A 72,089-nucleotide genomic window follows, 5' to 3' on the forward strand; every position below is an offset into this window, starting at 1 on the left:
CAGGTTCCCCGCTGCCCAGTGCGCCCGGGGGCTTTCCTGGCCAGGCCTCGTCTCGCCTGGTGTGGACGCCTCCCTTCTCTCCCCAGCTCCCTGTCCTGGAACGACCTGGACACCCCGCTTTGTTGTAGCAGGGCGGTGGGTTTGGGGGACAGTCCAAGAGCCTCCTGAGTTCTCCTTCTTCTCTGTTTTACTGGGATCGCCTGTCGAGGCCGAAATTTGCAAGCGTAGGAGGAAACGCAGGGCAGCATTTCTTTGTAGGAGTTCAGAGGAAGGCCCCTTACGTTTCATGCCATGCTGAGCAGGATGGTTTGGAGAAGGATTTGGTCTATGATCATAAAGCATTTTCAGAGGGAAGCAGAGGTGTTTCCTGTCACCATTGGGTCCTGCTAGTGTTTATGCTGTTGCAAGGGCGTCGTGATTAGCATTAAGTTTCTGGGTAGATAAGGCGATGTTCCTCTGCTCCCTGGAGAAGGAAAGGTCGTTTAGGAGGTCGCTTAACAGCTTTCTCTGCAGAAGGGGCCGGAGGTGGTGTTCTCTGCCTCATGACGGTGCCCATCAGATTCTGGGTCGGCACAGTGAGCAAACTTTTGGACTTAATAACAGGTCACCGTGTGAAGCACTCCTGTCACTTTAGCGCTAGTATCTGTGTGAACGATCTGCACGGATATTTACAGGGTAACGTCTTGCTGTTGCTTTCAGTGCTACAGCAGTTGTTAAGCCAATGAGATGATGCAGGGATGTGTCAAGCTTAGAACCTGGCAGACAGCAAGTGAGAAAGGGCCCAGGAGGGGCCATCTGCCGTTCGTGGAGGCATGGCTTCAAACATGATGACTCGTCCATGGAGGAAAGTGGATCTGTGCTCTCAGGCTGTTCTGTGATGACATCTAGGTGAGCACAGCATTTTCACAAGTGCTGAGGGGATGTGCGATGGTGTGAGGGAACCTTTTCATTGGTAGTTACTTTGGGGGCATCACTAGGGAAAATAAATTATAGAGAATGTAGTAACACCAAGTCCTGCCAATACAGACTCTGATTCTGGAAGGAAACTCGGGAATCAAACATCTTTCTCTGATCTATCTTTTCCAGTGTTTGTGCTTAATCAGGGGGCCTTCATTCCTCAATAGTGTTTCCCTGTCTTTCATGGTTTATTCTTTTTCTCCCATTTTGGGAATGTCTGTTTATCCTCATTCAAAAATTTGTTTCTGCAGTCATTAAAAGAATCTTTTTCCAGCAATTAATGTACGGTAGGCAGTAAATTTTATTCTGGATATTAAGTAATGACTAAGACACTGTTTATTCTCACAAGGCACTCATTGGCTAAACATGATGGGAGATGTAAAAAAACTGTAATATCCTGAGGTGACATTGAACTCTGGTGAAGTTTATCCAAAGAAGTTGACTCTTCAATGAGAGTTTAGTGAAAGCGTCACAGACAAGCTTGTGACTGTGCTCAGCCTTGAACAAGGTGTTGGAATTCTCCCAGGTGGTCGGGAGGTGGGAGCACTCCAGGATGAGCAGGGAGGGGAGGACATTTAGGGGTAATTAGACTGTAAGGTGTGTTTATAAAATGACAATATGACATTGTAATTGTAATGCAGATTATTACTATCTGACCAATACTCAGTAGCAGAGGGTGGGAAATGAAACCACATGAGCTTGGTCTGAGAGAACACAGTCAGATGAAGAAAGAGCCTTATATTTTGGCCACAGGATTGTAGTTTGATTCTGAAATTAGTGGACAGTAAATGCAGGTTTCATGCAAGGGGACAGCCATGATCAGGTCTGCTCTGTGTAAAAGTCACCCAGGTCAGTGTGAGGAACAGACTGTTGCTGCTTTCAAAGTGTGAGAGAGACTGAGGGACGGAAACAGCACAGAAACCCTGGGAGTGGAAGGAGAGGAGCGGGTCTCTGAGGGGGGAAAAATAATGTATCCAAAAATTCTGACTACTTTTTCTATTAGCTAGTGAATGTTTACTAGAAACAATGCCAGAAATGTTGTATTCATCATTTAAATCTCCCAGAAACTATGAATTTGGTATCATTATCCTATTTTATGAGGAATGTGACTGACTGTAGTGATAGTGCTTGTGCAGGGCACATAATGGAGTCTGGAGACATGTTCACAACTCATCGTTTCCAGGTATTTTGCATTTCGCGAGTACTCATATTTAATTAACTTTATTTTTTGAAGAGTTGTACACTTACAAAAAACTTGCTTTGATAGTACAGAGAGTTTCCCTCAGCTCCATTCCCAGTTTCTGCTCTTATGAACACATCCTGTCTGTTAACCTACACTACATTTAGTCCTTTCTGCCTAGCCTCCCCTGGCTGTGACAGGTTCTCAGGCTTTTCTTGTTTTTGAAGAACTTGTTAGTTTTAGGGAGGTGTTTCATAAAATATTCTTTAACAGAATTTCTCTGTTTTATTCTCATGATTAGATTGGGATTATGGATTTGGGGCAAGAAGATCAGAGAGGTAAATTGCCATTTTCATCTCATCATTTCAAGGGTCCATGCTCTCCCTGTGACTTTCCCCCATTGATGTTGATGTTGGTCACCTGGCTGAGGCTGCGTTTGTCAGATGTCTCCCCTGCGAAGTCACTCTATCCCCTCTGTCCACCTCGCCCCCTTTGTAGGGACTTTTGTCTGTGCAGCCCACGCTTAAGGAGCGGAGAGTTAGCCTTGACCTCCTTTAGCGCAGAATGTCTGCATGAATCATTGGTGTTCTTCTGCACAGGAGATTTGTGTCTTTTCATTGCTTTATTATTCAGTTATTTTCATTGGTGCAGTCATTGATATTCGGTACATTCTTCAGGTTATAATCCAACAACTTTATTTATTTTGTTGCTCACATTGTTCCAGCTTTGGCGATTGAGAGCTCCTTCAGTTCGCTGATGTGTCCCTTTGGCGTACCCCCACCATTCTTGTCTTTTTTTGAGTGGCATTTCATTACTTTCTTATGTTGAATGACACTTTAGTTTCATTTTCCTAGATTTCCTTGCCGAATCCTAGAACCAGTTATTTCTACAAGGAGCGCTGTTTCCTTTTGTTGGAACGTGGTATTAAAATTAAGATCTGGGTACCAGGTGTGTTTGCTGCTGTCAGGGCATTAGATCCTTTCAGCAGACATAGCAAGGAAATATATCTGTGTGTAGTAACCTGTGTGTATTCAAACCCCTATAAATATATCTATACTCAGCCTTCTGTGTCTATGTTCAGCTAAAGTAAGTTCACACTGATGTCTTCAACCCTGTTTCCACGTGGATCATTCTAGCCTCTTCTCCTTGCTTATCTGTAAACTGCTACTCCAAATAACAACCTTATCCACACTGTTCACTATCCATTTGCTTATCTGCTCATTTTCAGTGCACATGTATAGAAGTATCAGTGTTGTTAACAATGCCCCCTGGGTCACAACTTTATCAGCTACAATACAGTGCTTCTGCACAGTTTCTTTCATCTTCAGTTTTATAGACTCAACTCACTTCCCAAAGTATAGATTTCTGCACTTTTTCACCCATTCCCTTCATTCAGAGTGTTTCATACATTTGTAATACAGTTAGATTTTTTCATTCACTTCTGGGATTCTCTTGGACACACACCAAATGCAGATTCCTGGAGACATTATAGTCATATACAGCAGAGGATTACAAATGGCCACATGTTGTTCGTAGGCCATGGAAGCAGGAGCAAGCACTTGGCTGTCACGCAGTTAGGAAACAGCCTAAGTGAGCAGTGCACGCATTGAAGGAAATCTCCTTTTGTTTGTACAAGAAATTCTCAAGCATTTTGAGTGTAATAACAGAAATCAATAGAAGCTAGCTTGCTAAGAAAGTAGTACATTGGTGTCTTCAGTCTTGCTTCTGCTCTAATGACAAGGATCAAACCCAGCTTGCCTCCTACTGGGAAGAGGCAGATGGATAAGAATACCAGAGGGAGGGGCGTCTTCAACTCCTGATGAGCTGTGAGGTGCACAAGAATAAATGCTGACACCTGGGTGCAATTTATCTGGGCCATGTGTCTGGATAAAGAAAGAATTAAATCCAGCTAATTAAATTTAAGTCTTAATATCCTGAAAGGCAATTTTACTGCTAATATGACTTTACTAATATTACAATTATTAGCATATTTAGAATCCAAGGATAGAAGGAAGAGCAAAAGGAGACATTTAGTGGGAAAAACTTACTTCTCTTGCCCAAATTGCATTTTGGAAGTTAAGAGCTGTACGAAAGGATGCAGCCCACACTGGCTGTCTGTTCAAAGCATTATATTATTTAAACTTTAACATTAATTTTTCAAAACTTCCAAACTATTGCTTCTGTTGAAAAAAATCTTAACAGTCACATAAAGGGAAAGGAATCTTCTGCAGTGACGTCACTCTGACAGACCTGTCACCATGCCTGAGTGACACAAGCTCCATGTTGCTGCAATGCCAACAGATGTCGAATGCTCTCCTTGCTCTATACTCACTGCCGACCACAGAGAGGGCACCATAGGTGGCTGCGCAGTGTTAATAACACACACTGAGAGGGGGGGACTTTATGAAAGGTACAATTACATCCTTCATAGGTGTTTACTCACTTCATATATTATACGCCCATCTTACAGATGAGGGAGAGAAGTCTGAGACGTTAAGCACCTGAATTAAGCCCAGACAGCTAGTCCAACAGCTGGAACTCCAACTTGGGTTTTTCTGATGCAAGAGCCCACCCCCTGTTATGTTCTCACTATGCCCAATTTAGTCTGTTGTTGCATGTCTAAATGTCTCCAACTGTTTCTTGACACAGTTTCAGAGACGTCTTTATATATAAAGCATCATCTTACCTGACTGAATGCAAGGGAATACCTCCAAATTTTAAAAACATTTTACTTAATTAAAATACAAGTGATACTGATTTCTAATAGATTTATACCAATTTGCATAGCTCCTAGCACTTTACTGTTTATTTAAAAACACATAGATTTGGATTACTTTTTTGTTAATTTTTATTTCTCTACTGTATTATTTTATTTTATTTTATTTTTTTTTTTTTCAAAGATTTTATTTTTTCCTTTTTCTCCCCAAAGCCCCCCGGTACATAGTTGTGTATTCTTCGTTGTGGATTTTTCTAGTTGTGGCATGTGGGACGCTGCCTCAGCGTGGTCTGATGAGCAGTGCCATGTCCGCGCCCAGGATTCGAACTAACGAAACACTGGGCCGCCTGCTGCAGAGTGCGCGAACTTAACCACTCGGCCACGGGGCCAGCCCCTCTACTGTATTATTTTAAATGGAATATCTTCATATGTTTTTACCCATCCTTTTGCACTGTTATTCATAATTGGAATATATCAATAGAAGGTTTAGTTTAGGACAGGATAACATATATAGAAATAAAGATTCTTGTTACTAAATCCCATGATGTCATATTTCTGTCTCTTTCCATACAAAAAAATTCAAAACAATTTCAAAAAACCATAAATTGCTTTGTACACCCCAGAAAGTAGACTTGGTATAAATATTGCACAGATAAAGTAACTCATATTTCCTGTCTTTTCAAGGATTAATGACACTTATAGACTACACCTCTTGCTCAGGTCATTTTGAAAACTTTTCATATTATTGATTTTTTTATTTGTTTGCTTCAATTTAAGACGTTTATTGGGAAATAACTGTGGTAAGTTTATTCTAAAAGTTTTATATCCCATCTTGGAACCCTGATACACAGATTTTTAATGTCTAAGTATAGCAATGCTGGCCTGGAGGGAAATACAGACCTGGGAAAACTTCACTCTCCTCTATTCTAATTTACTTTTGGAGAAATGAAAGTCCATGATGAGAAAAAATCAATTAAAAAAAGGAAGAGACAATTATGTGGTCATTTATAGGGCTACTCAGACTAACATCCTTTTCTTGACTAGTGGCTTTAGGACATTTTTGGCCATGATCCACTGCTAGAAATATCTGTAATAGACATCATAAACACATACACAAATCTAAAATGATGGTCTCACATCTGGACATGTGAAGGCACAGATTAGGAAGGATTACCAGATTTCACTAAAATTTTCTGTTCAAAAAAATCCTTTTAGTAGAAACTGCAGGCTGTGGTGTAGTAAAGTGTGTTCACCATCTAGCAGTGTTTCCTTAGGGCAGGTATCTCCCTCCTCTCCTCCAACCCGAGGCCACCTCTCACTGCCCCAGCTCAGAAATGCAAATATACTCTGCTTACCTGCAACCACTTCCTAACTGCAGTATCTCTTGCTCTTCAGACATTTATTTCATTTCTTTTCTGATATAAAGTGTCAAGTCTTTCCTCACACTTTGCACCTGCACCAAACATTTTTATTCTACATTCCTGTTATGAGGAAATATGTATGTATAAGCATGCATATATACATATGTACAAGTACACATGTACATATGAACATGCGTACCTGTGTATATGCAAATGTACATATTTGTGTATATACATGTGCATATATATATATATACATATATATATATATACACACACAGAGATATATGTTTAACTATGAAGTATCAGCTAACATAGAATCAAAATCATAGGGAACTTAACCGTCTTTGGAGAAAGGCATGTCATTTCCTTCCCTCTCTCCAGAACTTTCAGCACAGCACTAAGCATTCAGTTTGTTGTTCTTATGTGCCATCAAGTCAGCTCTTACTCCTGGCGACCCTATGAATGAGTGCTGTCCACAATGCCTTGTCCTCAACAACCATACTCAGTTCCTGTATACTCGTGCATATGGCTTCCTCTATGGAGTCAATCCGTCTTATGTTTAGTCTTCCTCTTTTCCTGCTGCCTTCTACTTTCCCCAGCATTATTGTCTTTTGCAAAGATTCCTGCCTTCTCGGGATGTGCCCAAAGTCAGCAAACCTCAGTTTTATCATTTTCACCTCCAGGGATAGTTGAAGCTTAATTTACTCTAGCGCCCACTTGTTCATCTTTCTGGCAGTACAGGTTATCTGTAGAGCTGTCCTCCAACACCATATTTCAAATGAATCCGTTTTGTCTTGTCTGCCTTCTTCACTGTCCAGCTTTCACACTAGTACATAGCAATTGGGATTACAAGGGTGTGGATAATCTTAGCCTTAGTCTCTAAGGACACTTCCCGACATTTGATGTTCTTTCCAAATTCTCTTATTGATGCCGTTCCAAGTCTCAGCCTTCTCTTGGTTTCTTGGCTACAGTCTCCATGTAAATTGATGGCTTAACCAAGGTAAACAAAATCTTTAACAATTTCAGTGTCTTCATTGTCTATGTTACAGTTATGTAGTTCTTCTGTAGTCAGGATTCAGTAAGTCCTCAGAAAATACTTGCTGAATTGGACTGAGTTTTCTGTTCTAGTTCTTCATACCAACAAGCTTTCCATCATCAGTTACAGTCTTACACAATAGTTGGCCCATGCATTCTGATTCTTTTCTCCTAATGCCGCATTAAAACCTTCATTTCATCATAATGATAATGATCATTATATGAGACTAGAGTTTGATTCATGCCCTTAGTCAAATTATTCAAACTTTCTTGGCTTGCGTGCTAAAATAAAAAACACAGGAAATCTCCTTAAAGAATAAATGCAAAATTTCTATGTGGATTTCCTCATTCTATTTTATCTATGAGGAAGATAATGCATCGGAGTTTGTAGCACATTTCATATTTCTGTAATGAACAATTGCTTTTCTAATGACAGATAGCTATTAAAAGATGACATTTTGATATTTAAGCCAAAGCAGGATATTGTAGAAAAATATTGTAAGTGTGATCACTTTTAATGATAGATAACTAATGAACAATCACTTTTATAATGGGAGATAACTATCAAAAGATGGCATTTTGATATTTAAGCCAAAGCAGGATATTGTAGAAAGGATCTTGTAAGTGTGATCACTTTTAAAATTCACTGGCAGCAGGGAGACAGTGCTTATGGGTCAGGGTAAGATCCTCCAGGACTTGAACAAGGAGGTTACTGAACAAGAAAATCACAGAAAATCCTTAACTATTGGATAAAGATAGCTGTGGTTAAAGTTTCACGTGCAATATGTCATTTAAATTAAAGACAGAACAGTGTCTTAAAATTTTAGTTCTTCAAGTATAGTCTCAGCAAAGAATAAATTAACATAAGAGAAATATGTAGCCTAATTGATATATTTTGTTATTTCAGCAAAGAGATGAGAGAATATATCAGGAGAAAGTAGGTGTTCTTCATAAAGCATGGACATGAAAATCAAAAACAATTCTTTGTATGTATGTATGCTTTCACCACATTCTATGGGAAGAGACAACCTCTTTGATGATTTTAAAAGCTTTTAAAAGCCCAGTTAGTGATCCCACAAATAAATTCCACTTTGAAATAATTTCTCGACTACTTGATTAGAAACTCACTAAGACACCAGCTAAGGCTTCACTGCTTAGCAGCTACAAGAACTTCAGTATGCCATTTCATCTTATCCTGAAGGTGGAGTATGCATATATATGCAAACATATTTGAAAGCATATTATGTATGGTCTTTTACCTTCAAACCTGTGGTATTTTATATTCAATTCACTCACATCTCATCTTCTGCCATAACTAACACACAGTAATCTAATAATAATTGCATTCATTAGGATAATTGTTTTGTTGTTCTCAATTACAGTATGTCCTTACACGCTTTTCTGATTTCTTATTTGCTTCTCACTATGCTCATCTCTACCAGGTGAATGATGGAGAGTTGGTGGGAAAACTCCTACTTAGCCCTCAAAACCTATTAGATCCCACGTCTCCCATAAAAACCTCCGTGTTAATGCAGGCCTCAAAAAAATGAGTTTAAATTGTTCACTCCTCTTCAAGTTTTTAGAAAAGTTGGGCATTCATTGCTTAAATGTTTAGTAGAATCCACTAGTGGAACCCTCTATTCCTGGGCTTTTCTTTGTTGGGAGGTTTTGTTCCATTTCTGCTGTCATGCTTCCTTGATATTTCATGTTTCTTGATTTTCAGCATGTTAAGATTTGCATTGCTGTCTGCATGTACGAAGACATGGTCCCCTCCTCTAGTGTTTGCTGACTGACTGGGGAGAGGAATACCTTCCCTAGAGCCTGTTAGTGATCCTAAGGCATTTTCAGAACATATATATATATAGTAAGACCTCCAACTTTGTTCTTTTTCAAAACATTTTTGTCTATTGTAGGTTCTTCGCCTTTCTATCAGAACCTTAGAAGTGGTTGTCAATTTCTACAAAAGCAGTTGCAGAGATTTTGATTTCACAGCATCTATAGATTATTTTAGGGAGAATTGACATGGTCCAATACTGAATCTTCCAATTCATGAACATGGTGTGATAGGCATTCTCAGAATGCCCCAAGATTCTTGTTCCTGGTACATGAACCCTGGATACATCTTCTTTTGAGTGTGCATTGAAGGATTTAGCTCTCAAGACTAGGATACAATTTATGAAAAATGAAGGTATTTTGCAAATGTAATTAAGGTCTCAATTTAGTTTAGAATCTTTGGGTTCAGTCCAGAGAAACTCGGTTCCAAAAGGGATCCCCTCACAGGGATTTTACCCCATGGGGAAAGGAGCAGAGGAAGACCTCAGCAATCCTCATCACTGCCATGGTCATCTGCAGCCTTTGAGATCAAGAACCCCACAGTCTTCACCAACACTGAGCCCAGCTCATGGAGCTGCCCATAGATTCCAGTGCTGTATCATCTGCCCAGGGCTGAAACTGTCACTTTTGTGAGACCTGTTCCCAAGGCCTGAGTCACTCCTGCACCCACTCTTCCACGCTTCCTGCTGTCTCCCACTCTCCAGCATCAGGAGTCACAGTGCTGTGCCATGTGAAGACCAGAGCTGCTGCTGCACTGCCCTCTGCCCCTCAGCTGAAAGTCATGGGTTTGACCCACCCATCACTGGCCTGTGCTGCTGCTGCTGTGTGCCGCATACCTGAGTCAGGGAATTGAACAAAGACTTAAAAATTGTAATAAAGAATGAAAAAGAAATTCTGGAGCTAAAGAATACAATGATTGAAATAAAAAGTACCTTCTAGGCCTTCAACAATACAACTTGATCGATTATAAGAAAGAATGTGTGAAGTTGAAGGCAGATCTCTTGAAATCATCCTGTTAGAAGAGGAAAAAAAAAGAAAAAGAATGAGAAACCATGAAGAAAGCCAATGAGTTATGTGTTACCATTAAGTGAGTGTTTGTTTTTTGCATTATGGAAATCTGAGAAGGAGAAGAGAAAGAGAAATAGGCAGGAAGCTCACTTGAAGGAATATTAGCTGAAAATTACAAATCTGGGAAGAGATATCGACATTCAAGTACATGAGACTCCAAAATACCTGAACAGATTCAACCCAATTCCAATGTGTGTGGATTTTCCCTACACAGCCAAGCAATTCTCCAACACCAGCTGGGTGTCCTAAAGTTTGACTCAATGCTGACACTCTCTACCTGGAGACAGCCTTAGACACCACAAGTTAGGAGCTCAGTCCCACAGACTGCTTTCCACTTCAGAGGCCAGTTGCAAGTCAGGTTGTTACCTATGCTTCTGACCAGCTGGTTGCCATTCAGAGGTTCCCCTGATCTCTTCCTGGGCTCAATTAATTTGCTAGAGTGGCTCATGGGTGTCAGACAAACATGTTACTTACTAGGTTACCAGTGTACTATAAAAAGATTTAACTCAGGAACAACCAGATGGAAGAGGTGCATAAGGCAAGGGATGAGGAAAGGGCGTGGAGATTCTCTGAGTGAATCACTCTACCAAACCTCTTTGTGTTTACCAATCTGGGAGATCTCTGAACACCATCCCTATGGGTTTTTATACAAGCTTCACTACATAGGTATGAAATCATTGGCCACTGGGGATTTAGTCCAATTTTCAGCCCCTCTCCCATCCCAGGAGGTTTCGGGTGGGACTTGAATTCCAACCCTCTCACCACATGGCTGGTTTTCCTGGCAACCAGTTCCTATCCTTAGCTGGAGTCCAAAATCACCTTTTTAATATAACAAAAGAAACTTTATGGCTCTTAACACTTAGGAAATTCCAAGACTTTTAGGAACTCTGTGACAGAAATGTGATGAAGGCCAAATATATATATTCTTGATTATAAATCACAATATCACTGATATGAACAGAAACTTGATGGAGCCTTGATTGGACCTCTGTCAGGATGCTTCCAGTTCTCAAACTCTGGCACAGTGGTGCTCAATCAGAGATGATTTTGCCCCTGTGGATATTTGGCAATGTATTAAGGGATACAGCAAACTCATATAATCCACATGACAGTATCCACTACAAGAATGTATTCAGTTCCCAACGTCAACAGTAAGAAGGTGAGGAAACCTTCCCATACCAGCACTTCTCCAACTTCATGTGCATACAAATGGACAAAGTCTGTAGTTCAAATGCAAATTCATCAGGTCTCCAGTGGGCCCAGGGACTGTGCATTTCTAACAAGCTCTCAGGTGGTGTCAATGCTGCGGGTCCTGGTCTGTGGATCACAGTGTGAGTAGCAAGGCTGTGGACCTGAGTAAGAGGTAGTTTTAGGTCTTCTCCACCCACATCTTCTTTGGATGTAATTTTGAAAGAACAGTTTTTCACTCACTCTACAGGTAGTGATAAATTGTGCTTGACTCTTTTAAATATGATGGCTCTTCAAGGACATCAAATAATATATATCTGAAATAGACTTTACAGACAGAATAAGGGCCTCCAAAATACTGTCCACATCCTAATCCCAAGAACTTTTGAATATGGTGGTTTACATGGCAAAATGGAATTCAGATAGCAGGTGGAATTAAGTTACTATACATTTACCTTAACATAAGAAGGTTGGCCTGAATAATCTGGTCGGACTAATGTAATCATGATCATCCCCTAAATGTAGAGGAAGAGGAAGAATTGGAGTCAGAGAAATATTTGAAGATGTTGTGCAGCTGGCTTTGAAGGTGGACGAATGGCCATGAGCCAAGACATGCAGGTGGCCGCTAGGAAGTCTAAGAGAAAAGGAAATTTATTCTTTCTTGTAGCTTCCATAAGAAACCCGGGACTGCAGTCATCTTGATTTTAGCCCAATAAGATGCATTTTGGGCTTCCGAACTGTAGAATGTTAAGGTGTAAATTTGTTTGTTTTAAGCCACTAGTGTCGTAATTTGATAAGCAGCAATTGTAATCTAAAGCAGACATTCATCTAAAACTGTTTTGTTCAAGGAAACTGATGTTAAGCTTCTCAACTCATTCATTTAGATTTTCTTGGGTCAAGGCATTTTTTTGTTGAAATCCCACCTTAAATAAGAAAAGAATATTAAAGTCAATTTGCAGACATATGGCTCCCTTAGTGCAGAGAATTTCTCATTGTCTAAACATAAATGTGTTTCTAGCTGAGGCCTTTGAGTCTTTAAAGGAGGAAAAGAAATTCGTCATTAAAATTAAGGTCACTCGTTCTACTCTAAATCTTTGTGCCAAAATTTTTACATTCTTTCAATTTCATGTTTCTTCAAATGTTTATTATTTTTATCCTGTTCCTCTTTCTCTCAAGTTTCCTTTCAACCAAGAAGATGGGATTATCAATGGATCTGTTTTTGTGTGTGTGTGTATGTATACACAAAGACATTCCTCAACTTACAATGGTTCAACTCCTCATTTTTCAACTTTATGATGGTGAAAAGCAATACATAATCAGTAGAAACTGTACTTTAAGTTTTGAATTTTGATCTTTTTCCCAGAGAAGTGATATGTGGTACAATACTCTCCCATGATGCTGGATTGTCGCAGCAAGCCACAACTCCCACACAGCCATGCGATGACGAAGGTAAAGAACCCAAACACTTACAACCATTCTGTACCCATATGACCATTCTGTTTTTCACTTTGAGTACAGTGTTCAATCAATTACATAAGATAGTCAACCCTTTTTTTATTGTTGTGTTTTGCTGAGGAAGGTTTGCCCTGAGCTAACATCCATGCCGATCTTCCTCTATTTTTTAGTATGTGGGTTGCCAGCACAGCATGGCTGCTAACAGAGCAGTGTAGATATGCACCTCGGAACCAAATCTGGGCTACTGAAGCAGAGAACACTGAACTTAACCAGTTCAGTGGGCTGGCCCATCAACACTGTATTTTAAAATAGATCTGTGTTGGATCATTTTGCCTAATTGTAGGCTAACGTAAGTGTTCTGAGCACATTTAAGGTGGTCTAGGCTAAACTATGGTGTTTGGCAGTTTAGATGCATTAGATGTATTTAAATGAATTTTTGAATTATGACACTTTCAACATATGATAGGTTTATTGAGATGTAACCCCAGTGTAAGTGAGGAAGATTTTTACATATATATATATATAAATACATATTAATATTACATAACATTAATATTAATATAAAACTATAGAATTCTATATAATATAAATATATAATTAATGTTATATAATATATTATAAATAAACATATATAAATTTGCCAATTTTTATGTAATTATACTCCAATAAAGTAGAGTTAAAAACTTCTAGAGGTCCATAACCCAGGGTCGGGTCTAGAGCACAGGTAGCTGAGTTATAAGACCTAGGAGATATATCTTATAACTTGGAAGAAAGAAAACTGTCATATACAGAGATAGGAACTGTGAAATTAAATTAAGGCCATTTTCACTTGATAAACTATTTTTCTCACAAACTCTAAGTTTTAATCTACATATATAAATGGAGTGAACTAGCATACATTTCTTGAAGAAGAAAGTGCAAAACAGCTGCACACAACATGATGGATGAGCTTCAGAGACAATGTGAGGAATCACAGCTGAATATAGACTCACGAGGAACACAGCAGAGATCAGAACAACTCTCCTCCACACTATCTCATTCGATAATCAAGGCACTTTACTACCAATTGCTTCTACAACAGCTTATTAGGCAGCAAGAGCTAACTGATACAAAAATAAAAGCAAACAGAAGTGAAGGCAATTATAATAATCTGCTTCTTCTCATTCTACGCATTTGTCCTGATATTTGAAGATAACATTCATGATTACTCTGTTACTGAAGATTATTTCAGATAAATGTATTAAAATTTGACTCCACTGAGGTTCCTTTCCAGGTAAGCAGGAGAAGGTGGAAGGACATGCAAGTTTGTTCAAAACCTGTGACTGAATCACATGACCGGGTGGGAATTCAAGCTCTCTAGGGAGTCATCCTCTCATCAGGAGGAGATAAATACATACATGTTATTTAATGTGTGATATTGATATTGTTGTTCACTGCCCATTTAGTGTTTATGACAAAGTTTTTACTGCATTTAGAGTCATGGAAAGGGTATGACTTGTGGCAGCACTGCAAGTTTTCAAGATGAAATGAAGATAATTTAATAAAAAGTTTGAACACACCAACCAATTCAACCCAATGAAAAACCCACTTACACACAGGCATCAGTCTCTCAGACTTCAATGTGTATATGTATAGCTAGAAATAGAAATATTTTACTTAGTAATACAAAGTATCTTACAAGTCTACTTCATCACACTTAAGCTCTACTCTGATTCGGAGGCCAAATAAAGTCAATCTGTTTATTCAAATTTGTGTTTGTGTAGACTCCACTTGGAGACGTGTCTTTGGTAATCATTTTGCTGTCACTATGGAGGCACTGTGGACACAGATCTGAATAAGAGAACAGGATTCTAATGAGGAGAATAAAATTCAATGACTACCTATCAAACACTATATATATCAAAGTCTACATTTTCTGGGTAAGAATTGGGGTAGTGATATACAAAGGAACGATGTACAAAAGTGTGTAAGACAGTGGTCTCATATTTTCCCCTATTATAAAATTATATAAATTGCCTTGGTTGTCAATTGTAGTTTTTTTAAATATGAGTAATACAACTCATCACTATTCTATAAGGAAAACAGAAAAATTTTTGGGGGTGGTATATGTCATTAGGGAAGAAATTATTTTTAATAAATTCTTGTTGTCCATGAAAAAAATGGGAATTTTGAAATATTTCAAACACAAAGTTGGGAAAAACTTTGATAAATAGGAAAAAAATAAATATTAGAAAACTGTTTCTATATCAGAGTAAGTGAAAGCTTAACAGAATGAGCTACTTAAATTGTATAAAGAAGTTGAAGTCAAAGAAATGGACAGATATGGAAAAAAGGGAAAGAACAAGTTTTACTTGCATTATACAATCAAAGAAAAGCAATTTCTGCCTCAGAAACTTTTAGCACTGCAATCAAGGATACTTCTTCTGACCCAGGAGAGTTATTCCTTTTATAGCTATCACCTCAAGGAATGATTTGAGAGCCTTCTTTATGTCTTTATTCCTCAGACTATAGATGAAGGGGTTCAGCATGGGTGTGAGCACAGTGTACATCACTGAGGCTGTGGCACTGGAGTGTGAGCTGTGGGTGGCAGCAGAGCTGAGGTACACTCCTAGGCTCGTACAGTAAAATAAGGAGACACTGAAAGGTGAGATGCACACATGGAAAATGCTTTATACTTTCCCTGAGCTGATGAGATCCCACGTATGGAGAAAACTGTCTTAGAGTAAGAGTAAAGGATACCAACCTGGGGACCACCAGCCAGCAGCACAGCTGCAACACGTATCACCATGTTATTGAGAAAGGTGTCAGAAGAGGCAAGTTGGACCACCTGATTGAGTTCACCGAAAAATTGGGGGATTTCCACGTCGGTGCAGAAGGACAATCACAACACCATTAAGCTTTGTAACAAGGAATAAAAGGCACTCACGAACCAGGACACCAGAACCAATAGTCTACAGAGCTGGGCATTCATGATTGCTGAGTAGTGCAGTGGGTGGCAGATGGCCACAAACTGGTCATAGGCCATTATAGTCAGGAGAAAGTTATCTATTCCTACAAGTAATATGTAAAAATACACCGGGAGATGCAGCCTTCGTAGGTTATGACTTGGCTCTGCATCTGGATGTTCAGCAGCATCTTTGGGATGGTGGTGGAGGTGAAGCAAATGTCTACAAAGGACAGGTTGGAGAGGAAGAAGTACATGGGTGTGTGGAGGTGGGAGTCAGAGATGGTGGCCAGGTCGATGAGCAGGTTTGCAGACACAGTGATCAGGTACATGGAGAGGAAAAGTGCAAATAGAAGGGACCGCAGTTCTGGTTCCTCTGAAAATCCCAGAAGAAGAAATTTTTAAAAATGTGTGTCATTCCCTGGTTCCATGTGTTGAAGGTGACTACTAGGAAATAGAAAAATAAATGACTTACTTTCACACAAGCAAGCATTAGTAACCTAGAATAACTGTGATATCTATATTTAGAGTCAAGAAATTTAATTTCCAAATTTTGTGTATGATCTTGTCCCCCTTAAGGCATCTCCAGTGCTACTTCTCTTTAGGAATTCCTTTTCCACCATCAAACTGTTCCTCAAAGATAATGTTCCTAATGTTTCATTGAGTATCTTTCATGCATTTGAGTAAGATATATTGAATATAAGCCATATTCCAAGCACCATCCAGAAAATAGAACCTAGAAAAACAAAGTCCCTAATCTAATGATGGAGAAAGAATATGACCAAATAAAAATAATGATACAACATATGCAATGGTGACAGACACTGATAAAAAGGTGGCACGTCAAAAGGAGACAGTGGATGGGGGTGTTATATTTTATTGGGAGTTGAGGCAGGAGCTGCAAGTGAGGTGACGTTTTAACAGAAACCTAAAAGAAGAGTGAGTGGAGACACAAGTTTCTTTGAAGAAAGGTGTGCCTGGCAGAATTACCAGCCTTGCAAAGACCCTGAGAAAGACGATTGCTTTATAGAATCAAGATACAAAATGTGTCTAGGGGAATGAGCAAGGCATAGAGTGATGAGATGGTGTGAGAAAATGTTGAGGAATGAGGTGGCCTCCCTGCTGCTGCTGAAACCTCAAGAAAAGGGGAGTCCCTTGTCCATATCATGTAAAACTTACACTTTATTAATCTGGTTGCAAAGGAACCCTGTGAATTACAAAGGCTATCCTCTCACACCTTGTCTGGATGAAGATCTGGACCCTCTATTCTAAGGGTTACCTTGAAATATGTGAGTCCAGGTAGCCCTGTTCTGAGGACTGCTCTCAGTTCACAAGGATCACACGCACACACAATACAGTACACCTCGCCACCCTCCTCTGTGTTCCCTCTCCATCACTGTTTAGGCTGTGAGTGGCCAGAACTCAAGCTATCCTGATCAGGATTCTATCCCCTAAAAAATTTAGAAATGGCATCCATGTATTCCTATTGCAACCTCCCATGACAAATAAACTTGGGGCTCCATAATGAAGTCTGCATTTTCTGCCCTGTATTTAAAGAAATATAATCAGTTCAATAAACGTAGAGGGAGAGAGAGTAATAAAATGGGAATGAGGAAGAAAAAGATTTAATAAGCTCAGGTGCTTCCTGAGAGACAGTGAGGAAGAAAAGATTTCACTGGTTTCTGGCAGCACTCCAAAGCTGATGACATTCTGTTGATGCCAAGCAAAAATAATAAAGGAGAAAAAATAAATTTGTCCAAAAGACAAAAGTAGTGATAAATTTGTGGTGTGGAACACTTTACAAATTGAACATCCCAAGTGAAAACTGACCAAAGAAACTAAATAATTCACAAAAGAAAATATACAAGAAAAGTTGGGTATTTTTAAAATCAAGCCATAGAAGCATTGTCTTCCCTTTGCCTATTCTGTATACATTTGCCCAGTTCGTTTTTCCATGGTTGGGTAGCAGACAAGGCAAGCGCCTTCTCACTTCTCTTATGTGTGATCTTCTCTTTGTTTGTACATTAGGTTTCATTATTTTTTTGACAAACCCAATGTGAACACTGTAGGCCTGACTATCGTCATCAGACAACCAGCAAAGGCCCCCAACACCATCCTCTACAAGGTCCTGCACCTGCTGCATCAAGTCCATCCTAGTACCTGATGGGCTCTTTTTCTATGATTGATCCCTGAGCACATGGTGTCACACACACATTTATTTCATTGCACTCTGCCTTCACCACTATAATGCAAGATCCAAACAAGTAGGGCTTCACTAGTTTTGTTCACCTTTTCTTTTCATAAACGTATGGTATATTAATATGTGTACTCTATAGGACCAAACTTAAGTAAAAGTAAAGTCATGAAATAAAAAGAATGGCAAAGAGAATGAGACCAGGTTAAAGACAGTGGCTTCGGAGTAACTGCATTAAAGGAAATTCAGTGGGGCATCAAAAACTAACAAAACAAGATATAATTTAACAATAAAAACATGACATTAATTAAATTGTCAAAAGAATAGACATAAAAAATATAATGCATAATGTTCCTAGAAATTATGGCAGATAGCTGATGCTTATTTGTTGAATGACTCAGGAACTAGGTGTCAGTATATGAGTACATTTCCTATATGATACAGTTGTAGTTCAATATATGAGGAAAGATTGGATTTTTGAATAAGTCTTTTAAAATGGATATTGACCTGGAAGAAAAGGAAGTTGATTCCCACTCAGTCATATCACAAACATCTCTGAGGAATCAACTACTATGGTAAGAGTAATCGATACTTTTTAGATAAACCTCTAGAAAACTATATATAAAAATCTATGGAGGGGCCAAATCATCTTAATTAAGACACAAAACTTGGAAGTAAGAAGATAGACATATTTAACTAAATATAGAGTAAAACATATTCATGTTCAAAATATCCCACCAAAGTCAGTAGAGACACAATGAGTTTTGAAGATCATTTGAAAAGCTGATTAACTCTAGAATAACATGCTAGTAATATATGGACATATGAAATTAATAGACAAATCAAATGGTAATTAAATATCTAAATCTTGGTCAACTTCAGCAATAGTTTACAAAAAAACAAGAAATCTGTTTCAAACACATTAGCTCAGGAAAACACATAAACAGCTATCACATTGATTGGGGTGGAAACTTAAACAGGTGGCAACAGGGTACTCCAATTTTCCTGGCAGAAGTGTGAAAGTGTCATGACTTTGGGGAAATAATCTGAAGACACCTATAATGCTTAAAAGTACAGATATTCTTTAACTCAGTTTTTCAGTCTCAGCACTATTTACATTTTTTGGCCAGATTATTCTCTGTGCTGGGGTCTGTTCTGTGCGTTGTAGGCTGTTTAGAGTGTCCTTGGCCTCTGTCCACCCTTCCCCAGTGTGACAGCCAGTAATGTCTCCAAGCATCGCTCAATGGCCCCTGGAGGACAAAATTGCTCCTGATTGGAACCACAGTTTGAACTTAACAAACCCAAAATATTTTTGTAGCATTGCTGTAATAGTAATGTCAGATAAAGATAATGAAAGACTTCACAAAGTATGACTAAATATTGTGCAACCACTGGAATAATATATCATCATTTCCCTGGTTCATTGGGAGTAAGTCTGTAAGGAATTATTGAGTAAGAAGAATAATGGCAGATAAGGTTAAAAAAAGGCTGCTCTAAAATGCAAAGGAAATTGATGTTGTGCTTAGTGTTCTATTCACACATTTGTATAAAAGTATATGAATATGTATGTAGATGTGCATGATACAGAAACAGAAGTTTTAAATGAAAATAAAATCTTAGGGAAAAATGTTAGTGAGAATGAAATTAGGTTCACATAGTAGTTTCAAACAACTGTATGTCACAGAATTGGAGGAAAGTCTATAACTAATTCATATGAAGACATAAAATAGTAATAGTTTAATAACAGCAACAAGGTCACTAATCCAAGATTAAATTGTCAAAGATTTAGAGATAAAATCATATACCAAAGGCTCTTCAAATGTTGGGGGGAAGTAATATCTGTTATAATTTCATCCTATATAAAGATACATGGATTCAAACATTTTATGGAGATATATGTTATCTTAGACATAGGGTAAAAAAAAAGTCTTCCTAATGATGAACGCCTTCCAAACGCCCAAATAAATGTGAGTTTCAGAAATAGATCTAATCCCCAAATGCCAAAAGGAACAATCAGGAGTAACAGAAATGTGAAAGCAAGTTGGAAATATGTAAAAGAGTAATTTATTATCTCTAAGGAGGTAGAAGAACTTTCACGGTCCTTTTCCTTTAAGGCAAAGATTCACAAGTGAAGAATATTGAAATGACAGCTCAAGTGTTTCAGTAAGAAAATAAACAAATGAAAACAAATGGAACACAAAAAATCTGACTGACAGAATTGACCAAACAAAATTTATGAACTCACACATTCTCCACAAATACATCTACACACACATAGGCTAACTAAATGACACCGCCAGTTGGGGACAAAAACAATTTTTTGTTTGAAAGAATGCAATCAAAATGATGAGTAAAAACACTCTGACCCCACATTATAAAAGAAAAAAACTCACACAGATAATTTGCAATAGAGAAAGTAACTGGCTAACTAACCTACATTATATACGACCTCACAGGTAATGAAACAATTGTAAAGTAATGCTCATCAGCATACTCCTTTTACCTATTAATTTTTTTATGTGAATACCCAGACTGAGAGAAGATACTGCGAAATGCACGTCTCACTGCCACTGCAAGGACGTGTCTGCAAGCATTCCATGGTCTGGGTCTTCCTCATCAATTTGGAAACACAGTCAAAGACGCCCCATCTTAAAAATAAAAGATAAGCACTCATTTCACTGTATATCTGCACACAGCTAATACTCTACTTCCCTGCTCCCCTTAATTAAAAAGACCCTTGGACTTATGTTCTACTCTCATTTAAGTGTCAAAAATGACACTTGCTTTTACCAGTTTCAATGTTCACTTCTCTTTTGAGGATCATAAATAAATGCCTTAATTTAGTAATCAAGCCAGCAAACACCAAGCAAGCTCTGATTCTCTCTGGCGCTTTCCTGAAATACATACTGGGCCCTCAGACTCACCAGGAGTCCCTGAGAGGCAGGTCTGTGTGTGGAAGTCTGAATTCCTCCCTGGATGGTTGATGATGGAGACTGAAGCTCTGTCCCCTGACAAGACAGCAGGAAGGAGTCAAGCTTTCTGTGCCCAAGGCAGACCTAGGACTCCAAAAGAAACACTGTCATCCTGTCCAGCCCAAGGTTGCAAGCCCTGGGGCACTGCAGCAGAGGAGATATTTGTAGCTCCCTACCTCTGCTCATTAGGCACATTTTCCTCCTGTTACTCTTAGCCTCTAAGTACATGATTTCCCTATGGGACACTGGTCTGGACAGAATGGAAATTTTTCTTGCTGACTCTTTTGTCCTAGGAGATTGCGCTATAGGCCAAGTGAATTCAGTTTTTATTACTTATTCTCCACAAACTCTGCTGCTCCAGATCTAAACCTCCCAGCACCTCATCACAACTCTGAGTTTTAGTTTTCTCAACAGTATACTACTGAGGAATTTGTCTGCTAGCACTATGGATCTTCAAAGGGTTGACTTCTGATGGGGACACAACCCCTGATATCTATACAAAATTATAATTCTTCTCTTAAGAGGAGCAATGACTTTATTCCTTTAATATAAAAACGTAGTCACTAAGCTCTTTGTTTTCATGACAATATTGCCAAAACAATCAGGAACTTCATAGTTATGTCACAAATTCACAGATGTCATTCACTCCTCATTATAAAATGCTTATCAATTGTAACAAATACATTTAGATTTTATGCACCATGACTTAGCACATTGAAGTGATGACATGACTTGATTTTTACAATAGTTCAGTCTATGAGGTGGTACTGTTATGACCCCGTTCTCCATTATAGAGATGGGGCTCAGAGAGATTTAATATTCTGCTCAAAGGTATACACCAAATAAGGGGTGGAGTCTTGATGGAAATTCTGTCAGGATGCTCCCAGTTCTCAAACTGTGGTGCAGTAGTTCTCAGCCAGAGGTAATTTTGCCCCTAGGGATATTTAGCACGATCTAAACAGATGCTGCTCATCTCCTGTAATCCACAGGACAGCTCCTAGCACAAACAATTATCCAGCCCTAAATATCAACAGTGAGAAGGCTAAATAACATATTTTAGACCAAGATTTCTCCAACTTCATTGTGCGTAACCGTGTCTTGTAGTTAAAATGCAAATTCTAATTAATCAGGTCCACAGTGGGCCCAGGGACTGTTCCTGTGTTGAATCATGTGTATGTAGTTTTAGGTCTTATACACTAAGAATCATCTCTACATATAATTTTGAAAGGAAATTTTTCACTCATTCTAGAGGCTGTAATAAATTCTGTTTTTGATTCTTTTGAATATAATGGCTCTTGAGTGAATTCAAATAATATATAATTGAGTCATAATATGTAGTAGGCAGAATAAGGGTCTCCAAAAATGTCCACATCCCGACCCCAAGAACTTTGGAAGATGTTAGCTTACAGAGCAATGGATTGATGTACTAGTGGAATAAAGTTACTCTTCCCTTACCTTAAGATAAGAAGATTAGCTTGGATTATCAAGGTTGGGCTAATGTAATGACAATGGTCCTCTAAATGTGGAAGAGAGAGGATGAAGAATTGAAATCAGCGGGATATTTGAAAATGCACACTGCTGGCTTTGAAGATGGAGGAAGCACCCTGAGCCAGTGAACACAGCTGTCCTCTAGAAACTGAAATAGGAAAAGAAATGCGTCCTTCCCTGCAGCTGACAGAAGAAACTCAGCCCTACATTCATCTTGTTTTTATCCAATAAGATCGTTTCAGGCTTCTGAGTTCCAGAACCTTAAGATACAAAGTTGTTTGTTTTAAGCCACTAGTGTAATTTGTCACAGCAGCAACTGGGATCTAATACAGACATTTGCCAAATAAAAGTCTGTTCAAGGGAACTGAGTTTAAGCCACTAACTTCATTCAGTTAGCTTCCCTTAGGTAAAACCATTTTGTGTTGAAATCCCACCTTAAATCCTTAAATAGAAAAAGAAAATGAAAGTCAATTTGGAGATTATGGCTCCATTAGCTGGTACAGTGAATTTTCCATTGCCTAAACACAAATATGGTTCTGACTTTGAGGCTTTTGGGGCATTAAGATAGAAAAAATAATTCGTTATTAAAATGAGGGTCACCCATTTTACTCTAAATATTTATGTCAAAATTTCTCTTCTTTCAGTTTTTCTTAATTCAAATATCCATTCTTTTTCTTTCTGTCCTCTCCAGCTTTCAAGTTTCCTTTCAACATGAAACATGAAATTATTAATGGGCCTCTGTTTACATGTATGTGTGCATGTGTTTATTTGAAAGAAAATTGTGTATGAACACACACACATACATATCCACACACACAGTCCTCAACTGTGAAAGAGTTTTCAAATTCAAGTATTTCCACACATTTCATTTATTCCTCACAGCAACCATCCAATTTAGGTTTCTTATCCCAGCCTACCATCATAAATAAGGAAAGTAAGATTCAAGGAGATTCAATTTTTTTATGATTACATTACAAAGCAATTAAATGTTTATGTGCTTTCTTGAATTATATATAAATTGACCCATGAAGTATTTATACTTAATTTTTGCATGGTTCCTTAAATTCAGCAAATTTTGCATTTTATTTATTTATTTTTTTTGGCATTTGTAAAAGTTTAATTGGATAGAAGAATTCTTATTTAGTGTTGATCCTGTAGGTAAAAATTACTCAACTGCATTTATTCCAAATCTATTGTGGGTAAATCATCCCATGTTCCAGGGTTATACAAGACACTGCTCTACCTTGAGAAGCCTCCAGCTTTTTATTCTTCAATTAATTAATTAGTTATTTTTTGCTGAGGAAGATTCACCCTGAGCTAACATCTGTTGCTGATCTTCTTCTACTTTGTGTGTGGGTCACCATCACAACATGGCCACTAATGAGTGGTGTAGGTCCAAGCCTTGGAGCTGAACCTGGGCCACTGAAGCAGAGTGCGCTGAACTTAACCACTAAGCCATGAGGCCAACTCCTAATTTATTTTTTTAAAATTATTTTGCTGAGATCATATTGGCTTATAACATTGTATAGACTTCAGGTATATGCAAATTTTACATTTTAATATATGCAGTTTATTGCATGTCATTATGCTCCAATAAATTAGTTTAAAAGGAAAAAATCTAATGATTCAAGATTCAAGTTAGGATTTAGAGCACAGGGAGCTGAGTCAGTTTAACAGTCGTGGGAAATACATCTAATTGGACAGAAAGCAACATGTCATATATGGAATATAAAAACAGCAGAGTTAAGGCAGTTCACACTTGATAAACTCTTTGTTTTGGAAACTATAAGATTAACCTACATAGATAAATAAACTGACATAAATTGGTAAAAAACAGAGATGCTGCAGTCTCACAACATAATGAATGAGGTACAGATGCACAATGTAGAGACTCACAGCTGATTACAGACTCCTGAGCATCTGAGCAGAGCTCAAAATAACTCCCCATGATATTATCCAGTTCAATAATAAAGGCGTTATGCTAAACCACTTGATTTAGGATGGCTTGGCATGCAGCAATAGCTAACTGACACAATAATCAAACAGTAACAAGCACGATTATAATAATCTGCTGCTTCTGCTTTTCACATATGGTCTGATATTTAAAATTGCATTCATGATTATTCTGTTATTGAAGTCTATTTGAGATAATTGCACTAACAAGTGGCTTTATTGAGGTTGCATTCCACAGAACTTGGAAGAATATGCACATTTGGGCAGAAAAACTGGTGACCCTGAATTGCATCACAGGGCAGGAATTCAAGCTGTCTTGTGAGTCATCCTTTGATCATGATGATTGAAGAGATTCCTGAGCATGAAGGAGCTACTAAATGAATGGCCTCGGTGTTGTCCATTCACTGTCCCTTTAGTAGTTATGACTAAATTTAGAAAATGGGAGATACTTCATAGAGCAATAGGAAGACCCATATTTTTAGACTGAACTAGAGGTTTTCAGGTAGAAACAGGAAGGTACTTAATAACAGAACATGACATACTCCAACCAGTTCTTCACTTCAGTGAATAACCCCTCGCTGGTGGCCAGCCATCTTCTTACTTCAATGCGTGGATGTAGAGCACAAAAAAAAAAAAAAAAATTAGCATGGTAATAAAACGTGTGATTTAAAATTTTGCCTCCTCATTTTTAAGGTCATTTCTGATACTAGGACCATATTAGGTCAATCTATGTATGCAAATTTGTCTTTCCATGTAGACTCCACTGGGAGATGTATACTGGATAGTCAGTTTTTGCAAGGGACCATCATGGACATTTTGGACACTGAGCTGAATAAGAAAAAAACCAGGAGGCCAGTTATAAAAATGTAGCATATTAAAGTCTACGTTACCAGTAAGAGCTGAGAAGGGAGTGAAATTCAAAAAAGATGTGGACCCAAAGTGAAAACTGCAGTTTCATATTTTGCTGAAATGAATTATATAAATGCCCTTAGCTGTCATGTGTAGGTTTTTTTTTTTTTTGTATGATTAATACAACTAATGACCATCCTTTCAGGAAAACTAAAGAAAAGTTAATTGAGATGATAGGTGATTTGAGAAGAAATTATTATTAAGCAACCCACATTGTCCCAAGAGATAAATGAGAATTTCCAAATATTACAGACCTAAGGTAGGAAAGTTTGTGAAAGTAAGAAAATGGTCAAGGGGGAGAACTGCCTATACATCAGAGAGAGCAGAAAGCTTCCAATAGTGAGTTATACAAATTCTATAAATGGCAGAAATCAAAGAAGTGGAAATTCCAGGAAATAATTAGAATCTGATCAAAGAATAGTAATTTCTGGTTCTGAGGCTTCGAGACCTGCAATCATGGACAATTCTTCATCCCCCAAACAATTTGCTTTTCTATACCTACCATCCCATTGACTCTTTCCAGAGCCCCCATGTGTCTTTGTTCCTCAGACTGTAGATGAAGGGGTTGAGCATGGGTGTGACCATTGTGTACATCACCGAGGCTGTTGCACTTGAGTGTGACCTGTGAGCAGAAGCAGAGATAAGGTACACACCTAGGCTTGAACAATAATATAAGGAGACAATTGAGAGGGGGCAGACAGGTGGGAAGTGCTTTATCCTTCCCCTGAGCTTATGAGATTCCACATATGGAAGAAACTATCAGAGTAGCATTAATGGATACCAGTGAAGGGACCACCATCCAGCAGCACTGCTGTAAAATAGAAAATAAAAATGTTTAATTAAGAAAAGTGTCAGACCAGGCAAGTCGGACCACCTGTTTGATTTCCCAAAGATAGGGAGGATTTCCACATTGGTGCAGAAGGACAGCCACAAGGCCATTAAGCTTTCTAACAAAGAATGCAGGGAACTTATGAACCAGGACACCAGAAACAGCAGTTGAAAGAGCTGGGGGCTCATGATGACCATGTAGTGCAGGTGGTGGCAGATGTGATCACAGGTCATCACCATCAGATGGAAATTCTCCAACACTGCAAACAGAATGTAAAACTACATCTGGCTGATGCAGCCTTTATGAGTTACAACTTTGCTTTGTGTCTACATATTCACTAGCCTCTTTGGCATGGGGACGGAGGTGAAACAGACGTCCACAAAGGGCACTTTGGAGAGGAAGAAGTACATGTGTGTGGAGGAGGGAGCCTGAGATAGTAGCCAGGTTGATGAGCAGGTTTCCAAACACGGTGATCCAGTATATGGACAGGAAAAGCGAAAATATGAGTGGTACCATTTCTGGTTCTTTTCATAGTTCTGAAAGAAAACATTTTGAATTTTAAGTATCATTGCCTGGAACTATGTAGTAAAGGTTACAACTAGGAATGAAAAAATAGCATGATTAATTTTCACACAAATGGACATTAGCAATAGTGAAAAATGCTATAGTTATATATTACTGTCAAGAGATCAATACATATTCTTTGTATGGACCTCATACCATTTAAAGGATCTCCCCTGACATGTCTGATTATAAATTCCTGTCCCACTCAGATTTTTCCCCAAGACGTCAAGTATTATACAATTTTCAGTACATATTATTTCATGCCTTGAGGAATACTTGTTGAGTACTGACTGTCTTCTAGGCAAAAAGTATAGGATGCTGAGAAACAAAAACCCAAAAACGTAATAGTTGTGAAAGAATATAAGCAGATAAACATCATATATCATGTCACATGGTGACAGGTGCTATGAAGAAAAAAGGAGGTATTAAAAAGAGTCAATTGAGGTGTTATTTTTTACTGGGAATTCAGGAAAATCTGCATACAAGGAAGACAAGGAAGATGAGATTGTCTGGGGAAGTGTGTGCCCTGTAGGAGAAAGAGCCAAAGGAGAGACACTAAGGAAGATGCTTCTCTCAGATCTTCAAGACTCAGATGAAGCCAGAATGGTGAGGGGAAGGAGCAGGAGGGAGGGCGATGGGAGATGGTGTCAGAGGATGCTGGGAAATGAGGTGGTCCCCCAGCACAGCTGGAACTGCAAGACGCAAGGAGTCATTTCTTCACATTGTTCCCTGCACTTCTTAATTTTGTTCCAGAGGAATCTTCTGGGTGGAAATTATCCCCTCATTTTCCTCTCTTGGCTGACATTCTGGCGTCTGTATCTTCAGGGTCACACTTTGGAATACATGGGCTAGGTGCCACTCCACTGAGAACTGCTCATGCCTTGCAAAATACACAGATATACACACAACAAAAACACACGCAGTGCACTATGACCTCCAGGGGACATGTTACTGCAAGGCTCTTCTCTCTCCAGCCACAATAAGTAGGAAATAAATGAAGCAAGGAAGCTGTAAACAGTAGACAATCTTTACCTTAGAGAATGTAAAAATAGTACCCAAATTCCAGTTATAAATCCTCTCATGAACATGTAAGCATGAGGCTCCATAGCCCTATGACCATTTTGTTTTCTGTATGTAAGAAAAGATGAAAAGCACTTCACAACCATAGAGAGGAAAGAAATAGACACGATTGGAAAAAGAAGATCTAAAATGCCCAGGTGACCCTGCGAGACTGTGATGTGGAGAAAGCTTCCGTGGTTCTGGCAGCATTCCAGCACACTTATATCCCTTTGATGGCCAGAACAAACAATACAGCAGAAAAATCAATTAATTCTCAGAAAAAAGGAATGGTATCTTACAATGTTAAGACACTTACTGATTGAACATCCCACTAGAAAAAATAAGAAAGGGAATAAACCCTCCTTTTATAACAAAAAAATACTACATTAAATAGTAGAGGATTTTTTTTTTCGCAAGGATAGATTCATATCTGTTGCCAATCTTCCTCATGTATTCTCCACCGCAAAGCCCCAGTGCATGGTTGTATATCCTATTAGTAAGTCATTCTTGGTCTTCTATGTGGGCCACCACTACAGCATGGCACCCAACAGACGGGTGGTTCTGCAACCGGGAAGCAAACCATGGCCGTGGCAGCAGTGAATGCCAAACTTTAACCACTAGGGCATCAGGGCTGGTTCAATAGTGGGGAATTTTAAAAGATGAAATGGTAAATGACTTTCTAAATGATATTAAATGCAACAAGTTGGAAATGGAAAACGGAGTTCTGAACTTGGATCTACCACATATTAGCTGTTTGTCCAAGGAGACCAATCAGACCATTCTGAGTGTTAACGTTCTCACTCTGCTAGTAGGGATGGCAGTGTCCTTTGCCTGGAGATGGTGAGCAGATTTAGTCAATACATGTAACATGCTTGACATAGTTAAAAAATTTTGGTTAGTGAATGATTATCGCTGGTGATGAGCTGAAGCCAAATTTTTCTTCTACCTCTCAGATGTTTCTGTTGCTCCTCCAGGTCTAGATAATGAAATAGTTTTAAAGTAAAACTCATTAGCATAATTCTTTTTGCATACTAAATATAATTTTTTATGTGAATACCCAACATGCCAGACAATACTGTGAAATGCATGCCAAGACTGCTGTTGCAAAGTAACATCTACTTTCTCGATCTGGGATTCCTACTAAATACAGAACATGCTCAAATGCATTCCGTCTCAAACATTTTTAAAAACTGCAGTCAGTTCACTGCACAGGCCTTAAAACCTAACACTCTATTTTACAGCTCCTCTTCAGTGCAAAGCTCCTCAGATAGGTTTTAATTTTACTGGAGCCACTTTACACCTCCCATTCCTTTTTCATTAATTCCACCTACATGTCCTTTCCCATCACTTAATTACAACAATTATCTTTATATTTCTGAGTCCAAAAGACACTTCTCTTTTTGTTATACTAAATAAATTAATTGTGAATTAGTCAGTCTACCTAGCAAAAAAACATGACAATCTCTCAGTTCTGGGCAAGGCTGCTTTGGCTCTCAGGTGACCTGAGGTAAAACTTCTCCTCTCCCACTTTCTCTGAACCTTTCATAAGGTACCTGCTGAGCTCTCAGACTCACCTGGATGGAGTCTCTGAGAGGAAGGGGTCCATGTGGAAGTCTGAATTCCTTCCTGGATGGTTGATGATGGAGACTGAAGCTCTGTTCCCAGAGAGGACAGCAGGAAGGAGTGAAACATCAGTTCCCCAGCAAGACATAGGCCTCCAAAAGCAGCAAGCATGTTGATTCAGCTCAGTGTTGCACATGCTGATGGCCTGCAGCAGAGGAGATGTTTACAGCTCTCTCCGTCTGCTCACTAGGCACTGTTTCCAATGTTGCTCCCGTCTCTGAGCACATCATTTTCTGTGGGACACTGATATGGACACAAAGAAAATTATTCCTGCTGACTCTCTGTGCTCAAGAGACCAGATTAGAAGTCAAGGTATATCTAGTTTTTATTACAACTTCTCCAAGAATTTCCCTGTCTTCTGGAGGTCTAAACCTCCTTGCATCTTATCCCAATCTTGAGTTAATGTTTTTTCCAAATCTGAGACTGATGAATCTGTTTTGGCTAGGTCCCTTTGTTCTCCAAAGTATTGACTTGTGGCAGGGAACAATTCCTGATGTCTCCCCAAAATTTCTCTTCCCCTCTTCAACAAGGGAGGGAGCTGTGTTTCTTTGATATGAAACCATGGGTATGATCATTGATGTGAAACCGTGGGTATGATCATTGATGTGAAACCATGGGTACTATAACCTTTGGCTTCATGATACTTTTGATAAATCAATTATGAGTTTCATGCTCTTAACACAAAGTAAAGCTGTCTTTTAATCCTTTATTTGAAACAATATTACTTAATTATAAGATACATTTAGATCTTTTTATGAACCATGGACAGAGCTAACATCCTGGTGTGAGTTTGCTCATTTAAGTTTTACTAATGTCCATTCTCTGCGGTCAGTACTATCATAAACTTGTCTTCTTTTGCAGAAACAGAGCTCAGAAGGGTAAAATGATTTTCCCCAAGTTATGACTGAGTAAGGGATGAGATTTCTTTGAATTCCAAGTTATTTCTGTTCTCATACTCTAGGTCAGTGGTTCTCTACCAGGGGTGATCTTCCCAGCAAGGACACTTGTCATTGTCTAGAGACATTATTGCTTTCTATAACTGGGGAAGTACTACTGCCACCTAAAGGGTTGAGGCCAGGAATGCTGTTGAACATTCTATAACACACAGGATATCCCCACCACAAAGAAATTCTCAAGCATAAATGTCAACAGTGAGAAGATTGTGAATGCTATTCTAGACAAGAATTTCTCCAACATTAATGGGTATGTGAATCACTTGTGATCTTGTTCAGATGCAAATTTGGATTCAGCACATCTAACGTGAGGCCAGACTTTCTACATTTGTAACTAGTTCCCCATTGATCCTAATGCTACACGTTTTGGTCTGTGGTTGACTCTAAGTATCAATGTTTGGTCCAGTACAGGATCAGATGTAGATATTTTGAGGGCTTCTCCACCAAGAAGCCTCCCACACACCTCAGGTCTGACATTGTCATCAAATGGACTCAATAGTTCAGCTTTTGCCTACACACGTTTACACACACCTCTTGATTATTTCCCTCTTGGCAGGAAATAAAATTTTAGGCCTCTTTTTTTTTTGTCTATAAACTCAGGAAATTCCATCTACATTATGGAGTGGATGTGAGAATTAAGTAATGTTTTAGATCACAGCTATAAAGATTAAAAATGCAGATATTCTTTAGGTGAGAATTTCTTAGTCTCAGTATGATTTGCATCCTGGGACAGATCATCCTCTGTGGTGGGGTCTGTCCTGTGCGTTGCAGAGTGTCTAGAACATCCCTGGCTTCCACCTACACCTCTCCAATGTCACAGCCTAAAATGTCTCTGGACACTGCTCAATGTCCCCTGGGGGACAAAATTGCTCCTGGTTAGAACCACAGTTTAAATTTAACCACTTCAAAATATATTTGCTGATTGGTATAGTATCAATTATTATAAACAATGTGAAAGACCATCAAAAGTGTAAATAGCACAGCCATACCGTGAAATATTATGAGCCCACCAAAGTAATGAATCATTGTTACAGATTTTGGTTAGAGGGATGTCCATAAGGTAACATTGGGTAAGAAGGAAAGGGAGAGACAAGCTGGAATAAACGATTGTCCTAAAATGTTAAGAGTACTTATCTTCTGCACAGTATCCTATTTATGTATTTAAATTAAAAGTATGTAAATATGTATCGATGTATATACAGAAAGAAAACTTCTAAAAGAAAGTAGGAACTTAAGGAAGGAAGAATGACAGTAAGAAAGAAATTAGGTTAAGTTTAGTGCTCTTAAAACAACTGTAGAAAACAAAATAGATTGAAAGTTTCAAACTAATTTGATTTACATATAAACTATTAATACTTGAATGGTATCAGCATGGGTCACTAATTCATGATTAAATTGCCAAAGACTTGGAAATAAAAGAATATAATAGAAACCCTTTTAAAAATCCAGAGAGGAAGCAGTGTCTAAAGTTATAATTTCTTCTTATATAAAGATTCAAATATGCTTATGGAAGATACAGATAATGGTCAAATGGTGAAGAAGAATGCCTCCAGATGATGGCTAAAGGGGATGCAACTTTGAGAAATAAATCTAATCAAAAAACACCAAAGTAAAAAGTAAAGACTAACAGAGATGTGAAGCATGTTGCAAATATATATGAAGGGTGATTTATTAGCACAAAGTATGCAGAGGAAACTTCACTTTGGTTTTTGTTTAAAGCAAGGACTTGCATGTGAAGAATATTAAAGTGACAGGTCAATTTTTTCAGTAAAAACAGCAAAGGAGGAACACAATACGAGCAACTGATGCGTCAGAGCAGAGACAATTTTGTTCTTTCTGATGAAATTGTAAATGGGAACTTTTTAAAATATTTCTCCTTCTGAGAGTTTGTCGTTAGTGTGTAGAAACACGATAGACTTTTGCATATTTATTTTTTATCATGCAACTTTATTGAATTTGTTTTATTAGTTCTAATGGTGGTTTGGTGGAGTCTGTATGGTTTTCTGTATATAAAATCATGCCATCTGCAAATATTGACAGTTTTACTTCTTCCTTTTCAATTTGGATGCATTTTATTTCTTCCCCTTTTTTGCCTAATTGCTCTAGCTGGGAATTCCAATAGTGTGTTGAACAAAAGTGACAAGATTGGGCATCCTTGCCTTGTCCCTGATTAGCGGAAAAGCTTCAGGCTTTTCATCGTTGAGTAGGATGTTATCTGTGGGCTTGTCATTTGTAGCCTGTCTGTTGAGGTACATTCCCTCAATACACACCTTGTTGAGGGTTTTTATTATAAATGGAAGCTGCATTTTGTCAAGTGCCTTTTTTGCATTTATTGGGATGATCATATGATTTTTTCTCCTTCATTTAGTTAATGTGGTGCATCATGTTGATCTATTTACAAATGGTAAACCACACTTCCATCCTGGGAACAACTCCCACTTTGATCATAATACATGATCCCTTTAATGTATTGTTGAATTTGGTTTGCTAATAGTTTATTGAGGATTTTTGCATCTATGTTCATTATGGACATTGGCCGGTAATTTTCTTTTCTTGTGGTATCCTTGCCTGGTTTTGGTATTAGGGTAATGTTGGAATTGTAAAATGACTTTGGAAGTATTCTGTCTTCCTCAGGTTTTTGGAAGAGTTTGAGAAGGATTGGTATAATTCTATTTTTAATATGTGGTCTTTAACTCTTTTGTTGGTTTTTGATTACCATATCAATCTTCTTGCTAGCAATTGGTTTATTGAGATTTTCTATTTCTTCATGCTGCAGGCTTGGAAGGCTGTATATTTCTAGGAATTTAACCATTTCTTCTAGGTAGTCCAATTCCTGGTGTATAATTGTTCATGTAGTGTCTCACGATACTGCATTTCTGTGGTATCAGTTGTGATGTCTCCTCTTTCATTTCAGATGTCATGCAGTCAAGTCCTGTCTTTGTTTGTGGCTGTGGAGCCTGGCTAAAGGTTTATAAACTGTGCTTGTCTTTTCAAAGACCCACCTTTTAGTTATATTGATCTTTTTTTCCCTCTATTTCATTTATTTCCCTCTGAGATCTTTATTTCCTTCCTTCTACTACCTTTGGGCTTCGTTTGTTCTTTTCCCACTTCCTTGAAATGTCAAGTTAGATTGTTTATTTGAGATTTTTCTTCTGTCCCGAGGTATGTCTGTATCACTGTGACTTCCCTTTTAGAAATGCTTTGCAGAATATCATAAATTTGGGTATGTGATATTTACATTTTGTCTCCAGGTATTTTTAAATTTCTCTTTTGACTTATTTTTTGACATATTAGTTGTTCAGTAAAGTGGTGTTTTATTTCCACATATTTGCGATTTCTAGTTTTCTTCTTTTAACTGATTTCCAGTTTCACACCATTGTGGTTGGAAAAGATGCTTGATGTGATTTCAACCTTCCTAAATTTATTGAGACTATTTTTGGCCTATCATATGATCTATCCTGCAGAATGTTTCATGCACACTTGAAAAGAATGTGTGTTCCACTGCTTTTGGGTGGAATGTTCTATATATATTGATTAAGTCCATCTGGCCTAGTGTGATATTTAAGGCTGAATTTTCCTTCTTGTCTTGATGATTTATCCATTAATGTAAGTGGGGTATTAAAGTCCTCTACAATTATTGTATTGCTGTCAATTTCTGTCTTTAATATTGGCTTTTTATATTTAGGTGCTTTTACGTTGGCTGCATAAGTATTTATAAATGGTAGATCTTGTTGTTGGATTGACCCCTTTATCATTATGTAATGCCCTCTTTGTATATTACTGCAGTCTTTGTATTAAAACCTATTTTGTATGAAATTAAGCATAGTTATCTCAGCTTTCTTTTGGTTTTAATTGGAATACAACATCTTTTATCCATCTTTTAACTTTCAGTGTGTGTATATTCTTACATCTGAATTCAGTCTCTTGTGGGCATCATATAGATGGGTCTTATTTTTAGATCCATTCAGCCACTCTGTGTTTCTTGACTGGAGAATTTTGTACATTTGCATTCAAAGCAATTATTGACAAGTGTGTGTTTACTGCTGTTTTTAAAATTATTTTCTGGCTGTTTCAGTAGTTACTCTCTGTTACTTTCTTCTTCTCTTGGTCTCTTCTTTTATGGTTTGATGACTTTCTTCACTATTATGCTTAGATTCCTTTCCCATTATCTTTGTTTATCTACTATAGGTTTTTGCTTTGTGGTTACCATGTAGCTTACATAAAGCAAGCTATATTTATAACAGTCTACTTTATATTGATAACAAGTTAGAGCACATTATAAAACTGCATTTTTGCTCTCTCCTCATGTTTCATAATTTGATGTCACATTTAACATCATTTTATTCTGTGTATCCCTTAACCTATTATTGTAGTTATAGTTATTTTTACTACTTTTGTCTTTATCTTCATACCAGCTTTATATGTGATCAATTCACTGCCTTTGGTATATATTTACCTTAACAGTGAGATTTATAATTTCACATGTTTTGTTGTTGCTAATTAGTGCCTTTTTTCAGCTTAAAGGTGTCCCTTTAACATTCCTTGTAAGGCTGGTTTAGCGGTGATGAACACGTTTAGCTTCTGCTTGTCCTGAAAATTCTTTATTTCTTCCTCAATTCTAAATGAAAACTTTCCCAGGTAAAGTATTCTTGGTGGAAACCATTTTTTTTTTATCAGCAGTTTGAATAAATTGTGCCTCTCTTTTCTGGCTGAGAAGGTTTTGCTTAAAAATCTGCTGATATTAATATGTTGGTTCCCTTGCATGTAACAAGTTGGTTTTGTCATGGTGCTTTTAAGATTTTCTCTTTATCTGTAATTTTTGACATTTTAATTATACTGCATCTGAGTGTGGATCTCTTTGGGTTCATCCTATTTAGAATTCTCAGGACTTCCTGGATCTGGATGTCTGTTTCCTTCCCAAGGTTAGGAAAGTTTTCAGTCATTGTTTCTTCAAATATAAATTTTTTGTCCCTTTCTCTCCCTCTTCTCCTTCTGGTACCCCTATAATGTGGATGTTATTCTATTTGATGTTGTCTCAAGGTATGGTGACTTTTTATAATTCTTTTTTCTTTTTGCTGCTCTGTTTGGGTATGTGCCACTGTCCTGTCCTTGAGGGCACTGATCCTTTCTTCTGCTTCATCTCATCAGATGTTGAACCCCTGGAGTGTATTTTTCAGTTCAGTTATTGTTTTGTTCAGCTCTGTGTATTCCATTTGGTACTTTCTTAAACTTTATACCACTTTGTTGAAATTCTCAATGTGTTCATCTCTTCTTCCTGAGTTTGAAGAGTACCTTTATGACCATTATTTTGATATCTTTATCAGGAAAATTACTTATCTCTGTTTTATCAAATTTTTTTCTGAGGTTTTCACTTGTTTTTCTGTTCTTAACATATTCTTTTTTGTCCCCATTTTGCTTGATTATCTGTGTCTTTTCTATGAATTGGGTGAAACAGTTACTTTTCCCCATCTTGAAAGAATGGCCTCATGTGGAAGATGAAACTTATTGTTTATCCTTGCCTTAATTCTTGGTTTTCTCTCAAATCTTTATGATGTCCAATCATCCTGTTTTATTTTTCATAGCTTCCTGTTGTTGTGGGTGTGCCAAGACCTGTCAGTGTTCCAAATGGCAGAAGCTTAGTCAGCATCTAGTTTCTGGCAAATTGAAATAAGACCTCAGACAGCAGGTTTTAAAATATGCAAGTGTATAGAGTCCTGTGGGACCACCATCATAAACCTTGCCAGCCTCCAGGCTAGGTGATCTGGAAGTGTCTTTTGTGCAACAGTTGGGAAAACCAGGACTCTAGATGCCAAGTGTATAAGCTCCTTTCTGGGAGGTACCAGTGAGCTGTGGTAAGACAGAGAGAGTTCAAAGAAGGTGCCTCCAGTCGACACTGTTTGAGAGCCAGTCGATGAAGGAGAGTCCCTTGTTGAGTAGCAACAGAAGCTGAGGTACTGGATGTAAACCAGGCGCATCAGACATGAGGAACCCCCCACCCAGAGACACTGGTGGACCAGATGCAGTACAGAGAGTGTTAGATAGGGCCTATCTTCTGAGACCTCTGGGTAGGTTGTGGTGAGCCCTTAGATGTGTGTTATAGTAGAAGCCTGCCCCTCAGGCAGCAGCTGCAGTGATAAGCTGTAAGCCTCTTTCACAGAGAGACTGAGCTCCTGGGCCTCCTGCTCCTTGCTGTGCCCTGAGGGCAGTTTCTGTTTAATGACATTTTTTCTGTTTTTTATATTCTTGAGGGGCCAGTGTACATAAGCTCTGCTGGGTTCCAGAGCCGGGTGATATAGAGATGTCCCCTCGCAGCAGCGGCAAAAAATGGAGCACCAGACAAGGGTATAAACTCCTTTCTGGGAGATACCAGAAGGCTGGAGCAGGGCAGAGGGAGAGCCCAAAGACTGCATCCCTGGCCTCTGTTCCTTAGGAATGCCTCCCCTGGCCTTTATGAATATGGTAGACCACAATTTGTCAGGCCAAAGCACCTGGGCAAGTAAATAGGGCTCTTTTTTTGGAAAAAGTATGTGCTATGTTTCAGTCTGCCATCAGTGAAGTGTCCTGGGGTGGCTGCCAGCCAAGAACTGTCTCTCTGATGGTTACAGTTCATGGGACCCAAGAGCTCAAGCCCCCCTGGCCTCGTGAGCCAGCTTTCCAAGTGGTGTCCCCTAGGCTCCTACCTTAAAAACTGGGGCTCTGTAGGTACAATAAAAAGCATGGGTACCAGGTATATGTACAATCTCCCCTGCACAAGACACTGGCACTATGGAGTGTGGCAGAAGGAGAGCTCATGAAGTGTGCCTGCAGGCATTAGCTAGGCAGTGGGGGTGGCAGGGATGGCATGCACTGGCTTTAGCAAGGCAGAGGGGGAACAGGAGGGGTGCCTGACACTTTAGCGAGGCAGAGGGGATATCAGTGAGGGAACTTAACCAAAGCAAAGGGAGAGCGCAAAAATGGTAGCCACCAGTGCCTCCTTCCTCAGAAAGGAGCTTGACAGAGCACTCCCCCTCTGGTGGATGCATTAAGGTTGGCAAATTATTCCCCTTCACATATGGTCTGGGCACTTTTCAGACTGCTCCTTCTGCGTTGGACACTGAAGCAAGTGAGTACTTGCCCAAACGCCTTAAAAGCAGTTTCTCCATTTTCTGTATCCATTTGGGCTCATGGTCATAATTCCCAATTGTTTTCAAATTCAGATGTTTTGGAGGCTTGTCTTGCAAATACAGATCTTCAGAGTTGAGGTGCTTGAATTGGGGTGTGAGTCCCTCACTCCTTGGGGAGAAGCTTCAGGTTTGTGAGGTCCCCCTGTTTGTGGGTTTCTGCCCCAGGGGTGGGGACTTGGGCAAGACTAAGTCTCAGCCAATTTTAACAACTACCTTAAAAGGTCATTAAAGTTTATTGTGAACTTTCTTAAATTTTACACAAATGGAAATGTAGTGTGTGTAGCATAATTTTGTATGCCTCTTTTAATTCATCAAGTTATACATGTAAAATATGTGCACTTTGTAGTATGTAATTATTCTTCAACAAATTACTTAAGAAGGGAAAATTCTAGAGGTGCCGAGATCAGGACAGGATCCAGAGCACAAGCAGCTGCTTCACACTGAGCAGCGGTAGGAGACATCTCGTCTACCTGGGTGGAAAAAAAGTGTCATCAATGGATACAGGGACAGTAGAAGTAAATTAAAGCAATTTACACTTGATCCACTTTTTTTGGGTAAAACTGCTTCAGTGGCCTAGGGTTCACTGATTTGGATCCTGGGTGCGGACATGGCACCACTTGTCAAGCCAGCTGTGGGAGGTGTCCCACATATAAAGTAGAGGAAGATGGGCATGGATGTGAGCTCAGGGCCAGTCTTCCTCACCAACAAGAAGAAGATTTGTGGAGGATGTTAACGCAGGGCTAATCTTACTCAAAATATATATAGATATATATATAGAAACAGAGTTAACTGATCATATATTGATTCAAGTGAGAAGAGCAACATGGCCTCACACAATATCATGGATGAGCCTTAGAGACACAATGTGGAGACTCACAGCTTGCAGACCCACGATGAGATCAGCAGAGCTCAGAACAACTCCCCACCATGCAATCCCTTTGGTAATAAAGGTAATATATTAAAGCTTTTTCTTTCAGGATGGCTTGTTATGAAGCAACAGGTAACTGATTCAATAAACAAATTGAACAGAAGGGAGGACCATTATAATAATCTGCTCCTGATTATTCTTGGTATTTGTTCTTATTGTTGAAGACAGCATCCGTAGTTACTCTGTTATTTCATTTTATTTTAGACAACTGTATTTTAAACCTCTCATAAGGGTTCATTTCCAGGTAACCAGGAAAGACTGAAAGGACATGCATGTTTGTTCAGGAAAACTGGGACCCAGATTCACATGGCTGGACAGGAAGTCAAGCTCTCTTTTGGGTCATTCTTTAATCATAAAAGATAGATATCCTGAGCATAATGGATGATAATGATAATGATCATTCAACATCCCTTTCATAGTGATGACAATACCTAGAAGGGGGAAAACATTTTTTCTTTATAGCAATGAAAGCGTTTGTGTTGTAAATAACACTGGAAGTTTGCAAGCAGAAACAAAAGCTAATTCAATAAAAAGTAGAAAAACATCAATTAATCCTTCTTCAAAAATACAAAACCGTTTACACATGGCTACCAATCCTCCATACTCCAATGAGTAGATGTACAGAGAAAAAAATAAATATTCTGCACAGAATACAAGGTGTTGTTCTAAGTTTGGCTTCATAAAATTGAAAGTCCTCTGTGATTCTAAGGTCATATTAAGTCACTGTGTTTATTGAAACCTGTCCTTCAATGAAAAGTCCTCTGGGAAAAATGTGCTTGATGGGCATTTTGCCAGTGACTAGCGTGGGCCTTGTGGACACCAGACTGAAAGAACATAAGACCCTAATGAGGAGAATAAAACCCAGTGACCAATTACACATCACCACAGTGTGTTACAGTCTACATTACCTGGAGGAGCAGTTGAGACAGTGACATACAAAGGAATGCCTGGCATAAAGTGAAAATTGTGCTCTCAGAGTTCCTCTATTATAAAATTATACAAACTGCCTTGGTCATCAAGTGCAGTTTTTTTTTTCCATACAAGCAATACAATTCATGATAATTCTTTTAGTAAAACAAAAGAAAAATTATTTGTTATGATATATGTCGTTTGAGAAAAAATATTCTAAAAAGAAATCCATGCTGTTTCATTAAGCAAATTGGAATTTACAAATATTCTGATCCATGACTGGAATAAATTTTGAAAAGTAAGAAAACAACAAAGGGAAAAAATGTTAGTTATCAAAGAGAGCAGAAAGCTTAATAAAGGGAGTTACTTGAATAGAGAAGTTGAGGTGAAAGAAGTAGAAATACCAGGAAATAAATAGAAAGAACAATATCACTTCAAACCTCTGATCAAATGATCATATCTTCTGTCCCTGAGGTTTTGACCTCTGCAATCACGGGCACTTCTTCAGTGCTGGGACAATATTGTAGTTTCCTTCACAAAGAATGATTTGAGAGCCTTCTTTATGTCTTTGTTCCTCAGGCTGTAGAGGAAGGGGTTCAGCATGGGTGTGACCACAGTGTACATCACTGAGGCTGTGGCACTGGAGTGTGAGCTGTGGGTGGCAGCAGAGCTGAGGTACACTCCTAAGACTGTACAATAAAATAAGGAGACAGCAGAGAGGTGAGACACACAGGTGGAAAATGCTTTGTACTTCCCCTGAGCTGATGAGATTCCACGTATGCAGGAAACTATCTTGGAGTAAGAGTAAAGGATACCAGCAAAAGGACCCCCACCCAGCAGGACGGCTGCAAAATACATCACCACATTGTTAAGAAAGGTGTCAGAACAGGCAAGTTGGACCATCTGATTAAGTTCACAAAAAAAGTGGGGGATTTCCAAATTGGTACAGAAGGAAAGCCTCAATGCCGTTAAGCTTTGTAATAAGGAATTCAGGATACACACAATCCAGGATCCCAGAATCATCAGTCCACAGAGCTGGTGGTTCATGATGACTGTGTAGTGCAGGGGGTGGCAGATGGCCACAAACCGGTCATAGGCCATCACTGTTAGGAGAAAGATGTCCAACACTCCAAAGTGTATGAGAAAATAAATCTGTGTGATGCAGCCCTCATAGGTTATGACTTTGCTTTGTGTCTGGATGTTCCACAGCATCTTTGGGATGGTGGTGGAGGTGAAACAGATATCTACGAAGGACAGGTTGCAGAGGAAGAAGTACATGGGTGTGTGGAGGAGGGAGTCTGAACTGACAGCCAAGATGATGAGCAGATTTCCACACACAGTAATCAGGTACATAGTGAGGAAAAGCCCAAATATGAGGAGCTGCCATTCTGGTTTCTCTGAAAATCCCAGAAGAAGAAATCCTGAAATTTGTGTATTATTGCCTCGTTCCATGTGGTGGAAGTGACTTCTAGGAAAGAAGGAAATAAAATGACTAATTTTCACACAAACTCGCATTACTAACATACTTGAAATGCTACAATTTATCATTTGTAGTCAAAAAATTCATGTTAATATTATGTCTATGGATATGGCCCCTTTGGGGATCCCTCATGCTACATCTGATATGGAATTTTTGCCCTAATCAACATTTTTTCTTAAGGGTCATGTATTCTACAGTTTTAATGACAGGTTCTTCATGCATTTCAGGAATGTAAACTGAGTGTTGACCATGATTTAGGCACTGTCTTGCCCATGCATGTAAGATCCTGAAAACAAAAGTCCCTACAACTCAATGATGGAGATGAATATGCAGTGTAGGTAAATGATAAAATTACATAACATTTCAGATGGTGCAGGTGGCTGAGGAAAAGGAAAGCAGGCATAAAGGAGAGAGTGAAGAGGGTATTCTATTTTTCATGCATATTTAGCCAAGACCTGAAAACAAGGCGACATGTGAACAGAGACCTCAAGTAGGACAAAGAGGGAGATGCAAGTTTACGTGGGGAAGTGTTTGTCCGGCAGAGGGAATGGTCAGTGGAAAGGCCCCATGGAAGGTGCTTCTTTCAGATGTTCAAGTCAAAAAAAGTGAAGTCAAGATTGCAAAGTGCGTGAGGCTGAGAGAGTGATGAGAGATCTTGTCAGAGTGTTATAGAGTGAGGTGGCCTCTCTGCTACAGGTGAAACCTCATCCACTCTAGCTCTTGTCCTTTTTTTAATCTTCTGAATTGAAACAGATCCCTGTCATAGTACTTTGTCTTGATTGAATACTGGCCCATCTATTGTAAGAGTCACCTTAGTATATGTGAGTCCTGCTACCCCTCTTCTGAGGACTTCCCACACTCCACAGGTCACACAGACACATGCACCTGTGGCACACCACGGCCTCCTGGGTTGTGTTATTCCCATGTCTTTCTCAGGTCCACACATACTGAAAATGCTAGGAATGAACACAACCCAAGTTGGCCAGATCAATGATCTCTTCTTCTGTGTAATATGGACATGGTTCCCAGAAAGTCCACTACTTAAGCCCAAATAAACTTGGGCTCCATATTGGGGTGGCCATTTTCTGCCATCCATTAATATAAACATTAAAAAATCTACTCAGTAAACAGAGAGAGAGAGAATAAAATGGATGAGTAGAAAAGAGATCTCATAAGCTCAGGTGTCAGCTGAAATTTCAAGACACAGAGAGCCCTACATTCAAATGCTCTTTATTAATTTTGTTTCCAAGAAATCCCCAGGGTAGAAATGATCATGTCATTTCCATCTATTAGTTAACATTCTGGCATCTGTATTTTAAGGGTCGTGTTTTGGAGTACATGGGCTAGGTACTACTGCCCCTAGAACTGTGTTAGTCCCGCAAAATACACAGGCACACACGCACAACCAGCAGACACACACAAACACACACACACACTGTGCTGTGACTTCCTGGGGCCGTGCTACTACCAGACACTTCTGACCCCAGCCACAATAATTAGGAAAGAAATGATACAAAGGAAGATGTCAACATCAGATTATCTTTACACGAAAGCATGTAAGTGTACACAAATTCCAGCTTGTAAGCCTCCCATGAACATGTAAACATGGGACTCTATATTCATATAAACATTGGGTCCCGTATTTAAGAAAACATAAACAGCACTTCAAAAACTGAGAGAAGAAAAATACAGATGAAGCGAAAAAAAAAAAAATCAAACAAGCTCAGTTGGTTCCTAGCAATTGTGATGAAGAGAAAACTTCCTTGGTTCTGGCGCATTCCAACTCCAGTTAAATTCCCTTGATGCTCAGAATAACTAAGAAAGCAGCAAAAAAACTCACAGTTTATCCTCAAGAGAAGATAACTTAATCTTACAATAATGAGACATATTACTAATCGAACGTCCGACGAGAAAAATGAGCATAGCGAATGGGCCCTCTATTTATAACAGAAAATACACAACATGCAAGTATTGTGAGGGGTTTTTAAAAATGTAATGGTAAAAGACTTTTTAATAGTATTAAATGCAAAAATTCTGCAATTGGAAACTGAGTTTTGAATCTTGGAACTACCACATATTAACTGTTTATCTATGGAGAGCCAAAGGACCATTCTAAATGTTAATATCCTCACCCAAATAGTCTGTAGGTGGTCGACAGATTTAGTCAGTATGTGAAAAATGCTTAAAATATCTTCTTCCTGTTAGTAAATGAATGACTATCACTGGTTATAAATTGAGACCAATTTTTTTCTGCTACCTCTCGAGTGTCTCCATTGCTTCCCCACTCTAGGGGATGAAATAATTGTAAAATAAAACTCTGTAACATACCTTTTCTGCATAATAAATACATTTTTTTTATTGGCTATCCAACATGGAGACAATACTGTAAAATGTACCTCTCAAGAACTGTTGTTGCAAAGTAATACCTACCTCCATGGTCTGGAATTTCTAATAAATACAGAACATGTTCAAATGCACCCCTCTTAAATATTTAAAAAATGTCTTTAGCTTACTATACGTACTTCCAAACATAACTATATTTTACAACTCCTATGAACTGCAAAACTCAGATATGTTCTAATTTTACTGGAAATGTTTTACACCTCCCATTCCTTCTTCATTCTTATCCAACTGGACTTCTTGTCCCATCATTTAATTGTAACAACAACCTTTGTATTTCTGAGTTCAAAAGATGCTTCTCACTTTTAACATATTAAATAAATTAATTATAAATTAGTTAATCTACTCATCAAAAAATGGCAATATTTCAGCTTTGGCTAGACTGGTGTGGCTCCCAGGTGACCTCAGGTAAAAGTTCTCTTCTTCCACTCTCTCTGAACCTTTTATGAAGTACCCAGTGAGCTCTCAGACTCACCTGGACGGGACCTCTGGGACAAAGGTCTTCATGTGGAAATCTGAATTCCTTCCTGGATGACTGTTCTTAGAGATTGAAGCTGTGTTTCCAGACACTACAGCAGGAAGCAGTCAAACATCAGTTCCCAAACCAAACTTAAGATTCCATGAGCAGTAACGATACCCTGTCCAGCTCAAAGGTTGCGCATGTGGATAGACTGTCACAGAGGAGATGTTTACAGCTCCCTATGTCTGCTCACTAGGCGCTGTTTGCATTGTTACTCCCACCTCTGAGTGCATCAATTCCCTGTGAAACACTGGTCTGGATACAACAGAAATTATTCCTGTTGACTCTCTTTTTTCAAGAGACCAGATTAGAAATCAAGTGAATTCATTTTTTATTACTCTTTCTCCATGCACTCATTTGACTTCAAGAAGTCTAACCTCCCTTGCATTTATCTCAACCTTGATTTAGTGTTTTCTCCAAATCTAGATGGATGAATCTGACTTGATTAAGTTACTTGAGGCTCCAAATTATTGACTTGTGGGGGGGAGCAGCTCTTGATATCTATAGAAAATTGGTATTCCTGTCTTCAACAAGGAAGAATAGTGTGTTCCTTTGATATAAAACCATACGTACCATAACCATTGGCTTCATCGCACTTTTGACAACTCTATTAGGTGTCTCATTCTTTTAACACAAATTAAGAGCTATCATTTAGTCCTTCATTTGTAAATGTTAGTTAATTATAACACATATTTAGATGCTTTTATGCACCATAAACCTAGCTTAGGTTCTTATATGGCTTATCTCATTTAAGTTTTTAAAAGTCCATTCTATGTGGTCAGCCCTATTATGAACCTCACTTTACATTTTCAGAAATGGGGCTCAGAAGGGTAAAGTGACTTCTCCAAAGTTATGACTGAGTAAGTGATGAGTTCTTGTTGAAACTCCAAGTTGTTTTCGGTTCTCACGCTCTATGCCAGGAGTCGTCAACCAGGGGTAATTTTGCCTGCAAGGACACTTGGCACTGTCTGCAGATGTTTTTGATTCTCACAACTGCAGAAGTATAACTGCCACCTAATGGGTTGAGGCCAGGTGTACTGCTCAGCGTCCTACAATGCACAGAATGCCCCCACCACAAAGAACTGTGCAGCACAAATGTCAACAGTGGGAAGATTGAGAAATACTATTCTAAACCAGAGTGTCTCCACCATCAAAGTGCATACAAATCACTTGTGGATCTTGTTCAAATTCAGATTCTGATTCAGCGCGAGTAAGGCTGGTCCAGAGATTCTGCATTTGTGACTGCTCCCAGTTGATGTTGATGCTGCAGGTTTGATCCGTGGACCACTCTGAGTGTCCACACTGTGGTCCAGTGTTAGAGACAGATGTAGGTATTTTGAGGCCTCCTCCACTAGGAACGCTCTCACACAGCTTAGGTCTGACATTGTCATCAAAAGTTGGCCTCAGTAGTTCAGCTTCTGCATACACAAGTTTACACATCTCTCTCATGTATTTCCCTCATGACAGGAAACTGAACTTTTAGGCCTTTGCTTCTTTGTCTATAATCTCAGGATATTCCATCTCTGTTATGCAGTGGATGTGAGAAGTAAGAAATATTTTAGAGCTCAGCTCTAAATATTAAAAACAGAGATTTTCTTTAATTCAGAATTTCTCAATCTCAGCACGATTGGCATTCTGGGACAGATCATCGTCTGAGGTGGGGTGTGTTCTGTGCATTGCAGGCCTCCACCCACCCCTCCCCAATGTCACAGCCCAAAGCATCTCTGGATGCTGCTAATGCCCCTTTGGAACAAAATTGCCCCGGTAAGAGCCACAGTTTTCATTAACCATCTCAAAATGTTTTAGTTGTATAGGTATATCAGCAATTTTGATAAAGAATATAAAAGAACAGCAAAAGTTTAAATGGCACAGCCACATCATGAGAAATTTGGGGACCATCAAAATAATGAATCAGCATTTTGCTGGTTTATTAGAGTGATGTCCATAAGGTACCACTGAGTAAGAAAGAAAGGGAGAGACAAGATGGAATAAAACATTTTCCTAAAACATAAAGAGCACTTCTAATGTGCACAGGAGTCTGCTTATGCATTTGAACTTAAGGTGTGTGAATATGTATGGGTGCATACATCAAAAGAAAAGTTTTTTTTAAAAAAAAAACTAGCAACTTAGGGAGGGAAGAATCACAGTGAGGATGCTATTGACTGAATGTAGTACTTTCAAAACAACTGTAGGAAACCAAAGAGATTGAAAATTAGAAATCAACTTCATACAAATATAAAATATTAAAATTTGATGACATTCATGAGTGGCTATTCATGATTCAATTGCTGAAGACTTGGAAAAAAGGGATATAACAAAAAGGTTTTTTTGAAATTCAGAGAGGAAGCAGTATCTAAAGTTATAATTTTATTTCATATGAAGATATAGGAGTTTAAATATGCTTATTGTAGATACAGATAATCTTTAATCAAATGTAAAGGAGATTGGCTTCCAGATTATGGGCAAAAATGATACACCTTTTAGAAATAGATGTAATCACAAAACACAAAAAGAAAAAATCAAGGATTAACAGAGATGTTAAAACAAGTTGGAAAAATGTACAACGAGTGATTTATTAGCACAATATGCAGAGGAACCTTCATTTTGATTTTTATTTAAAGCAAAGATTCTCAAGTGAAGAATAAAAATGACAGCTCATCTTTCAGTTACAAAAAAATCAAAGAAGGAACACAAGATAAATGATTGATAGAATCAACCACAGAATTTATAAACTCTTACACATTCTCCTCAGTAGATCTATACATGAACCAGTGAACCAAAAGGAAAACAGCTAGTTGGTGAAAAAAAAATCCTTTTATTTTTTGAAGGAATAAATACAGAAACAGGAATAGAAACACTGTGACCTCGTCGTACAAAAGCTAAGGACTCCCATGGACAATTCACAACAGAGAAGCATAGGGCTACAAACCCACAAACACAGTCAGGTTCACGGGTAATAAAATAAGTGGAAAGTAAAGCTCATTAGCATACCTCTTTTCACATGTTACATAATTTTCTATCATGCGAATACCCAGAGTGAGAAGATAGCATGATAGATATGCCTCATGACCTGCTGATGTAAGATAATCTTTTCAAGCATTCCTTAGTCTGGATCATTCTCATCTTTAGGGAAATACAGTCAAATACGCTTCACTTCAAAAATAAAGAAAGAAACGCCCTCACTTCACGGTACTTCCCTTCTCAGGTGATACGCTATTTTTCCACACTCATTAACTGCAAAGATCCCTAGAATTCTGTTCTGCTTTTGTGGGGAGAACTTTACACCTCTCATTCCCTTTTCTAACTGAGCATCCATTACTCTAATTTAACTGTCAACACTGGACCCGTGTATTGCTGAATTCAACGTTCACTTTTTGGTTTGACATTACAAATGAATACATTAATTACTTGATAAAGCAAACAAACAAACACAGTGAGCTCTGCAATCTGGGCTGTGCGGGATTGGCTCTCAGGTCACCTCAGGTAAACCTTGGATTTCCTGCTCTTGAACCTTTCCCATGGTGTCTACAGGGCTCCTGGATGTTGTCTCTGAGAAGAGGGTCTCTGAGTAGAAATATGATTTCTGCTTGGATGGTAGAGGAGGGAGACTGAAGGTCTATCACCAGACAAGAGACCAAGAAGGAGTCAAACATCAGTTATGAACAAGACTTAGGACTCCATAAGCAGCAACCACGTCCCACCCAGTCCAAGGTGACACATGCTGAGGGACTACAGCAGAAGGGACATTTACAGATGCCTATATCTGCTCATTAGGTACATTTCCTCTGGTTATTCCAACCCCTGAGCGCATAATTTCCCTGAGAGACACTGGTTTGTTCAAGAGGGAGATTTTTCTACTGATTCTCTGTTTCTTGGAGATCTGGTTAGAAGTCAGTGGGAGCCAGTTTTGCTTCCTCCTTTTCATTTAACCCTCCTGCCTTCTAGAGGCCTGGAAGTACATTATCACATCCCTGAGTTTAAGTTCTGTCTAATAGGTAAGATGGAGAAACTTGTGGATTAGGCCTCTTGTATCTTCAAAGTATTAATTTTTGATGGGGACACAGCCCCTGACATCTCCAGAAAATTGCTTTTCCAGTCTTCAACAAGGGTTGTGAGAGAAGTGTTGCATTTGGGAGTAGCCACATTTTCGTTAAGACAAAAAGGTGAAGGTGATTATTTCAAGAGAACAACTGTATTCATGCAAGATTTTTGTTCTTTTGACGGACTTAAACCAGATTTGGGGACCACTCATTTCCTATCTTTCCATTTACACGTCCTCTGTGCTCTCCTAGTAATCCTCAATTGCTTTGACTTTTCTGATGGCAACAGTCTGTGTCTGACATTGTCCCCGGATGGCTTTTCCACATGTGAACTTCATCCTGGGCATCCCTTGTCATGAAATCTGCACTGACTCTCCACTATTTTCATAAATAAGCATCAATTCTGTAGCCAAAATATGTGCATTTCTGTTTTCTGAATGCTGTCTACCTGCCCAGGATCATGGTTCAATTTTCATCCTTTGCCCTGACTTTTGGTCAAAATAATAAACTCTTTGAAATATCTTGTGTACACCTTACAATTCAATTATCATCCACATTTATCCTGTGATCTCTCTTCCTGGAGACATTTTACCCTTTTATTCACCTTTAAGGCTCAGTAGTATGATAAGCATGTCTGCGTGGCCTTCACTAACCTCCCCTGGAAGAGTTGACTATGTTTGTATCCTCTTTGTCAGATTTCAGTGCCACCTCAGGTAATTGCATTCATTTATTTTATGTCTCTTATCCTGTGAATGCCTCAGGAGAAGGAACAATTTCTTACACTTTTCTTCATCCTTGGGACATAGTTTAGTGCCTACCATATAGTAATTGCTGCATAATAATTTGCAAAATTCCCAAAAGAGCAAATGGTTAAGTGACATTAAGCAGATATTGTCTACAATGAAAGAGAAAGGAGAAGAAGGGAAAAAGGAGAAACGTTCTTGAGCGGGGGAGGTTCCATGATTGTGAGCCATTTGGAGAAAGAAGATATTAAGGTATTCAGAATCTCTCTTACAAAACAGGGATTGGACAATTATTATGAGATATTCCGATATTAACAGTGAAAACACCTAAAGAGAGGTGACCTCCTCCTGGGACACAGAAGTTTAATAGTAGAAGAGGCGATCACGGAACACCAAAGCTGTTTCCCAAGATTGAAGTTGGGACAAATTGGCATCCTGTTTTTTGTCTCCTAGCTCTGGAGAACTAAGTCTCATAAGGGGAAGAGAGACAAAGAATATTTCATTAATGAAATTCATGGGAATTGAGCCCCTAAAGAAGCAGAAATTGTAAATGCTTCTGCTACACCCACTACAATCTATTCTCCCAATCTCAGGTGATGAGAAAACATCATTGCGTTCTGGCAACTTCATGAGTGGGGCCATCTGCCCTTCATGTAGGCATAACTTCCAACATTATTTATCATCCATGGAGGAAAGTGGATCAGTGCTGTCAGGCTATTCTGTGATGACATCGAGGTGAGCACAGCATTTTCACAAGTGCTCAGGGACCGTGTGATGGTGTGAGGGAGCCTTTTTATTGGTAGTTACTTTGGGGGCATCACTAGGGAAAGTAAGTTATGCAGAATGTAGTAACAGCAAGTCCTGCCAATACAGACTCTGATTCTGGAAGGAAACTCGGGAATCAAACATCTTTCTCCGATCTATCTTTTCCAGTGTTTATGCTTAATCATGGGGCCTTCATTCCTCAATAGTATTTCCTTGTCTTTCATGGTTTATTCTTTTCCTCCCATTTTGGGAATGTCTGTTTATGCTTCTTCAATAATTTGTTTTTGCAGTCATTAAAAAGATCTTTTTTTTTTCCAGCAGTTAATATACGGTAGACACTAAATTTTATTCTGGATATTAAGTAATGGCTAAGACACTGTTTATTCTCACAAGGTACTCATTGTCTAAACACGATGAGAGATGTAAAAAAACTGTAATATCCTGAGGTGATGTTGAACTCTGGTGAAGTTTATCCAAAGAAGTTGACTCTGCAATGAGAGTCTAGTGAAAGCTTCACAGACAAGCTTGTGACTGTGCTCAGCCTTGAACAAGGTGTTGGAATTCTCCCAGGTGGTCGAGAGGTGGGAGCACTCCAGGATGAGCCAAGAGAGGAGGACATTTAGGGGTTAATTAGACTGTAAGGTGTGTTTATAAAATGACAATATGACATTGTAATTGCAATGCAGATTATTACTATCTGACCAATACTCAGTAGCAGAGGGTGGGAAATGAAACCACATGAGCCTGGTCAGAGAGAACACAGTCAGATGAAGAAAGAGCCTTATATTTTGGCCACAGGATTGTAGTTTGATTCTGAAATTAGTAGACAGTAAATGCAGGTTTCATGCAAGGGGACAGCCATGATCAGGTCTGCTCTGTGTAAAAGTCACCCAGGTCAATGTGAGGAACAGACTATTGCTGCTTTCAAAGTGTGAGAGAGACTGAGAGACGGAAACAGCACAGAAACCCTGGGAGTGGAAGGAGAGGAGTGGGTCTCTGAGGGGGGAAAATAATGTATCCAAAAATTCCAACTAATTTTTTCATTAACTAGAGTATTTTTACTAGAAACCATGCCAGAAATGTTGTATTCATCATTTAAATCTCCCAGAAACTATGAATTTGGTATCATTATCCTATTTTATGAGGAATGTGACTGACTGTAGTGATAGTGCTTGTGCAGGGCACATAATGGAGTCTGGAGACATGTTCACAACTCATCGTTTCCAGGTATTTTGCATTTCGCGAGTACTCATATTTAATTAACTTTATTTTTTGAAGAGTTGTACACTTACAAAAAACTTGCTTTGATAGTACAGAGAGTTTCCCTCAGCTCCATTCCCAGTTTATGCTCGTATGAACACATCCTGTCTGTTATCCTACACTACATTTAGTCCTTTCTGCCTAGCCTCCCCTGGCTGTGACAGGTTCTCAGGCTTTCATTGTTTTTTAAGAACCTGGTAATTTTAGGGAGTAACGGTCAGGTGTTTTGTAAAATGTGCTTCAACAGAATTTGTCTGTTTTATTCTCATGATTAGGTTGGGATTATGGATTTGGGGCAAGAAGATCAGAGGAGTAATTTGCCATTTTCATCACAGCATTTCAAGGGTCCGTGCTCTCCCTGTGACTTCCCCCCATTGATGTTGATGTTGGTCACCTGGCTGAGGCTGCGTTTGTCAGATGTCTCCCCTGCTCAGTCACTCTATCCCCTCTGTCCACCCCGTCCCCTTTGTAGGGACTTTTGTCTGTGCAGCCCACGCTTAAGGAGTGGAGAGTTAGCTTCGACCTCCTTTAGAGCAGAATGTCTGCGTGAATCATTGGTATTCTCCCACACATGAGATTTGTGTCTTTTCATTTCCTTTTTATTCAGTTATTTACATTGGTACAGTCATTGATATTCATACATTCTTCGGGTTATTATGCAACAACTTTATTTATTTTGTTGCTCAAATTGTTCCAGCTTTGGCAATCGGGAGCTGCTTCAGTTCGCTGATGTGTCCCTTTGGCGTACCCCTGTCATTCTTGGCTTTTTTTGAGTGGCATTTCATTACTTTCTTATGTTGAATGACACTTTAGTCTCATTTTCCTACATTTCCTGCCCGGATCCTAGAACCAGTTATTTCTACAAGGAGCGCTGTTTCCTTTTGTTGGAGTGTGGTATTAGAATTAAGACCTGGGTACCAGGTGTGTTTGTTGCTGTCAGGGCATTAGATCCTTTCAGAGGACGTAGCAAGGAAATATATCTGTGTGTAGTAACCTGTGTGTATTCAAACCCCTATAAATATATATATATACTCAGCCTTTTGTGTCTATGTTCAGCTAAAGTAAGTTCACACTGATGTCTCCAACTCTGTCTCCACGTGGATCATTCTAGACTCTTCCCCTTGCTTATCTGTAAACTCCTACTCCAAATAGTAACCTTGTCCCCACTGTTCACTATCCATTTACTTATCTGCTCATTTTCAGTGCACATGTATAGAAGTATCAGCATTGTTAACGATACCCCCTGGGTCTCAACTTTATCAGCTACAATACAGTGCTTCTGCACAGTTTCTTTCATCTTCAGTTTTACAGACTCGACTCACTTCCCAAATTACATATTTCTGCACATTTTCAACCACTGCATTCATTCAGACTGTTTCATACATTTGTAATACAGTTAGATTTTTTTCACATCTTTCCTTCACTTCTGGGATTTTCTTGGACACCTACATGGCTTTTTGTTTGCACACATTGTTTCACTCTCTGTGCTGTAAAGTTAAAGGTTTTGATAACTATCTAATGTTTTGTCCATATTTACAGTATTATGCAGAAGAATTTCACTGTGCTAAAAAATCCCTTGTGCTTTATCCATTCGACTATCCTTCCTCTTCCGTGAAGACCGTGCTACCACTGTCATTTTATTGTCTCTATATATTTGCCTTTCCTAGAATGACATAAAATTAGTGTTATACAATAGCCTCTTCAGATTGCTTCTTTTACTTAGAATAAGTGTTAAAATTCATTCATGTCTTTTTGTGACTTAATGCTTTGTTTCCTTTTATCACTAAATAATAATAATCCATTTTATAGCCGTACCCCGGTTCTTTCTCCACTCACCTATTGAAGAACATCTTGGTCATTTCCAGTGCTTAGAAAGTATAAATAAAGCTACGCTACTATCTATATTAGCCCACAGGTGCTTTGTAAACCTATTTCCAAATTACTTGGGTAAATACCTAAGAATACAGTTGCTGGATTGTGTGGTAAGTCTATGCTCATCTTTCTAAGAAACTGCCAAACTGTCTTCTGATATGGCTGTACCATTTTGCTTTCCAGATCACAATAAATGAGAGTTTGTTTTGCCCCATATCCTCACTTGCAGTTGGTATGGTCAGTTTCCTGCATTTATCAGTTCTAATAGGTGTGTAGAAGTGTCTCATTGAGGTTTTATTTGAAATTCCCGAATGAACTATGGCAGTGGTCGTCTGTCCTCAGGCTCATTTTCTGTCTGTATGTCTTCTTTGGTGAGGGATATATTCAGGTCTTTTGCCCATTTTTCAATAAGGTTGTTTATTTTTTTGTTATGGTTGACTTTTAAGAATTCTTTACATATATCTTGGACATATTTTCTTTATCATATATCTGTTTTGCAAATATTGTCTGCCAGTCTGTAATTTGTCTTTTGACTCATCGATTTTGCCTTCCACAAAGCAGGAGTTTTTAATTTAATAAAGTCTAACTTGGGCCCGGCCCGCTGGCGCAGTGGTGAAGTTCACGCACTCCACTTCAGCAGCCTGAGGTTCACAGATTCAGATCCTGGGTGTAGACCTACACACAGCTTGTCAAGCCATGCCATGACAGCATCCCACAGGCCAAATAGAGGAAAATTGGCACAGATCAGGGTCAATCTTCCTGATTAGCTCAGGGTCAATCTTCCTTACCAAAATAATAAATAAAGTCTAACATCAGTTTTTTTTCATAGATTATATTTTCAGTTTGTATCTTAATAACATAATTCCAGATTGAAGTCCACTTAGAGTTTGTTGCATAATTTTTTTTAGAAGTTTTATTGTTTTGCATTACATTTAGGTCTCTGTTCCATTTTCTAAAAGTTTGTGAAAGTGTAAATTCTATATCTATGTTCATTTTTGTAAGAGCTTTAATGAGGTGCAGTTGATAGAGAAAGAACCTGACATATCTAATATGTACTATCTGATGACTTCCCCCCCATACCAACTGACATATATGTATAAATTTCTCCTTTAGCCTGTGACAGGGTGGATCACATTGATTTGATTTTGGAATGCTGATGAAACCTTGCATACCTGAAACAATTTCCTCTTTGTCCTGGTGTATGATTGTTTTACATTGTGGGCTTCAGTTTTCTAATATTTCATAGAAGACGGTACCTGCTCATTTATGAGAATTGTTGTTCTCAAGTTTTCCCTACTTTTAAACTCTAGTTTTGCTTTTAGGGTATTGCTGGCCTCATAAGATGAGTTGGAAAGTGTTGTCTCTGGTTATATTTTCTGGAACAGATTGTTGGGAATTAGTATGATTTCTTTCTTAAATGTTTGGAAGAATTCACTAGTAGTTTTTGTTGTAAACGAATAGTTTTTATTATAGCCACATATATGTAACATAAAATTTGCCATTTTGACCATTTTAAGTGTAAAACTCACTGGCATAAAGTACATTCACATTTTTTTTTAAAGATTTTTTTTTTTATTTTTCCTTTTTCTCCCCAAAGCCCCCTAGTACACAGTTGTACACTCTCTGCTGTGGGTCCTTCCAGTTGTGGCATGCGGGACACAGCCTCAGCGTGGCTCGATGAGCAGTGCCATGTCCGCACCCAGCATTCGAACCAACAAAACACTGGGCCACCTGCAGCGGAGCGTGCGAACTCAACCACTCGGCCACGGGGCCAGCCCCAAGTACATTCACATTTTTGTGAAGCTTTCACCACTTTCTCCCAAAGTTTTTATTATTATTATTTTTTAATTATCCCAAACTCAAACTTTATGCCCTTTAAAGAGTTACTCTTCTTCATCCTCCCTGTACCCCCTGGTAATCTCTGTTCTACTTTCCGTTTCTTTGAATATAACTTTACCAATGTGCCATATGTATAGAGTCATGCAATATTTGTGCGTGTGTGTGTGAGTGCGCATGTGTATGGCTTATTTCACTTAGCGCAGTGTCTTCAAGGATCATCCATGTGGTGATCTGTATCAGTATTTCATTCATTTTTGTGAGTAATATTTCCCTGCATGCATACATCACATTTTGTTACTCTCTTAGTCCACTGGTAGGATTGGGACATTTTGGCTGTTGTGAAGAATGCTCTTATGACTACTGGTGTACAAATATCTGACTGAATCCCTGCTTTCAGTCTTTTTGTGGATGTACCTAGGGTTGGAAATGCTGGTCATATGATAATTCAGTGTATACATTTTCTGGAAGAGCCACACTGTTTTTCACAGGGGCTGCACCACTTTTGTTCTCAGCAGCAGTGTGCAGGGGTTCCACTCTCTCCACATCCTAGACAACACTTGTTACTTTTTCTTCAATAATATCCATTTCCTTGGTGTTAAGTGGTCTAGCATTATGGTGTTGAATTTCATCTCCCTAATGACTAATTATGTTGAATATCTTTTCATGTACTTATTGGCTATTTATCTTCTTTGGAGAAATGTCTATTCAATTCCTTCAGCCATTTATTTATGTATTTATTGCTGAGGAAGATTCACCCTGAGCTAACATCAGTAGCCAATCTTCCTCTTTTTGCTTGAGGAAGATTTACCCTGAGCTAATATCTTCCTCTGTTTTGTACGTGGGTCAGCGCCACATCAGGTCTGCACCCAGGAACAGAACCCATGCCTTCAAAGCAGAACACACCAAACTTAACCACTAACTTTGCCCAGATTTTAATCCATTTGTTTGTTTTTGGTTGTTAAGTTGTAATAGCTTTCTATATATTCTAGATGTTAGTCCCTTATAAGATAGAAGCTTTGTAGATGTCCTCCCCATTCTATGAGTTTTCTTTCCATGCTGTTGATTGCATATTTGATGCACAAAAAGTTTGATTTTCTTGGAGAATAGTTTATTGATTTTGTTGTGTTCGCTGTGCTTTTGGTGCCATTGCCAAAGAAACCATTGCTAAATTCAACATCACAAAGATTTCCTCCTATGTTTTCTTCTAAAAGTAATATATTTTTACCTCATATTTAGTTCTGTAATCCATTCAGAGTAATTTTTTGTATACAGTGTAAAGAAAGAGTCTAAAGAACTTGAAAACACAAATGCATAAAGATACATGCACCCCTATGTTCACTGCAGCATTATTCACAATAGCCAAGTCTTGGAATCAACCTAGGTACCCATCAAGGGACGAATGGGTAAAGAAGATGTGGTATATATACACAAGGGAATACCACTCAGCCATAAGAAATGATGAAATCCCGCCATTTGTGGCAACATGGATGGCCCTTGAGGGTATTACGCAAAGTGAAATAAGTCAGAGGGAGAAAGTCAAATACCGTATGATCTCACTCATAAGTAGAAGGTAAGAGCAACGACAAACAAACACATAGCAATGGAGATTGGATTGGTGGTTACGATAGGGGAAGGGGAGAGAGGGGAGGGCAAAAGGGGGTATTAGGCTCACACGTGAGGTGATGGGCTATAATTAGTTTTTGGGTAGTGAACATGATGGAATCTACACAGAATTCGAACTATAATACGATGTACATCTGAAAGCCATATAATGTTATAATCCAATGTTGCTGCAATAAAATAAGTTAAAAAAAGAGTCAATTTTCATTCTTTTCCATGTGTATCCAATTTTTCTAGCACCATTTACTGAAGACTGTCATTTCTATATTGAATATTGTTGGCATTCTTGCCAAAAATCATTTTTACATATATACATAAATATATGTTCATTTCTGGGCTCTCCGTTATGTTCTACTGGTTTATATTTCTGTCTTTATGACAGTATCAAGCTGTTTTTATTACAGGTTTGAAATTTTTTATTATAAGGTTTGAAATCAGGAATTGTGATTCGTCCAACTTTGTTCTTTTTTAACATTGTTTTGGCTATTAGGGGTCCTCTGCAGTTCCATGTGAATTTTAAAATGGGATTTTCTAATTCATTAAAATGGTTGGCATTTTGATGGAAATTGCATTGAATCTATGGATCACTTTGCATAGTATTCTCATCTTAACAATTTACAATTTTCCAGACCATGAACATGGGATATGGTTCTTCTTATTTATATCTTCTTTGTATTGTTTTGTAGTTTGTATTTGTAGCTTCATGTGCACAAATATTTTGTCTCCTGGATATTCTTAACTATTTATTCTCTGTGATGCTATTGTAAATGGAATTATTTTCTTAATTTTCTTTTTGAATTGTTCAGTAATAGCATGTGGAAAAGCAAATGAGTTTTGTGATTAGTTTTGTATTCTGCAGCTTTGCTGAATGTATTAGCTTAGCAGTTTTTCTTTTTTTGTGAAGATTCATGCTTTTTTATAAAAGAAGATAATGTCCTCTCTGAACAGAAGTCATTTTACTTCTCCATTTTTAATTTTATACCTTTATTTCTTTTTCTTGCCTACCTGCTCTGTTTACAACTTGCAATACAATGTTGAATAGAAGTTGTGAAAGAAGACATGCTTTTCTTGTTTCTGATCTCAGGGCACGTTTTCAGCCTTTCACCGTTGAATATCGTGTCAGTGGTGGGTTTTCATATATGGCTTTCATTAGCTTAAGGAAGTTCCTTCCATTCCTAGTTTGTTGAATGTTTTTATTATGAAAATATGCTGAAGTTTATCATTTTTCTGCATCAATTGAGATGATCTTGTGCTTTTTTCCTTTAATATTGTTAATATGATGTATTACAGGAATGATTTTCATAAATTAAACCATCCTTGTATCCCAAGAAAGAATTCCACTTGGTCACGGTGCAAATTTTATATAACATGAATAAAAGCCTACCAAATTCAGTTTGCTAGTATTTGGTCAAATATTTTTGCATCTATATTCCTAAGGAGTGTTGGTCTGTACTTTTCTTTTCTTGTAATGTCTCTATCTGGCTTTGGTGTCAGTGCAATGCTGGCTTTATGAAATTAATTAGAAAGTATTTTCTCCTCTTGAATTTTTGGAAGAGTTTGGGAAGGATTGGTGTTAATGATTCTAACTCCATCTGGTGTTTTTGATCCTTAAGCCATGATGACTCCATTCGAATGCCTGGATTACAAAACTCAACTCTCCTAGGAGAGAGAGCTCTTTGGCTCATCTACTAAGCTGTTCTCTACTGCCTAAATCAGTGATGATTTAGGTGAAGGGTATGCGACACTACAATCATGGATCTATCTCTTTCTTCCTCTTTGTGTGTGTGTGTGTGTGTGTAGAAAGTACGGATGTTATCAGTGAGCTATACACAGGTAAAGCAAGTTGAAGCTGTGTTATGCAATAAAAAATGCAGAATTTAGACCAACTGGAAACTGAGAGAGAGAGAAAATTATGGAGGGATGACATATCCAATTTGTATACATTACACAAAATGTATGCTGTTTAGATATCACATATAATACTATATATATGTAACCATCACTTGAAATATCATTTACTGATATACTAATATTCTATTGTCAAGTGGAACACACACATATCCTAGAACAAATCTCTTCAAGCTCAAGCTTATGTAAAGTTGATATCACTGCTTTCCCCAAAGTGTTCAACAATAGTTGGCACAAAAATATAAGTTACAATATTTGTTAAAATAAACAAAAAAAGCCTCAGGGAATTTATGTAGGAAAGCATTGCCTTGGAAATCTTTCGATTAAGAGAGAGGATGGATAATCAGTTTCATCTGCGTGGAAGGCAAGGGGCATGTGGGATTCCTTGACATTATCAGCTGCATGTGCTAGATCCGTAGATAATATATAAAAATTAACTAATTAAAAGTGTTTAAAACAGTAATCACAGCATTACTCTTAATTTTTGAAAACTACTTTTGGCAAAATTTGCAATGCTCTTGTCTCTATTCCAGCAGTTTCATCAGTTACATATAGCAAAGAAATGAAATCCGCATTTCTGACTTTATCCTCCTGGAACTCTCAGAAGAAGCAGAGTTACAGCCACTGCTCTTTCCGCCATTCCTGCCAATGTATCTAGTCATGTTCCTTGGGAACTCTGCTGATTTTGGCTACTATCACTGACTCCCTCCCTACCCTCCGATGTACGTCTTTCTCTCCAATGTGCCCTCTGCAGGTACCTGCTCCCCCTCCACCACCATAACAAATATGTTGCTGAACATCCAAAGTCAACCTATGAAGGCTGCCTCACCCAGGGGTGTTTTTGCTTCCTTTTTGGAGGATTAGATAACTTCCTCTTTCATTGATGGCCTGTGACCAGTGTGTAGCCATCTGTCACCCATTGCACTACATGGTCATAAGGAACCCCAGGCTCTATGGTATCCTGCCCTTGCATCCTGGTTTTTGAGCATTCTGGAGTCTTTATTAGAGGACTTAAGTATTTTGCGACTTTCTTTGTGTACAGAGTCAGAAATCCCTCATGTTTTCTGTGAACTCAATCAGGTGATCCTCCTTGCCTGTTCTGACACTTCCCTCAATGTCCTAGTGATGAATTTTGTAGTTGGACTTGTGGGTGTTAATTCACTCACTGATACTCTTTTTTCTTGCTCTAAGATTGTAACCTCTTTTGTGAACATTTTGTTAGCTGGGGGCAAGTATAAAGCATTTTCCACTTGCGAGTCTCACGTCTCAGTGGTCTCTTTGTCCTATTGCACAGTCCTTGGAAAGCATCTTCGTTCTGTGCCGTACAAAACTCCAGCACAAGTGCAACGGCCTCAGTGACGTAGCCTATGATGACACCCCTGCTAAAACCTTTTGTGTACAGTCTGAAACAGGGACATAAAGCAGGCCCTAAAAACCTCTTCAGCTAAGAAATTTTCTCTATACAGGACAGTTTGCCTCAGGATTAGAGAATTTCTCTAGAATAACAAGTCTCAAACCGTGAAAGACCTAAATCGTGATACTTGTATTAGTTTATTGAAAGGTAATCTACAATTTACCTTGTTTATGTAGTTCAATCTTTTAACTTTTCACATCATAAATGTCTCTTCTTCGTTAATTTCTGTAAATTATTTTTACGTCTCTTACTGTGTTCTTTGGGTTCAGTATAGACAACAGAAGGCATGTATGAATTTTCTGCAGTAAAATCTTTAATCCAGGGAATTGGGTACTTATAAAATTATAGGAAGAGCTAGAAGAATGATGCTTTATTACAGTCCTTGCCAAATGAAAGCAACTGCCTCTTGCCTTATATCCCTGTGGATAAAAATTATTTTCTTTTCAAAGACTGTGTAACAGGGGCATGGGTTTATGTTAACAATGCCAGAAAAATGTCATGTGTGAAACTGGAGTCACCATATAGTTAAGTTTATAATAGCCTTCTTCTGGTCTCCAATATCTAATTTTCTTCTGCACAGTGCAGAAAACTTAAGTGTGGGTTTAATAGAAATTATAATCTCTGATCTTTCAAACATTTATGTTGTCACTAATCTCTCTGATTACCCACAGGTGTGTTATTGATTTTCTTTTAATATTTTGATAGTACCTCTGTCAGGCCAGATTCCTTGGCAGTTCTTACCTTAATACTCCTCATTCACAGCTCATAAAAGCAATGTGCATGTTATGTCAACTGCCAAGTACATGTCTTTCGGTTGTGCATCCAGATGTTGGGATGTGCTTTAAAATCCTCTGTAATCTTTGTGAGAGAGTAAGGCAAACGGCTCTTTTGTTACCTGACCTTGGAGCTACCGCTTTGATTTCTAAGCGACGGGTGCATATTATTGCACTTTGTTGTTTGATTTGTAAGCAATGGGGGCATAGGCACATTCTCTCATAACCAGTTTCCAATTTTGCAAAAATTGATCTAGATTTTACCAGCTCAAACTTTTTAAATAGATTTTATTAAGGTCATAAAAGTTTATAAGATTGTGAAATTTCAGTTGTACATCATTGTGACTCACCATGTACATGTGCCCTTTAACTCTTATGCCTGCCCCTCAATTCCCTTTCCCTCTGGTAACCACTATTCTGTTCTCTTTAACCATGTGTTTGTTTATCTTCCACAGATGAGTGAAATCATGCAGTGTTTGTCTTTGTCTGGCATATTTTCACTTAACATTACACCCTCATGCTCCATCCATGTTGTTTCAAATGCAACAATTTTGTCCTTTTTAATGGCTCAGTAATATTCCATTGTATATCTACACCACATCTTCTTTATCCAGTCATCAGTTGAAGGACACTTGGGTTGCTTCCACATCTTGGCTATCGTGAATAAGGCTGCAATGAACATATGAGTGCATAATTCTCTTTGAGTTGCTGATTTCAAGTTCTTTGGATAACTATCCAGGTGTGGAATAACTGGATCCTATGGTATATCTATTTTTAATTTTTTGAGAAATCTCCATAGTTTTCCAAAGTGGCTGCACCAGTTTGCATTCCCACCAGCAGTGTATGAGGGTTTCATTTTTCTCCACAACCTCTCCAACATTTGTTGTTTTTTGTCTTGGTAATTATAGCCATTCTGACAGGGGTAAGGTGACATCTCATTGTAGTTTTGATTTGCATTTACCTCATAATTAGTGATGTTGAACATGTTTTCCATGTGGCTGTTGGCCATCTGTATATCTTCTTTGGAAAAACATCTGTTCATATCCTTTCTACATTTTTTGATCAGGTTGGTTTTTGTTGTTGTTGAGTTCTATGAGTTGTTTCTACAGTTTGGCAATTAACCCTTTGTCAGATATATGATTTGCAAATATTTTCTCCAAGATGGTGGGTTGTCTTTTTGTTTTGTGCATGGTTTCCTTTGCCTTGAGGAAACATTTTAGTTTGATGTAGTCCCATTTGTTTACTTTTTCTTTTGTTTCACTTGCCTGAGTAGACATGATGTTCAAAACGATGCTGCTGAGAACAATGTCAAACAGCATACTGCTTATATTTTCTTCTAGGAGTATTATGGTTTCAGGTCTTACATTCAGGTCTTTAATCCATTTTGAATTAATTTCTGTGTCTGGTGTTAGAAAATAGGCTAATTTCATTCTTTTGCATATGGCTGTCCAGTTTTCCCAACATCATTTATTGAAAGAACTTTCCTCTCTCCGTTGTGTGTTCTTGGCTCCATTGTCAAATATTAGCTATCAATAGGTCTTTGGTTTTATTTCTGAACTTTCAGTTCTGTTCCACTGATCTGTGTGTGTGTGTGTGTGTGTGCTTGTGTGTATGTTTTGTGCCAGCACTATGCTGTCTTGATTCCCATAGCTTTGTAGTATATTTTGAAGTCAGGGATTGTGATATCTCCAGCTCAGCTATGTTCTTTTTTCTCAGGATTGTTTTGGTTATTTTGGGTCTTCTGTTGTTCCCTATAAATTTTGGGATTCTTTGTTCTATTTCTGTGAAGAAAGTCATTGGGATTCTGTTTGGGATTGCATTGAATCTGTAGATTCCTTTAGGTAATATGGCCATTTCCACTATGTTTATTCTTCCAATCCATGAGCATGGAATATCTTTCCATTTTTTTATATCTTCTTCATTTTCTTTCAATACTGTCCTATAGTTTTAAGCGTAAAGGTCTTTCACCTCTTTGGTTAAAATTATTCTTTTACTTTATTCTTTTTTTGGGGATACTAAATGGAATTGTATTCTTGACTTCTCTTTCTGCAAGTTCATTGTTAGTATATAGCAATGTAACTGATGTTTGTAAGCTGATTTTGTATCCTGCAACTTTGCTGTAGTTGTTGATTATTTCTTATAGTTTTCAGATGAATTCTTTAGGGTTTTCTATAGATAGAATCATGTCATTGGCAAACAGCGATAGTTTCACTTCTTCCTTTCCAATTTGTATACCTTTCATTTCTTTTTCTTAGTGAATTACTCTGGCTAAAATCTCCAGTACTATGTTGAATAGGAGTGGTGAGAGTGGGCACCCTTGTCTTGTTCCTTTATTGGAGGGATGGTTTTCAGTTTTTCACCATTAAGTACGATATTGGTTGTGGGTTTGTGGTATCTGGCCTTTATTATGTTGAGGTACTTTCCTTCTATACCAATTTTATTCACAGTATTTATTTTTTGCAGGAAGATTAACCCTGAGCTAACATCTGCCAATCCTCCTCTTTTTGCTCACTCTAAGCACACATCCATACCCACATTGCTCTACTTTATAAGTGGGAGGCCTACCACAGCATGGCTTGCCAAGCGCTGCCATGACTGCACCCGGGATCCAAACTCGCAAACCCCAGGCTGCCAAAGCAGAACGTGTGCGCTTAACCACTGGGCCACTGGGCAGGCCCCAAAAGTTTGTATCATAAATAGATGTTTGGTCTTGTCAAATTCTTTCTCTATTGAGATACTCATGTGATTTTTCTTCCTCACTTGGTCAATGCCATGTATCACATCGATGGACTTGCGGATGTTGAACCATCCTTTCGTCCCTGGTATAAATCCCACTTGATCATGGGGTATGATCTGGTTAATGTATTGCTGGTTTGACTTGTGAATATTTTTTGAGGATTTTTGCATTTATGTTCATCAGCAATATCGGCCTTTAATTTTTCTTCTTTGTGTTGTCCTTGTGTGGTTTTGGTATCAGGGTAATGTTGGTCTTGTAGAGTTAGGTGACCTCGGGGGTTACCATTGAATTACAAAATGGATGGGAGGCCTCAGCAGGAACTGATTTCAGGATCTGGTGGTGTTTGAAGCTGGGCGCTAATTTTCTGGCTGTGGGTGTAGGGGCTGGTGTCGCATTCCAGGGAGAAGGGATGGCTCCCTGTGTTCTTGGGGGAAACCAGACCCAGGAAAGAGAAGAAATGATGCTTTCCTTTCACAATGGACTTGGGAGCAGAAACATTTAGCCCAGAAGAGAAGTCATGTTCCTGAGGTCACCAGAAGAAGCTGCCTCTGCATCCACCAAGCAGAAAGGCCTCCTTCATGGACTCACTTTATCCAAATGACACCAAGAAGGAGGAAAACATGAGATGCCCTTCCAGGTGGGAGATCTGTGATGGTGGAAACTGTGCCTGGGAGGCTCTGAAAGGCCTCACAGAGGTGACATTTGCTGTGTGCAGAGTGACAGATGAGAGGCACGCCTGCCTGTGTCTGGGAACAGTTTGATTGTCAGGGAGAAGGCACCGCTGGTGCAGAGACTCACAGGAAGAAGTAGGTCTGACCAGACAAGGTCAGAGAGGTGGCAGTGTGGCTGGAAGGAGCCTGAGAAGAGAGAGGAGGGCAGATGGGGGGGCACGGCAGGGCTGGGTGGCAGGAACTGGCAGACTGTGCTTTTTCCCATCACTCTCTGATGGCATTGCTCTAAGACATTGAACCTAGAAAGAACAAATCCTTAAGATCTCACAAAGCATGTGTGCCAAGAATGGGGCACGGCTTAGCTGGGTGGCTCTGCCTCAAGGTCTCTGTGAAGCAGGGTCTGTGGCTCTATTGCGGCTCGACTCGGGGAGGGTTTGCTCCCAAGTTCACTCACATGCATGTTGACGGGGTTTGTTTGGACTGAAAGTCTGAGTTCCTGCCTGTCTGTTGGCCAATCATTCCCTCCGTTCTCTCCTATGGAGCCTCTTCATAGGGCAACTGAAAACATGCACACTTGCTCCCCCAGTTCCAGAGATATAAGAGGCAGAGAGAGAGACAGGGAAACAGGAGGAGGGAAAGAGGGAGGGGGCTGAAGAATGTGAGTAAGAAAGAAGTGCCAGGCTTTTTGTTATTAACCCCAGGTTGTGTGCCATCCCAACACCTTGGCTGCATTCTGCTCAGAAGCCACTTCATAACAGCAGAAGACAGTGAGCACCGGCAGCCATGGCGGAGGCTGCCCTCCACATAGGCCAACATGAGGCACTTGGGTCTGACTCTAAGTCAAACAGGAGACCGTGGAAGGTTTCATGCCAATGACTGGCAATATCTGAATTTCTTCTAATTTCAACCCCTTAAAGGGGAAGACATGGAAATGAGGTCCAGAGGGGCAGGGACTTGCTCAAGGTCAAAGAGCTGTGACCCTGGCCTGTTTTGAGGGGTACTGCACATGACATCCCACCCCTTCTTGTCGTTCTTTCATCTCTAAGTGTGTGCATCAGACACATGGAAACCAGACCACAGGTGTTGTCACTACTGTCTCTTCCACAGCTGAGGATGTCCTGAGGGAGCTATTTCTGGCCTTGTCCCCATCGTGCAGGTTGAGAGACTGAGGAAGCCCTGGGAGGCACAATGGCGTTTCCAGGACACAGAGCTTCTAGGGAAAAAGAGGCCTGAACTCAACTGAACTCAGCTTCCTCAAACTGGAAGCCTGGATCCATCTCAATGTCCTATGTTGGGCTCTGTACTGTCTATTTGTGTACAGTTCTGGAGATGACATGGACAAGCAGGGTGAGCAGCCAAGAGCCCAGAGGGGTATTGGGTGGATGTGACTGAAGGAAGGGGCCCGGGTAATGGAAGCTTGAGGCAGTGACCTCGCTTCCTTGGTGACAGACCCTAACAGAACTTAGCACACTGGTCCCCAGGTGCCCACATTCTAGACATAGCCTCCTATTGAGGTCACTTGAGTGGAGACACTCAAGAGAGCAGGATGCTCTGCTGTTGTCTCCCGACTTGTCGAGGCTCTGGCTTCAGGAAGGCCAAGACACAGAGCCTTTTCAGTCGCTACACACATTGGCTTGGCCCTCACCTGCACCGCCTCTGGCCATTTGGCAGGAGGAGACCTCAGGTAACACAGGGCAGGCCAACCACATTAAGCCACAATGGGATCTCAGCCCCACACTCCTCTGAGCCTCCTTGTGTGTAGGGAGGTGGAGGGGACTGAGGGCTGGCAGGGCAGAGTGGGGACCCAGCCTGGGCAGGAGCCCTTTGCTGGGTGTTGGAAGCCTGGCAGTGTGTCATGTTCCCAGCCCAGGTGGTGGCTAGCAGGATGGGAGAGTGGGTGTTAGGGACCAAGCTCCTCTATGCATGTGTCAGTCCGGAGCCCTCCGGGTGTCATTCCCTCCCTGGCTGGAGGTCTATGCAGATACTGCTGGGTACCTGATCTTTGCTGGGGTTTCCTCTGGTGGCCAAGCTGAGGCAGGCCCCTCAGATCTCCCTGCCCGGCTCTCGGGCCCTGTCTTTGCAGAGCTGCACGCTGCAGGAGGTGGTCGAAGAGCTGGCGGATGGCTTCGGGTACTCTATCTCCCTGGACAAGGGGCAGCTGCACCGTGCCACCATCAATAACCAGGGCTGCTCTGAGGTGAGAGTGGACACGGAGGGGTCTTCCCAGCCAGGCCCCTGAGATGACCAGGGCCAGTCCAGAATCCAACCTCAAACTGCTGTTCTCCTGGGACTCTAACAGGGCTGTCCCCGCTCAGTGTCCCACAGTCCCATTCCCAAAGGAATCTGGACATCCGCTTCTCCCCACCAGCTGCATAGGAGGGTAGGAGGGCACTCTTTGCATTTCCCTAGGAAGATTATAGAAAACGTTGATGTCATTGTCACTTCCCACTAGGCCCTGAGTATCTTTGAATTTTGCCTTTTTTGGAACATGGAACCTCGATAACGAGGGTCTCCAAACTCTCTTTAATGTAAGAGAAATAACCATCAGTGTGTTTTGAAAGTCAAAGGGATTCTCAGAACGTGTCACTGCCCTGTACACTGTTTCCAGACCTGGGAGGGGTGAGGTGGCAACATAACATTTCCCTCTGGGTCAGGGTCTGATGAAGCCTCAGGCAGTTAGAGGGGATGTCCCTCAGCCCTCACTTTGGGCGGTTCTCAGTTCTGACCCACAGGACCTAGAGAAGCCACTTGGCTTACCTAAACCTCTGTTCTCCTCTCTAGACAGGGGGTGTCTGTTGAGGATTCACTGGGCCGGTGCTCTTCACAGAGGGAGCTCTGTTGTCCCTCAGTGAGCAAATGGCCTCGAGGGAGCTCAATGTGGAATCCTTCACCCGCCCAAAGTCAGATTGTACTTTGAAAGCCCAGAGCCTTGCTGAGTGTGGGAGCCCCTGTCTCTCCTGTTGCACATGTCTGGGAGGGGCTAGGAGTTCCTGCGTGAGCTGCAGACTTCGATAATCCTGGTGGTTTGCAGTGGTGGCCCTGACCCTCTGTCCTCCTCGTCCCAGCCAGAGTGAAGATGAGTCCACTCTGTGTGTAACTGAGGCCTGCAGGATGTGTGCCTTCCAGGCAGGCATGATGCAGAGGCTCTCAGAGTCTGTGCTGACAGCCTTCCCCAGTAGAGTCCTCTGAAGTGTCACCACCTCCCTCTACAGCTCCTCAGGCTCCAGCACATCCCACCAGGTCCTGGGCCAGCTGTTTCCCAGGTGACTGACCGCCTCCTCCTCAGCACAGTGGTGACTCTGCCCACTGCCAGCTGAGTGTCTTGCCTTGGGAATGTCACCACATCTCTCTGAGCCTGAGTTGGCTCCTCTGAAACATGGGGTGGGAGAGGATGAACTTGCTAGGGTTCTCCCAGGGATGAATGGGCTCAGCCATCCAGGTGCTTCCATGGTGCCCGGCTCTGCAGAGAGGGCCCTGGGTCATGCAGTGCTTGCTGGAGGTGATTATTTCTCTGCCCCCCATGAAAAGTAGTCTTCCTCTCCCTTCACTGGCTTATGGCTTTTTGAGTTTGGAAACACACCTGGAGAGCACCCTGTCAAGGAGTTTGAGATGCCATCCAGCTGGTCCTGGTGTATGTCCTTGGTGTAGCCATTTAGGGATCTCTGGGGCCCCAGAGGGGCCCCAGGCCTACTCAGACCCCAGGGATGGTTCTGGTTGGGGTTCACTTAACAATGTCTATGAAGGATGTACTGTGTGAAGGACATCTGGACACACTAAGTGTCACTCAATAAATGAAGCAGACAGCCTCCCTGGGCCTCCCCTCTAATCTGAGAGTCAGTCACACTTGACATCATTCCTAAGTCCCATCTACCCTCCATCCCGGGCGATACCCTCATCCCCTTTGGGACACATGGAGGCAGCTTGGCCCATTGTGTGCGGGATGCTGGAGGACAGCACCACCTCCCAAAGTGAGTGGTCTTTGGGTGCAGAAGGAGGGCCTCCTGTCTCTAGCAAACAGGGTGCGGGGAGAGGATGGAGGTTGTGGCTGGGGCAGCCCTGGGAGAACCCTGCATCGCACCCATCTTGTGATTCCCATGGGAAGGCTGAGTTCTGGTGGCTTCCACTCCAGCAGGACTGGACTCAGAGAGAGCTGTGAATGGGTCCCAGGCCCCCTGAGAACCGGAAGGGAGGTGGGGCTGAGTTGTCTCCTAGAGACCCACTCCCAGCAGAGTCCCAGCTCCTTCTGCCTCCCTTTCTCCACATCCACCCCTTGTGAGTGCCACCACCAGGTCCATAGTAGGAGGTGCATGAGCAAGCTGCTCACAGATCTGCTGGAGTCTTCATTCCAGTGGCCGACGTGCATGGAGGGCTGGGGTGGGCTGTGTCCAGACCCTTGGGGAGGAGAGTGTTGGTGGGAACAAAAGACTCTCACAGACTCTGTGTTCAGCCTGCTGGATGAGCAGGCCTGCCACAGCCAGGGCAGCCAGCCAGGGCTCAGGGCGGGGATGGGCCCCTCCTCTGGAGGGTGAGGGGCTGACACAGGGGCCCAGATGCTAACAAGAGTGCCTTGGGCGGGCAGTGTTTAAGGAAAGGCCGGGCCACTGACTCTCTGGCCCATCTGCCTCCCCCCAGTGCTATCTATTTCCTGCTGGGAACCTGGCTGGGCCAATGGCAGGATTGCAGGGAGCCCCTGCAGTTTCCCTGTTGGACCCTGCAGCTGGCCACTGTGCATGTCAGCTTTGGTGGCTCACACGTGGAGGGCCATGCCTACCTTCTGCCAGGCCACCTGGAGCACCTCAAGGCCATTGAGGCCGAACAGAAAGGTGAGGGGACTGGAGTCTGAGAAGACTGTCTGTGTTGATGTTCATGGGCTAGAGTTCCGTTAATGGCAGTGGAGTCCTTCCTGTCTTTGGAAAGGCACGGAAACTGTCAGGTGTGTGAGTGAAACTTTCTCTTTATCCTGCTCCAGAGCCAGCTCCAAAGCTCCTGTCACTTCCAGAGCCAGAGCCAGAGCCAGAGCCAGCCTCTGGGCTAGAGCCAGGTCCAGCTCCAGCTCCAGCCCCACCGCCTGTGGCAGAGTTTGAGCCAGCATCACCTGCATCGGACCCTACATGGCTTGAGGAAGGGCCACCATTAACTTCAGCCCCAGTGCCGGCTCCTGAACTAGAGCCCACTGGACCCTGGGCTGTGACCACCGAAAACCAGCTGAGGGAGGAGAAGCCGAACCTCTTGGACTTCCCTCCCCGGCTGGTGGCAGAGCAGCTGACAAGGATGGAGGCGGTGAGCAGCGGGGATTGCAGGGCAGGGGGGCCCTGCCTTCCTGTGCCATGAGCTGCCCCACACCTGCCATTCCCTGATCCAAAATCTGATGATCTGGGTCCACATTCCTTCTCCCCCGTTACCAACACTGTGACTTGGGCACTTTCTTAACCCCAAGCGCTCGCTGTCCCCACGTGCACAGCAGAACCGGACACTAAGGGTGCCTGCTGCACCGGGTGGCTGTGCCGATGAATGAGGTGGAACAGAGACGAAGTTGGGCAGCGTCTGGCCCTTTGGTGCAGGAGGGAGCTCACTGAAGTGCTGCCAGGTCCTTGGGTCAATCACACGTGTGCCCAGGGGGCCTTCACATCCTCAGCAAGTATCAGGCACATGATGTGTACTGACTCCAGCGGAGACAATCACACAAAGCTGGTGCTTCTCCCTGCCTCGGAGGAATGTGTATGGGAATGGGGAGTGGGACCCGAGGGGGACTGGGATGGGTGGAAGATGGCCCTTGGGGTGGGCTGGTGGGGGCTGCGTTCCAGAGCTTGGAGGAAGTGAGATGGGGCTGGGAGCAAATGCCCCCCCCCCTTCTGCACAGCACTGTGTCCCAGGTCGTCTTGTGCTGGCACCTTCAGTGGACACAGACAAAACCCAGGGAGTCCCACACACCTCAGAGGTCACATCTTCTGCCTCCTGAGCTCCTGCTCTGTCCGCAACTCGCCTGGGACTGTGGGGGACCGTGGATGCCGAGCTGGGGTGAGGCAGTGCTAGCAGCACTCTGAATCTTCCTCAGGAGCTGTTTAAGAAATTGGTGCCCGCCCACTGCCTGGGCTCCATCTGGTCCCAGCAAGACAACAGGGATGGCGAGTACTTGGCACCCACCATCCGTGACACTGTGGCACACACGAACACCTTGGCCAACAGTGTCATCGCATGACAGCCCAGGAAAGGGCCAGGGTGGTGGAGATGTGGATTCAGGTGGCCGAGGTAAGACATGGGAGGCCCATGGAGGCCCTGTCTGGAGTCGTGGGAATTGCCTCTTGTTTCTCAGCTGTCGAGATTGAAGTCTGTGGTCTGAGTCCCTGCACTGTCGCTAGACCCTCCTGCCAGGGCCACACTGACCTTGACTTGAGGTCCTGGTGGTGGCAAGCTCACTTCCTTCCTGTGCTCCTTCCTTGTGTTGAGCTAAAAATCCTTGTGCCTGGCAGTGTTTCTCGTCGGGTCCCAGGTGTGCCCTCCCTGGGTTTCCTGGGCATCTGTCTCATCCAGGACAGGAGAAGTCCATGAGGGGTCAGAATCCAGAGCTGGAGAGCTCCAGCACCCCCTCACAGCTCAATCTCTTCCCTTCCCCGGGGTGCCGAGGCCTCAGAAACTTCTCATCCTTCCACACGATCCTTTCTGCTCTGCAGAGCCCTGCCATTAAGCATCTCAAAGAGACCTGGAGACAAGTTTCCAGGCGGGTAGGCTGCTCTCCATCCAAGCACCACGAGGGTGAGGTGGACCTGGCAGCCGGCCTTGGGTCTCCATGACACCCGCACTCAGCTGAGACCACCTGGGAGACAGTGAATGCCTGGGATACAGACTGATCTGGTTCCTGGGTCTCTGAGTCTCTCAGGGCCCTTAGGCCAGCAGTTCTGCCAAGGAATTCATTTCCTTCAACATCAGATCCTGACTTGAGCCCAGTTGGAGATTCTCAAGTGTTTCCTTTGCAGCAACAGAAATCTCAATCCAACTGAAACCAAGAGTGTTCAACACAGATCTGTGTGGTAGATATGGGAATGGAGGCCCCAGGTGAGAACAGGAGAGGCCCCTCCCCAGTCCCATGGGGACCTCGGGTCTCACAGCACCCCAGTGAAATCCCTCATCCAGGCCCCAGGCTCTTTGGATCTTCTGAGATCTCAAACAAATGGGATTTACCCTTCAACCACCCCATAGTCTTTCTTTCTTTCTTTCCCCACTCCCCCAGGGAGAGTTCCTACACCTTTAAGAAGTGGTGCAGAGGAGAGCAGCACGTGAGCAAGAGACTGTTCCTGAAGGTAACCTGGGGCTGGAGATCTGGGAGGAGGGGTGCAGGAGGGGGCCGGGAACATCCTGAGGGCATCCTAGGAAGTGAGGCTATGGTAAGGCCATCCTGGGGTTCAGAGACCCCTGTCGGTGGGGCAGGAAGGAGATGCCTCATGGCCCCCCCAACACCCTCTGCCCTCTCCCTCCATGTCTCAGTTTGGCTGTTGTTGGGACACACTCTGGGAGTGCAGAGGTCGGGACCATGGTCAGTGGTGGGGCAGGGCGAGGGGTGAAGGCAGTGGGGACAGGGACTCTGGCTGGGAGAGAGATTGGCCTCTCCTCAGTGGGTCCTTGATCAAGTCTCTGCCCCTCTGTGGGCCTTGGTCTCCTCCTCTGGGAAATGGAGGGAGATGACGTGGTGCAGGCCTCATGGCGGGGTGATACCATCCAAGGGAGGACAGGAATGGGAGGAGATTTGTGCTGGCTCCTCCTCGAGAGGTGAGGGGAGAGCAGTGATGACAGTCAGATGACATGGAGTCCTCAGGAAAGCGCTGGAGGGAGGTGGATTTCCCCTCACTCTTTCCTGATGAGGAAAGAGGCTCAGGGAGGCCTGGGCAGGCCCAAGGTCACACAGGAGTGACTCCTGGAGCCAGGACTGGTCTAGAATCAGAGCACCCTGGAGGTGGGAGCAGCATAGGCAGCAGGGGACTGGAGCCAGATGGCCATGGTCTGAGTTCAGGGGCCTTGGGGAACATGTGGAGGGGAGCAGGGACTCTCTGACCCTGTCTTCGGCACCGACAGGAGGCGACCTCCATGTTGGCCACTGCACAGAGGGCCCACCATGGAGCCCGGGAGAGGCGGCGGCAGCAGGTGAGGGTGCCTGTGGGGGAGGTGCCCATGAATCAGAGGAGAGGGGCTCCCCTTCCCAGCTGGAGGCCACCCCCAGGAGAGGGGCCTTCCTCCTTCATCGCATCTGCTGTGGCTGCCGAGCCTGAAGTGCCTGCATTGGCAGTGAGCAGGATGAGGCCTGGAAGGGCTGGGAGCAGGATGGTTTTGGGGTGGGGAGGGGCATCGGCCACACCCCCTGGGATTGGCCCACAGCCAGCCCTGGGATGTGACTGGGGGAGTTTGGTGTTCCTGGAGGGGAGGGGAGGAGGGAATTGTGTGTGGTGGGGGCTCCTGAGGGTCCTAGCCTACTGTATGTGGGAGCCTGGGGTGGGCAGGTGGCTGGGGTGAGGTGTTTCACGGGAGGGTTCATGGGGGCACCTGAGTGCTGGAACTCACCACCATCCCCACCTTGATGGAGCAGGGTGTCATCCCCTCCCTCGAGATGATCTTCAGTTATCTGGAGCTGCTGCATGATGAGACGGATTATTATGTGGAGGTGAGTGAGCATGGAGGTGGGGCCATGGGACCAGGCTCCTGAAGATTTGGGAGGAGAGAGTCCTGCCTGAGCCCTGAGCTCTCACACTTGGAAAGGTCCTCTCTGCAGAGCCT

General features: G+C 40.8%; 1 protein-coding gene and 2 pseudogenes across 1 annotated transcript; all 3 read right to left on the reverse strand.

Moving 5' to 3' along the window:
- Positions 1 to 15,204: 15,204 nt before the first annotated feature.
- On the reverse strand, positions 15,205 to 16,135 carry LOC123283878 (olfactory receptor 7A10-like; annotated as a pseudogene).
- A 9,619-nt stretch (positions 16,136 to 25,754) lies between these two features.
- Positions 25,755 to 26,495, reverse strand: LOC106848569 (olfactory receptor 7A10-like; annotated as a pseudogene).
- Positions 26,496 to 39,788: 13,293 nt separating this feature from the next.
- Positions 39,789 to 40,736, reverse strand: LOC123281586 (olfactory receptor 1571-like). Its single transcript, XM_070506533.1, has one exon. The coding sequence runs from the start codon at positions 40,734 to 40,736 to the stop codon at positions 39,789 to 39,791; it is 948 nt and encodes a 315-aa protein (XP_070362634.1).
- Between the last annotated feature and the right edge of the window lie 31,353 nt (positions 40,737 to 72,089).

Source organism: Equus asinus, chromosome 3 (genome assembly GCF_041296235.1).
Source record: "Equus asinus isolate D_3611 breed Donkey chromosome 3, EquAss-T2T_v2, whole genome shotgun sequence".
Classification (NCBI taxonomy): Eukaryota; Metazoa; Chordata; class Mammalia; order Perissodactyla; family Equidae; genus Equus; species Equus asinus.

What these genes read in the sequence shown, in the direction of transcription:
- LOC123281586 (XM_070506533.1), bottom strand. Translation starts at nt 40,736, where the DNA reads ATGGAACGAGGCAATAATACACAAATTTCAGGATTTCTTCTTCTGGGA.